We start from the raw sequence: 72089 nt of genomic DNA on the forward strand, positions 1-72089 counted from the left end.
AGTGTTCTGGCAAGAAGGGATGGCACTGCAGTGTCAACACTGAGCTTCAGTCCATACCTTGGTCGCCAGGCACCTGTCGCAATAAGCATGCCCCATGTCTCTCTCCCTCTAGCGATATATATCTACATATCTTTATCTATCTATATCTATCTATATATATATATATATATATATATATATATATATATATATATATATGTATATATATATATATATATATATATATATATATATATATATATATATATATATATATATATATATATATATATACACATACATACACACATACACATAAACATCCATTGCTGTACATATAGATGTACATATAGGCACATATACAGTCCACTATTCATGGTGGGAATATCAATTATGCGACAGTTGTGAGATATACAGTTATGTAATAATATTGCACAGTGTTGTGCAGACTGCATTGAAGATGTCCTCATCCCATGTAGCTTTAGCAGGCCTCACTGGCTGCAACACTGCAAAACTGACAGAGCATACCCAAAGCGTTTAACCACCACATGTCATATACCAGCACTGCATGCTGTTTTCTTTGCCACACACTACAACCTACATAGAAATATGCACATAACAACCTTCAACGATATATATATATATATATATATATATATATATATATATATATATATATATATATACACCCTTCACAAACAGTTACAGTATGTCCCTTGCCCTATGCACATGTACAGATACATAGAGATACGTACTGCTGCCACATATAGATGATTCACAGTATGTAGAGTACTCTTCATAAACATCTACTACATGCCAGCAAATACATATGTGTTACGTACCTTTCCTTTGTATTGCTCTGTTCCGTCTGTTTTTAAAGGAAATACTTTTTTTTATTTATTATTTTTTTTTCTCTGTCTGTTGTTGTTGGTCTTTCTTTTTCTGTGTCTCTCTGTTTCTGTCTCTTTGTCTGTCTTTGTCTGTGTCTGTGTCTCTTCCTCTGTCCCTGCCTCTGTCTCTGTCTCTCTCTCGCTCTCTCTCTCTCTCTTGATGCAATGAGATTATTGCATGTGTGGACAGCAAGTACAGCCTGCTTTTCTAGGTATCTGCACATGTGCATGTGATGTCCTCTGCACCAATTGGTGCACATCATTTACTAATTGCATGCAGCCTGCTGTGTGGTAATTGCAGTACTCACTGTCATAGCAGCCCACTGCTATAAAATGCTAGGTTAGGTAGGCGTAGTCCTTTCAGCTTTCCAAAGTGGGGCCCATGCTTGTTTGCTGTGGCCACCGTTGTATCAGTCAGAAGGTTGGTATACTTCTTATCTCTGAAGCTAGGATTGTAGCCAGTGATATGCATGTTGTACTCAAACCTGAATGTTGCTGCTTCTAGTACACACTTGTCAGTGTAGAATTCTACTCACCCCTCCAAATGCTTACACTAGGTACATGGGTGTATGTACTTTATTTTTTAATTAGACTATTAACTGCCATACAAAAGTAGTTATTACAATGTATTCCTCTGGCACATGAACTGTTTGTGAACTGCTATACTGTAAATATTAATTACCTCACTTCTGAACAGTTTGTTGTTTATTTGTGTTGACATTAGCACAGGCTGCTCATGACAACTGGAGACATTTCAGTACTGAGTATGCTTACCTACATCCTTGGTAGAGCCTGAATACACAGGTATATTGCTCTTTTGGGTAGGGGTGCAGAAGTACAGAGAGCATTATATATTATTGTGTGATGTTTATCTTGCTAAACATACAGGGTTGCTGTGTACCTGTTAGTCTAACAAGGCAAGTAGTCTGTCTGCGTAGCTCCCACTTGTGGACATATCCAGATGGTAGCCAGAGGTTAGCCTATAATTCTTTGTCTGTGCACCACACCGGTCTTTTCTGCACTGGAACAATGGCATTGTCACAGTTGGTTGATAACAGTACATGGCTACACCCTTTGATATTTCTGTGTTGTATTCCTACATAAGCCTCTGCCAGGCCTCTGATACACTCAGGTATATATTTGACCAGCCTCAGGGAAAGGTACATATAAGTGAGATACACCTGTAATATATTACAGACATTAAGTTGAGACTATGAGAGAATCAGAGCATATGTATTAATACACCTTTTCTGACATGCATGCAGTGTGTACTCTTACTTATTGACATTATTCATGAAGTGTAATTCCCCACTTTTCAGCCTACTGTCAGTACTTTTCAGAGGGATTCTGAGGGACAAAGCTAACATTTGTTTACAAATCAGGGACATCCCTGAAAAGCAGTCACAGTTGGGAAGTATGGCCTCTGCCCTATTCAAATATGCCAGTGTTTATCCTGCTCTGATACTGTGTGGGGTTTGTAAAGTGCTAGTGTAACATTATTTCCTGCTAGAATGGCTGGTTCTCTTTTCACAGTCATGTCATGCAATTCCACAACAACTGCTGGTAAAGATCCACAGAACAAGATTTGTGTTATGGCATTCCTATTTTCCCTTTACATTCACTCATTGTAATGCATGATATATTTATTACAGCACCAACTTGTTGTATAGCTACTGTGGCCTAGTGGTACTTCATGCAGTGTAGTGTGTCCGGGATTCGAGACTGACAGAGGTGTTTTATTTTGCTGATCAGCAGAACAAGGGCCCTGCCATGCAGAATGACTAAGGCACTTTTAAGCAGTTGTAAGTGGGTTTGCGCGGGTTTGCGCAATGCTTAGCAATACTTAGCTAAGCGCACACATGCGCACACTCACTCAAACCTGCTAGCTACTGCTTAAAAGTGCTTACTCCCGCTAACCCCATGTTAATTTCTTTGAAAGAAAAGAAAATGGGGAGATAGGAAAGTGGTGAAAAAGGGGGAACAAAGAGGGAAAGACAGTAGGGAAACCAGCTCGGGATGTGCAAGATGGGTGTAGGAAGGCCCATAGCTGCCCGTTTCTTTACCAGCAACAGCTGTGTATATGTTAGGAATTTGGGGTGAAATTTGAAACCTTCCACCCCTGAGAGAGGGGTGAGGAAAACAAAGTATGTTGTACTGCCAATTATAATTATCAATTTACATGTCCAGCAGACATGTGTGCGAAATGGGCAGCTATGTATGGGGCATAATTTTTTTGTGGGAACAGATTGCCCTTTATTTTTTTTCAGGTGAGAGTGGAATGTGAGGTAGAGAAAGTAGGTATATTTGGGGAGGTAGGTTGGGGAGGTAAACAGACAAGACAAACAAGATGATACAGGCATGAAATATGACACATGGGGTGGGTGAACACAATTGACAGGGACGGATGTTTAGAAATAGCAAGCCCATGAGCCCACAAATGGTAACAGTGGAACTGAGATCCCCACCCATGGGCAGTCACCACTGCACCTTCACAGCCCCGAGGGTGGCTATGCTGGGGACTGCGTAGGAGGGGCAAGCTCACCCATGAGTCGTGCCACTCTCGCCTTGAGCTGGCATAGGGGATCAGCGACTGAACGCTGAATCTCCCTACGCACTACAGCCCGGACCCTTCAGAGGGTGACAGGTGGCCCTTCTCTGCCCACGCTTGCACTGGGGGGACAAGCCCCATCCCCTGCAGTGCTTCCACCCGAGGGTGGCACAGGACCAACGGAGGAGGGGAGCCCGGGCTGGCACCAGACCTGCTGGTGCCAGGTGCAATTGCCAGCTGAGGAGGGACAGGTGGGTCCCCTGGGACTGGCCTTCCCATACGTTCTGTGTTTAGGTGTGTTTAATTACAACAAAGACAACAGCATTCCAAATTAGTTGTAACAGCATGCAGTAATATTCCCATTAACCCAACACACCAGGGTTCCAACAGTTGAACAGCAAGCATAACACATGCATATATTGAACGACAGCGGACATTCCAACAGCATGCAAGGATGATTGGTGGCAACAGGCCACCAAGACTGTGGTGTTTGAACAGGGCACATGCATCAAAGTAAATGCCGATATTTATAGAACAATAGGACATATGTCCCAACAAATGTTTTGAGATTAGACATACCCATTGAGGTGTGGAATTGCATTGTTTATGCACATACAGTAGGGTGTAAAAAGATACCTCCATTAACATCTTATAAGTACTTTTAGTCTACACTACATTCCTATTGACTGCAGCTGTATATCCCCTACATGTATTATTACACTAGGCAACATGCATTAGGTTGTGTAATGGGTTTGGCTAGTTCATTATATACCTGACCTATATCTGACATGCTAACTGTCCAAGATGCAGATGTTACTGCTACATAGTTATATATTTTATTTATATTTATATAGCTACATATCTGGATGCGTTCACGTGACATTTTCAGTTATATTCCTACAGAAACCTACATTACATGTAGCACACTCACATTTCTGGGGAACACATTAACAAGCTACTCATGTGCCAGATTTACCTATGCATGCCAGCCATTAACCAACTGTTGAGGACTGTATATATGCTTCACAGCTACTGGCACTTCCTTCATCCACTTTATATGGGACTGCCCAACTGTGGCTTGACAGCACTTAATACAACAGTACTATTTGTATAATGCAAGGGTACAACAGCATTTCAAAGTAAGTGACACAGACACACTCCAAGTATTATACCTTTATTAATTACGTTACACACTTTTCTACATGCTCTCTCATTTACTTGATATTACAGTGCATACAGAAGACTTATTCAAGATGTATTATACCTTTATTAATAGGTTACAACACTCTATTTCAGGCTTGCTCACTTATTTTATATAACAGTACATGCAGAGATATTATTCCTGACTTATTTTACCTTTATTAATGGGTTACTACACTCTTTTTCTGGCTCTCTGACTTATTTTATATAACAGTACATGCAGAGAAATTATTCATGGCATTGTATGGCTTTATTATTGTGCTACGACACTTTTTTTCAGGCTTTCTCACCTATTTTATATAACAATACATGCAGAATAATTACTAACCTGCCTGGTGGAGCAGTCTTAGCAGCTTATCTGCATAGGCTTGCTGATTCGCAGCATGGACACCTGCAGCTGTGAAGTAAATGAAGGGATATTGAGACATACCTATCCATTATATAGACTAAATTAGCATGTCTTACATATTTCATTCCATGGCTACCTACTCAGTAGTGGGGCATCTTGCATGTCACGTGCCTCTTGTATCCATCGGTTCAGTAGGTCTTGCTTCCATCTCTTCAGGTCTGCATGGTGGTGACAGACCTGCTCACCAGTCCGAAGGATGCCTGTGGCACTGGTGAGATCATGAGCTGATCGGTTCCAAGCCTCTGCTTTGTACTTGGAACTGGCCCTGCAGGAGTCTTGACTCATGACGGTGGACAAGGAGCCAAACCATGTATTTTGACTCCTCAATGCCCCAGTGTTGCGCTCAAAAGCGAGTACCCTCTTCAGCACCAGCCATTCTGACTGCAGATGGGAGCCACAATCAGTTATGGCGAGTATTCCCGCCTATGGAGCTTAAATATGCTGCATTTCCCGCACTTTTTTGTGATTGGCTGTTTTTGAAAATTCTCGGCTGACTGCAGACCTGCTTAGCAATGGTTAATCTTCCATTTATAAGTATATGTATGTTAATTGTGCATATTTATCTTAAGCTGTCATGGCTTAGTGGTTCAATAGTTTGATTATGGTGCACAGTGTCCCGGGTTCGAACCTTGTCATAGCTTTTTATTTTACTACTGTCCAGACAGGCTAGGGGGTGTGTCTGTGTTTAGGCCACTTTGCACTACGTTGCTCCACATTGCCCGATGGTGCACTGGTTAGCGGCGGTGCACAGCTCCGTGCAAAGGTATTGCTCTAGGTAAAGCGCTACTTAGCTATATGCAATAAAATATTGCGCTAGGTAAAACCTTTCTTATCTATGGGCAATTTTATTGTGCTAGGTAAAACCCTGCTTAGCTATGGGCAATTATATTGCGCTAGGTAAACCACCGCTTAGCTATGGACAATTATATTGCGCTAGGTAAAATGCTGCTTAGCTATGGCCAATTATATGTCAATATCCTCAATGCTGCTCACCTTCTTATCTTTATATGTATACATTTTGTTCACTAATGCATAGGCCATTTCAATGCTTTCTAATAAGATTTCATTCATATATGTCAGGAATTATTTTATATAGTAATTTAAAACATAAAATAGACAGAGGAGTGGTGGGACTAGAACCGGGAATGTCTCCTCTTTGTGCAAATGCTCTACCACTACGCTATCGGGCTTGATTTGCATAAACATTTCCTATTATGCTCTTCGATGTCGAAATTGTTAACTGCAGTTAAGCAATGCGCACACCTGCGCAAACACGTGCAAATACAGGCAGTTATATCGGGAATTATAAAAAAAAATGAGTTTACATTTTACATTTACAAAGGGGTTTAATATGTGGGGATGTGTACTGTTTGCTATGTGTACATTTCAGCGGACTCACTCATTGCATTTGTCTTTTTTCACTTTATATGGTTGCAGGGGCATGGATATTTGGACTGCTTGGCAGTCCGACACGCCCCCTGCAGTCTTACACGCTCCATGTAAGTCTTCCAGTTGAGTCTGCGCCCTTGTGCATATGCATGACGCGCTGACATCGTAGTCTTAAACAGCAGTCTCCGAGTAAGACTTCGTTAGTCTTACTCGGAGGATTACTGAATCCCGACCATAATCTTCTTTGTTTTAAGAGTTTCCCCTTTTCTTTAAATTTTAATTACCTCATAAGTAGTATATTTTATAGCTATACTACTGGGGTGCAGGGGGCAGTCCACTGCAAAAATTATGTAATTTAAACTTTTGAGATGTTTCTTTTTTATGGATATTTTGATTTTGAGATGTGTTTTTGATATTTATTTTAATGTGTTTTTAACTCCTGCTGTTGTAAGCATTGACATTCTATACTGAATCCTGACGTAGCATATGTATCCTGTTTTTAATTAAACATCTCTTTTCTTAGTGCCAGCAAATTATTTTTGATAAAACTTTCTTATGATAATTTCACTCAACAGTCCTACTGCCCTTTTGAAGGCTGCTACATGTAATTCAAAATTAGAAAAAAAGTAGAGAAAAATCATCTTGTGGTTATTTCAATAACAGAGTTTTTCACTGCACATTCAGCTTCAATAGATTTTAACAATGTGGCCCACATCCACGAGGTCTGATGATTCTGCATCTATCACTGTTAAGATATTTTCATTTTCTCCTTGCCAAAGCTACTGGAATCCCTAAACGATGCCAGGGAATAACACAGATGGGAATCACCATTGTGGGTTTCTCATGATGTTGCGTTACCTTAGATACCTGTGATTTGCATACAATAGGCCTCCTCTTGTGATCAGACTTTTGCTAGCAGCAGCTCAGTCCACTAATTTCATAGTCACAGTACCTGGATCAGTACCACAAATAGGAGCATGGTAATTAACATGCTTTTTAGCAGTGCAACCAAGGCAAAAAAAATGCTAGTGGGCTTGCTTAACAATTCTGTTAAAGGTATGTCATGACAGTTAAACAATTTTTATAGAGAATTCTTCCAGTTAGTGGGAAAGTGTGAAGCTAAGGGTATGAACTGAGACGATATTCGAGTCAGGCACACAGGCAACTATATGACCGGTATGCATACTGTTTTCATAAACACTGTTAAGGAAAGGGTAGCATGTAGAGCTGGTAGCCCTCTAATGGGAGCAAAGTTTGAACGTGTAAGCCTTTGTCCACACTGAGGGACTGTCATTTTGTGGTGTGATAATACTGCTACTATTGCTCAGCTAACACAAGAATTTAATGTTATTTTAAAGAATCCCATGGAAAAAAGGTAAAGGAAACATGAGCCAGATGTTCAGTTTGAATACTTTTAGGGTGGGAAGTCAAGCAACCACCAGAATGATGAGACCGATAATAGTATGTATAAAAAGTCGAACTGCCACAGTAGAAAGAAAATTCTTTATTCCAAGGACAAAGTGAGCACTTTCACGACCTTCCAGGTCGCTTCATTAAACTTAATAAAACATCCCACACCTTCCTTGATATATATACTTTCAAAGTGACCAATCAGTTAAGACAAACAATTAAATATTTATATCAGATTCCATTAATTTAAAAATAGTAGTAAAAGCATAAATAGACATAAAACTGTTAAAAACAGTATGCACGTTCAAATTTGAATGCCTATGGAACCATGTAGAAGGGAATTAGTGCTTTAAGGCTCTTGCCTTTAAAAATGGTTTCAAAGAAACAGCTTCATTAATGCCTGGGGGTTTGTCTGCATATTGGCTGTGAGGTGAAGAGCGAGTTGTTCATCTGGTCCTGTGTTTTGTCTTTCCCTTTGATGAGACAGACAGCCTCACTGCTCTTGCAGTGTCCAAACAGAAGGGAAAGACAAAAGTGCCAGAGACTATGAGCAGTTTCACAAATGGGGATGTTGATGCCTCCTTATCACTTACCTGCAAAAGTGAAGCCAAAGAGCTGAAAAGAAACCTTGAGAAAACCAGACACTGAATGTCAAAACATTTTCTGCAATCTCCAAGATAAAAAATTGTTTCTGACAAGAAGAAACTGCTAGTCAATCCTGATCCAGTATCATGACTTTTAGAGAAGAGCAGGGTAGAGCCAGTAATTGTAATTGACCTGGCATTAACTGAGACCTTTGATTCAGTCCTACACAGGGCCATCAAGACTAAGAAACTAGATTGATTCATGGCTTAATGGTAGAACTTAGAGAGTAATGGTCTTACGAATAAGGAATGTGTTTACAGCAGTATGGCAAAGGATGGTTCTAGGTTCAGTATTCTTGACTGTATTCATTTCAGATATATCTGATGCAACAGAGAACAGCATCATTTGATTTTCTGTTGATATGAAACTAGGTGTAGCAATAAAGGATGGCAGGGAATAAAAGTAAGATTTTCCAAGGTACCAAGTGAACTAAAAGGTGGCATTTGAAGGTGATTGCAGATAAATGGAAAATACTGCAGCTTGACCATATTAAACACGTGTACAATATCGTGCAGAAAAATGAAGTATCACACTTAAACCGATCACTAAACGCAGAGTGAGAGGGCAGTGGCAAAAGCCAACAACACGCTGGGGTAGATTACAGAAACACGGTCGTAATGTTGCCACTCTGCTTGGCCTTAGTCAAGCCACTCCCTGACCACTTTGTGCAGTTAGAGACACCATGCAAAGGGGATGGTATTACACCTCTGGAAGGAGCTTACAGGAAATCGACCAGACAGATCTATGTGATCAACAGGAAAGCTATGACTAGAAACTAAAGGATCCTGATGTCTTCTCATGTGAGATCAGAAGAGACATGACAGACATGATATGGGTGGAGAAAAATCATACTGAAGAGATGAGAAGAGATCAGCCTGAATAGTAAGGACAGAGTGGTAGAAGGGCCAGAGACAACCAATTGCAGTGATTAACTGCTTCCTGGATCTGCAAAAGGCCTTCTGAATAGTGAGGTTTATAGATTTATTGAACTGATAACTGAAGTGAATAATGGAAAAGAAATTTACAGTGGCATCCTAGAGAACATGTTTCAGGGAAATAATGGCTTAGGGAAAGCTCAGAATGGAGGGAGGTAGAATGCAGACTGTAATTTACAGGCAGACTAGACTAAGTAGACATAGTGAGTCCTACTGCTGTCAAGCAAATGTAATGTTATACTCTGATTAGCCTCATTTTTCTTCTATGTTCTGTTTCTCATACAGAAGAAGCATTTGACCAGCTTCACAGATGAACTTTGTTTCATTCAGTGAAAATCAATAAATCTGTTGGGAAACACAAAATATTACTAGTGTTTGTTGCTGGTATACTTGTTCTCATGAGCTTGTCTTATTATGAGAAAGATATTCCTATCATAGAAAGGATAATTCAGTAGTTCAGAAACTTTTTATCAAAGGTGTACACTTGCATGTGGAATCTTCATCCTTTTGTTATCAGACAACCCTATCATGCATCTTTATTAAGTAGAGTTACTCGTATTTTCTTAAAGAGGATACAGCATTTTTTTCAAATTACAACTTAAAAGTTATGTCATTGCTAACAGCTTTAAATAAAAAATGACATAATAAGTTCTACATTCAGAGGCTGGCATATTTAAAAATACAACTATCTTATGTGGCTATAATTAATTCTGCAGAAATAAACACTGAAAATACATTTCAACTGTAAAGTTTGCATTCAACATTGCCTTACTTTCTGTTACTATCTAAACTGCAGCTTTATGTTTCATTTCTTAGACACCATTATTTCATGAAGCCGCTCCCTGGCATTATGGAATTCTTCTATTTTTATTTTTAATTCCTCCTCATCTGTAGTAAATCTTTTGCAAAACATTCAGGGTAGTGTCTGCAATACGATGAACAAGCATGTCATTTATTACTTTTGACTTACAGTTCAAGGAATCTAAGGAGATATTTCTTAGTAAGTCTGTGGACCTGTGATACTGGAATAAAAGTTGATTAATGAGCATCAGCCCTTCTGCAGGAGTAAGTACTAATATGCATACATGACGTATTACTATAACAGCTGAGGTATTAGCTGATGCTGACAGTAACATTCATTTGGCATGAGCAGTATTGTGCTATAAGAACAATAACATAAAATTCATGTTCTACATGCTAACACAAAGGCATTAATTGCCCTTAGCTGAATAAAAATCAAGTACCCCCAGGAGTAACATAGACCACAGACTATCTGGGAATTAGTATCTCGAAGTGTGGGGGAAATATTATATGATGCAGGAAGTCTACATTTGAAACTTTTAAAAGCTACACACTGAGTAATTAACTGCAAATTCCATTTAATCTCATATCGTTTGCTTTAAATAATGACTCGTATAGAGACAAACTGTAGGCCATCACTCAGGGCACAGACCTATGATAGTGTCAAAAGATGTAGCCAGGGCTGGCCATACCCTTAGGCAAATTAGGTAACTGCCTAGGGAGCCGTGCTTATCTTTCTTGCAGGTTCATTCTTTCTCTGTTTCTTTATTTTTAGAGCAATGTTTCTTTGCTCAAATAAACAAATAATTAAATTAAAGTGCCTCAAAAAAAAAAAAAAGACAAAAATGCGATCCAGGGGGTGCTGCTGCAATTGGCTTCTTGCCATGGAGCCTTTTTATCCAGGGTACCAGTTAACCTAAGGCTGGACGAGGGTGTAACATAGTTTAAGAAAAAAAACCTGAGAGATGGCAGCTTCACATTCCTCACTACGAAACATGCCAGTGCATGTATGCAGACCAATAAAACTTGTGGAAAGGTTGTTAGAACTGATTATACTTCACAATTCTTCTCAGTTTTAAGGTGTATGGCATACTAATACAGAATACAAACCAAATGGCAAAAACATTGCATAGACAAATCCCTCAGTAAAAACTCAAAAGAAAGACCCTGCTAAGCTAAACTCTTTGCTGCGTAATACCTTAAACCTCCTGTAGTGGAGGCCCATGGGATAGGTGCAAATAGAAAAGAAAAATAAAAAGTGAAAAGTCATGGGCATTCCAAAAATATGCAAGTGAAACACTAGTATGTCTTTAAAGGACCGTTTGCACATATCCAATGGCTATCTATTTCAAGAGGTCTAAGGTATTACACAGTGAATACTATACCTTAGCTTGGTCTTTCTTGCAGTTTTTACTGCATGCTAATATGGCCTACACTGTTGAAGTCAGTCTTAGTGTGAACATGCACTGGTCTGTGTGTGTATATGTATAATACGTACCCCTATATGAACACTTTGTATATGTGTTTATTCATATATACTGGGGACTGTATCCTATGTATTTCTAAGACACATTATTAAAATAGAATTGCTATATGTATAAATCACTGTGATTTAATGCAATATGCAAAGTATTACATTCTAAAAACATATTCCTGCATTAATTTCTTAACGCATTTAGGTGAGAAACTGTACATATACCTAGTGAAAGACTGATACCACCTGGCTTAGACTGCTCCTAAAATGACTATCTAATTTTGTCACTGTTCAAAGTTCAAGAACAGTAAAGAGATGGAATGCAGCTTAAACTAGACTGTACAATATTTAACTACTTCCTGTTGTACACAGGTGTGTTTTACTTCTATCTCCAGACATTCTGGTACCTTAGAAACAGCAAATAGTTTAGCTAAATAATGCAAGTTTGTATTTTGGTAACAGAACATGTGATATTTAGACATACAATGTCAGATTGCAAATTGTGTTTTTCTGTTCAGAATTTAGAATGTAACTCCCCCCCCCCCACCTTAGAAGTGGTAGTAAACTGCTGTGTCCTTCTGCGTCATTAACACACCTATTCCACATGTCATAAGAATTTATATCTATGGCAGGTTTTTCTTCCTCTTCTAAGCATTAATTGCAGAACATTGGGTTAATGTTCTTGAAACATTAGCTATTTTAACAGTAATAACAAGTAAATCTAAACCAATAGAGATGAAAAATATAACTTTAAAAACATTGCATCACATGTAATTTTAAGTTCCATTCAATACAACAATCCTCTGGAATAAATCTGCTCTTTACAAGATTCTTCTGCAGCTATAGTTCATAAAAGTATTGGTCTGTCTGCCAACTGTAATGATTGCGTTTGTCAGTGACCTTTGGCATTTGTAAGTCAATTGCAGATGCAGTCTCATATTGCTATTGTTCTGTTGTTTTATCAAGCAAAAGGACTGCTGTATATTAATTTCAATCTGACCTTGTTTACATTTAAATTAGTTAATCTCATTTTAATGGCAAGACATCATCATAGATAGAAACCACATCAGTATTAAAAAAAACCCTCAGTCATGCAGTACTGTGTGGTATAAATCTGTTTTAGAAATCGTCCCCAGACTAGCATTGTAATAGTGTTGTAGCATTGTTCTGGATAGAAATACATCTTTTCACAAAGCCATTGTAATGCAGTTCTAACTGATGATGGTTGTAATTTGCATTGGTTTACATTAGCGTTTTTTTGAAGTGCCTCACCAAACAACTGATGTAAAAACTTGACATTTCTGGATAAGACTCTCAGCTCAGCTGGCAGCCTAATTGTTGATTTTCAAGAAGCCAGAATTCATTGCCTTGGCTAGATAAAAAATAAGTTAGCACAATTAACTAGGCAAAAAGTCATTAATAGTCACATCACCAGACCAAACCATATGTTGAAAGAAAAATGAAGGTGCTTTTGCAAGACAGTTTTGATGAGTGGGCCAAGTCAAAAATAATAATAAAAAGAGAAATAAAAGTTTAGTTGCATTTGATCAAATCAGTGATTCAGAGGAAATTAAATACAATGGCATTTTGTGCTATAAATCCTTTAAGGTTGCTGCAAGGTTGATGACTGAATTCCACAAACTGCAAACTTGAAATCAGAGTATCAGATCTCATTAAGAATGTGATGTATAACACAAAGTTTTAGACATACTACTCACAGGGGAAGGGATTGTTAAATAAACTGACTTTTTGCATGTTCTAATCCTTGGTTGCTACCTTCAGACAGCCTATGGAAACAAATCACTAAATAAGTACTTACGTTTAATAACAGTAAATGGACATTGTCATCTCTTCGACCTTCCCTTCCACAAAAATGACAGTGCAGCATATGCCAGTACAGCTGTTTATTGAATAATTACATGCATAACTAAAACCATCAACTTGTTTGTAATATTTTACATCCACCATAACACAAATTCGTGCTTAATACCAAACTGAACTTTTCAATTAATTGCTGTTTAGCATCCAACTGCCCTTGCTGGTCAACTCCTCCCAACAACTGGATGGTGTACACAGTGCCACCTTGGCTCACTCATGAATCATAGTTTTTTCTGACCAATTTCTCCACCCCTTGGTAGAAAACCAACATGGGGATGAAAGAGAATGAGGCTTCAATGGCACTCGCCCATAAGCATGTTTGCATGCTGATCCCACACTTTTCCTGCCAGCTACTATTAACCTTATTTATTTATTTATTTATTGTGGAGAAGAAGTAAATTCCTCTTCACAGCTTTTCTTTTTTGTTTGTTTTTGTTCATAAATTTTATTGAATAAGCAAGGCTAGCTAAATTAAACAAATCCCAACCAAACTTGTTCAAATGAATTCCATTAAAAAGATAAAAATGTGGACCGAATTTAATAAGGTCAGGGTGTTTAATTACTATGTAACCAATATGAGATGCTGCTCTGGCTATACAATGGTTCAAAAATCACCATGTAACCTCAATAGCAGTGTGTTTACATGAACTCTTCTATCATAATTGAGCTACAATTGCTGACCAGCATATAGGGAAATCTGGAAACCTTAGATATAAAAAGGCAAAATCCACTATAATCTTATTTAGAAGTATTGATTTTGGAATTAGCATGAATCTTTGCCACTCAAATGAATTAATAATGCATCAGGCACTTTGCCCAAGACAAATAGTATTTCAGTAGTCAGCAGCAGTTGAAGACACGATAAGCCTGGATACCCTTGCTCGACTATTGACCAATATACAGGATTAAGGCCAAGGTGTAAGATTTAGTTCTGACTGTTACTCTGGATGCTGCTGTGCAAGTATAGGAATGGCCCATAACCAGGAAAAGACAGGGACCTAAAGAAAATATAAATAACAATCATATACTATATGCTAAAAAGTTCTTTAATGTTTATCTGCCTGAGTGCTTTATTACCTCTGCTGACTGCCCTTCCATGGCCTAGTCTGATGCCCTCCTTATACTGAATGACTGAACTGAAACCTTTATGTGCAATATCCTGACCGGTCAATACCTTCCACAGGATAGCATTAGCATCTGTAAGAGTCAAAGATGGTCAGACAGTAGCCTAAATACAAGTTCAGTGGGGATCTTTGCCTACTAAGCACTGCATTGCCCTATCCCAGCATACTGGAAATGATGTTAACAATTTTCATTGTTGTAAAGAAATTTGGTGACCTATTTAAAAATTATCAGTTTTGGATTCCTTTAATGATAGTATTACTGCTAACCATGTCATTATAATATATCTAAAAGCCTAGGGATAGAGCCTTGTAAATAAAGATGTCCTTATCGCCAATAAATGGAAATCCCTTACTGATATCATTACTTCATAATCAAAGTTCATAGCAAGTGTGCCTCAGTTGGGCATCTCAAATCTCTACTATTCACCTTAATGTGGCTCTGCCCTTTTAGTATTCTACTAACTGACCAATAATTTGTAAAATTATGGTAGATCTACGGCATTTGGCCATCCAACTTAAGCTTGTAATTTGTATACACAATGAGCTTGGGGAATCCTGCAAGATACAGCTATGCAGCAGGTAATGAACAAGAACCTCACGTGTCCAATACCTGTCTTTAGTTGGTAATGACAAATAGACAAAGCTGCTGCATAAGTTCTCTGAGTGTTAATTCCCTGAATTTCATAACAGGGTCACTGTAATTCTTTTACAACTAGCCAAATCTGCAGTGGAACTGATGTGGGGACTGTTAAGTCACTGGAGTTAATATATGAAACTTGGAAAGTAGGAAATGTGATAAGCTGTCAGCTATAGCATTCTGTACATCAGGAATATGACTGTCACAGAAGGTCAAACTGGTTTTTAAACTAAATCGAACCAATAACTTCAAAACAGTCTGGATTCTGTATGAGCAGGAAGTTCTCCATACGAGAATCTGAACCACGGCTTGGTAGTCTGAGTAAAACAGTATCTTTTGTCTTTGAATTGGTCTTGCCACATGTACACAGTAGCCCATATAGCTAAGTTTTCTAAGGAAATAACCTCTTTTTTGACTGATTCTTCCCAAGAGGAAGGCCACTTAACAGCAAACCATCCCCTCCTGAGTACCCACACATTCCAGTACTGACTGCATTGTCAATGTATAATGGGAGGACTCTGATGATACCCAATAAGCTTGCCAAAAGGTGTCCAAGAACTACCCAACTCAAGTGTACGTCTTCTTTGATCCTGTTGGGGATATGTACCCAGTGGTGTTTGTTTCACATCCCTTTCAAAAGTTTGAAAATGACCTACTAAATGTCCTACCTGGCATTATTGCCCTACAAGCAAAGTTAAGGAGACCAAAGAGCCCTGACCTGGCTAACCCTTGCTTTAGTGCCTCCCAAGAATTCATTAAAGGATTGCTTAAACCATTGAAGTTTGTCCTCAGGCAGCTTGAAACTGGTGTCCATGACATCAATCTCCAAACCTAGAAATGTAATACAATGGCTAGGACCCTCAGTTTTCTCAGTATTCTGTAGTACTCCTAAGTACTTGCATAAGTTCATGAAAATGATTATGCCTTCCTTAATGCTTTGTTAGCTTTCCCCAAAAATAAGGAAATTATTGAGATAATGGATTGCAACATGGTTCCATGGTCTTTACTGCCTGTACCAATGCAGAGCTGATATAAGTCTCGAAAATTGTACAGGCTGTTGAGCATCCCATGGGCATTGCCCTGTCAAAAATACAACTGAACCCTGAAGGAAAAAACAGGCATTGGCCAGTTTTGTTTCCACTTGGATAATAAGCAAAATGCAGATTTCATATCAAGCTTAGCTTGTCATTTTGGACTAATTCTGAGCAAATCTGGGAATTCCCACCCAGGTTCCTAACATAACTAAAGAAAGCCTTGTGATTATCCTTAGTGTCCTGTGCAATTTTTCTCTCGAAGCTGGCCTTAGACGATTTTAAGAGTGCCTGTAGTTTTTTGCTAATACTGATCAGAGATGCCTTCCCTTTTTGGGATTTTGCTCTATCATGTAATAGCTTCCTCCTTCTATTGTATAGTTTGTTTATGGCTAGGGTCCACCAGACAGGACACCTGCCTTTGGAGGATTGGGTCTTGGTTTTGTTTGGGACTGCATGTATCTTACTTGCTGACAAAATCATTAACTAATGACCCAGTGGGGGAGGATAAGTGATGAATGAGGTGAAATTCACCTTCCTTCTTTTTGGAACTAAGCCAATGGGTGAAGTCCTGAAATATTTCCATGGCAGTGTATTGTATGGTCTATTCATTCGTCTTGATTGAACCTCCTTATTCAGTCTTTTTAATACTACATCTTCCTTTCCAAGTGTAGACTTCAGTCTTAACAATTTTACTACTACAGGATGTTGTAGAGATCAATAGAAAATCAAATGGAAACCTTGAATTAGGAAGCTGGCTGCCTAGAGATCAGGGGGTTTCTGTGCAAGCTTCTATTCCATAAATAAGAAATGTGATAACTTGCTGTAAGTGTCCCTGTTGTGGAGGAAAGGCTCTGTTAGCAAGAAAAGAGCCTCTCCCTTGAAAAGACACAGACTGTTTCAAAGGAAGCAACCTCTCAATGTCGTTTGTTCCTGCTGTAGATTTGGTTTGACTCATGTTTGACACCAGTTTTATGCTGGGCGAAATTTTCCACAGTGTGAACATGTGTGGGAAAATGTCAGACAGGCCAAAAGCACTTTCTGCTGTTGAAAACCCATCTGGCTTTTGTAGCTTGAGTGTCCTCATTGTCACAGTAAGTGTTAGTAGAGGATCTGTCCAACATGGCACTTAACCACATATTTGCATGGTGTTGTTCCCACCTTAAGGACTTTTTGGCAGCCTGTTATTTTCTAAACTGTTGATCATAACACAGACACACCGCACCCCATGTGAATGTAGTGTGCCTCTCTAAGGGTCATTAAGTAAGATATTAATGGTAATTCCTGCTGTGGGTCATTCTTGACAATGACTGCCATTAAAAATTCTGCTGCCCAGGAATGCCATTTCCTCTGAGTTGGCTTGTTATAGATTTTTTGCCAAGTGTGGTTAACACTGTTATCAGATCTTTTGTTCTGTATTTTTTACCTTCAAGATGCTACTGGAGCATATCCATGTATGCAAAATTGAATACATCTATGTAATCCCCTAATGATTTTATCTTTTATAGTTTGCAGGCCACTGGGCTGTAGGTGATTACCAATGAAACATCTGTGGTACTGGATTCTGTGGACACTGGTGACAGCATTTATAGGCTTCTGTCCTCTGAATTATGATTGTTCCCTTTGCTTCCCATTGTCTTACCCTTCCCTACTCCTATCATATGACCTGAATTTCTTGAGGGAGTCATTGTTATGTAGTTAGAGATCCTCTGCTCCCTCTGGGAATCCAAAACCCTTCTCCAAAACTAAATCAAGTAGTCAGCTATTACTACCTTCTGGAAGAGACTCCAGGAATTCCTTTACATATTCATTTGGGCATGACATGCTAACACCTCCCTTTCCCTAGAAGCTTCTGTACTAGTCTCATCATTACCTGGTTTGTCTATAGCAGCTGTTGACGTTGCTGCATCTGCTTGGACCTCCATATCCAGAGCGCTGCGTATAGTCTGTTTTTTTAATACATATATAAAATTCCCCACTTTTCTGGACTAAGTGGCCATTAGAATAAGTTAAAACGCAGTGCCCAAGATTCCCATTAACAGAATTTTATAGAGGACTGAATGTCTTCTCATTAAACAATCCATGCAATAAATTGTCTTAGCTAATTAGAATATTTTAATAGATATTATTAATACTGCAGTTCTGCTTTCCTTTTAAAAATGTTTGTTATATTATTTATTTTTTATGATTAAAAAAAACAATTCTGTAACCTCTTCCACAATGATGTTTAACTTTGCATGTAAACTGATACTACTATACCTTTTAAACTTAATATTTTGTTAACAGAGCCATACTTTGCCTGATAAGAACCTGGGTTGTGAAGTGGCTGGGTGGGGGGGGGGGGTGAGGAGGTGTCAACAAATAGTCTACATTAGAGTAAATACATTTTTTGTTAACTCCATGCATCCTCTTCTGGATGTCTGTTAGTATCATCCCTGGGGGGAGGGGTTAAAATATCTTCCAACCTTATAATGATAAGCTTACTTACTATCTTACTTGAAACCATTTCATAATTTAACAATATGTCTATAACCAGATCATAAGTAGCACTGTTGGAGATAATGCTACACCAAAAGAATGAAAAAACAACTTTAAAAGAAAATCGCTGTTAAATAAACTTATTTTAACTTATTTGATATATAGCTGTAACTTGTACAGAATGTGTGGTAATGCTCCTTAACTAAGCATAGCTGGAGACGTCTGGATTTAAGGAAAACTGATTTCAGTTGTGACGATGTGAGGTATTGCACCAGCTATGCCAGGAGATGTAGGGCAGTGGATGTGTAATGTATGCCAGCAGACCTAGCTGGAATTTTGACAAGAATTATATGTCATGTTTATATCAAACTGATATGCACAGATGCTTATGTTGAAAAATATATTTGTAAAGTTGCTTGTGTGAAATAGGTATCAACAGTGTCCTGCTGGATGGAAAAGAAATATACATTTATATCAGACTGTACTGTTGTAACTGAGGAAATGTATATAGGTTAAAAGATTATAGGATACTGGAAGACAAGAGGATGATCTCAGTCCAGCTAACTATGAAAATTAGTGTGAATTTAAATTACTTAATTTAGACCATAAAATTGTATCTTACAGTTATGATTGCAGCCAGGGATAAAATGTCTGGGAAAACAAGTACTAGGAAGCCTTCTGTATTGCCTTTAGCAGTGAACTAATTGCTACTCTGGAAGGGTATAAGTTTGAAATTGTTTTATGACTTCCAAAAGCTGCAACAGATCTTAGCAACGTTCTATCTATGTATGGTAACACAAGTGCAAAATTCTAGTTCAGTTTCCAGTTATGGTAACACATGAGTGCAAAATTCTGGTTCAGTTTCCAGTAATAGGAGTAGTATGGGAACCAGAATTCAAATTACCAGATGTGTGTGATGTCTTTCTTTAATCTGTCACACAAATTATGTTTTAATGCAAGATGAGACTGAAGTCTCATAGCACTCTGTTTTGGAATCTGACAAAGAAGGAAGACTACTCACCTACTTCATATTTCCTTGCTCTAGTAAGTGACCAGGAAATAGTAATTCTTAAGATCAGTCAGGAAAATAGTGACATTAGTTAAGTACTGTTTTTCTGTATATGTCTGAATCTATTCATCTGTGTTATGTTAATATTTTCTGTGACTGAAACTCTGGTGTTTATTATAAATAGATATTTAGTATTTTCATGTTCTTTTATTATTTATTATTAAATATATTTAAATTTTTAATTGTGGCTGGTACTTTAGAGAATATTTTAAATTTTGAGAGTACTTGTAACTATTTGGTTACTGTGTGGCCACTCTTGAAAGGTTTACTGCATTGGCCAAACACTACCATTTGTATTAATATTAATTTCAGTCAGGATAATTGGGCACCCTTATAAGAACTGTAGAGTAGCTGCATTTGGAGTGTCTAGTGGCAGTAACTCCCTTATAGCCTGAGTAGAAGGGGACATAGCTAGTAAATATGTGTCAGCCTTTTGTGTGTGTGTGTGTCTGTGTGTGTGTGTGTGTGTGTGTGTGTGTGTGTGTGTGTGTGTGTGTGTGTGTGTGTGTGTGTGTGTGTGTGTGTGTGTGTGTGTGTGTGTGTGTGTGTGTGTGTGCGTGTGTGTGAGTGTGTGTGTGTGTCTGTGTGTGTGTGTGTGTGTGCGTGTGTGTGTGTGTGTGTGTGTGTGTGTGTGTGTGTGTGTGTGAAAATCAAATCTCCAAGAGTGTGTGTCAGCTGCTTTTAGTAGGGACACAAAGCACTGGTTTCACCGAGAGGGTGCTAAAGGACTTGGCTCTTGGCTTGGACACTCGGCTGAGGACTCAACTCTATAGCTGTGCCACTGGGGAGTCTCACTGGGGCCCGGGGGAGAGAGAGAGAGAGAAAGAGAGAGAAACCCAGACCCTGGACTGAGTGTGTTCCCTGTGTGCTCTTAAGGGAAATTGTGCTTGATGCAGACAGCAGCATCTGGAAATACTGTGTTTATCTATTTTTGTTTCAAGTGAATGTCCCTATCTAGCATCAGTGGTAAGGATTCAGGCTCCTTGATTACTGGCCCTAAGAGGGGATGTCACATCAGTGACTGTCATTAATTTATTATATGCATATTTTGTTATAACTGGTAGAAAGACTATGACCTCTTATGTGAATTGATTCTTTGTGTTGATGTAATTGACAGGGGTTGAGTTAATTTGTGCCAAAATAATTGCAGGCAAAACATTCTTGTCAGCTGTGTGATCTTGACAGCTGCATGCACCAATGATCTGTGATAAAATATGCACTCCTTAATATTAAAGTGATCCCACCTGGTGTGGTGGTAAAAAAATGTGCTGTAAACTCTGCCATATGTCAGACATCACCTTATAATTTCGTTTTATTTTTTATTCTAATTTTGTTAAATACCTTTAGTCCGGCACTTACGTCAACAATTAATAACAATAAAGAGACAGAAATATGTTTAAATGAAAGCACTACTATCCCCTGCACCTTATCAGCACCGTGGCTCCAAATAATGAACATTAAGAGGCATGTCAACCTCCCAACAGAAGAAGGCACACTACCCAAGAAGAAACTATTGACCAGCTACAAACACAAACCAGCTTACCAACCATGGACAGACCATATAATGCAACTGGACTGACAGAAATCAAAAGTAACCAGATGAGCCTATCCAAAGCCACAAACCTTCTGTACTGTCAAACCAACTCAAAAACTGTTAACTAGATAAAACTGCCTGACCGAGATGCCAATCATCAGCAATAAAAATTACAGTTTCTCTCCTGCCAGGTAACACTCTACACTGCTAACCCAAGCAGTACCATTGACGATACCAAATGAAATTAGCCTGGAGCTATTCTGCTGTGTAGAAATATACTCTCACCCTTTTCTATTCTTTTTAATGTAATAGCTTATCTAAACAGTCACTGGCAATCACCTCAACAAATATGGTTCTCTTTAATAATGGAAGAGAAAAAACTTTCTGAAAGGAAAAATGACTGGGAAGGCAAACCTTTAAACTTCTGGCTAAAACTGTATTTACAGCTCTGATCAGTGGTCCAGCTGTCACCCAGTGCCATGAGAAAAACTTAATTTAAGCCACGTGTCTGTTATAATGTCTGATTCAATCTCTAGCTGACAATTGCATCTGCTTGAGCATACATACATATGTAAAACTATGAAGAGTAAACTGGTTATACATTCATCTGTATGAAAAGTTTTAAGGTTCTAAACTCATGTTTGCTTTCAGGTAGCTGATAATACTTGGCTGAATGAAGGGAAAATATAAATATTGGATTAAGGTGGGTCAAAATGTGATAAAAATGGGAATTTAGATTGTAATTCCATGTATTTTCTGAGCCCAGGGAAAATACAGTAAACTTTACATGAGTTCTGACAGAAGACAGGTTATTTCATGTACTGGAACTGATAACATAAACTACTTTACAAGTGACTTAACTTTATGGATGTGAATATTTTATGATAGTTGTGATAAAGATGAGGAGAGAGTGTTCTGGAGTAAGAAGATAAAGAGAACATATGGGCCAATGACTGACAGTAATTAAGGTAATGCAAATGAAAGGTAAGGTGAAATGAAAGTTTGGCCACAATGAATAGTGGTAGACTGAGATGTGCAACTGTGCTGTTCGCTTGGCAGAAAAAAAGGAGAATAAAATTGTTAATCTGTATATTAAGGTTTAATGACATGTAGCATTAGATCAATAGGTTAGAAGAAGCCTACACTCTGCTGGGGGGGTAAGAATTTGTTTTCCCACAGAAACCTAGCTTGAGAAGAGTAGAGTAGAATCTTCTAGTGCTGTGTACTGCTTTAACTAACATGTCTTGTCAGATGTGGAATGTCACACATCTAGCAGCCTAGAAATATTCTTAAATTCTAGAGTATTTTCTGAAAAATTGATCCTACAATCTCTGTCACCAAAATAACTTTTGAACAAGTTTATTCTATTGTTACTTAAATTGGTGTGCTTCCCCTAACCCAATGTTGCAGGCTTTATTCTTTAGTCTAGAGATGTATGGAAGTATTACAGGTGATTTTTTGATAGTCAAGAGTTTTAAGATCTAATGAGAAAAGGACCATGGTTAGAACATCTGGACACCTGAAATTGACTAGAAAAATTGAAAAAGATTCAAATAACCACATTTACAAAGGCAGCTGAAGAACTATATGATAGCAGTGTTGTGGGAACTAAAACCCATTCCTTAACTTAGTTAATGGGATGTGAAACAAAATAAAATGTCTTGGTAAGATGTAAAAAGTATGGAAGCAGTGAGCTCTGCAGAGTCACGCTTTGAGATAACAGAAGTTAATAAAGTACGGGGAGTAGTGTAGCCTTCTGAAATCATATTATCCAGTCCATAATTACCCACATTCGCTTATATCAGACCAAATGTATAGTGAGAAGCAAACTTTTGTTAACTGGTAAGTATCTCTTCAAGGGTGACCTACAAGTAATACCTGGTTAATCAACACAAAAACTGCAGGAAGAAGGCCATTAGCATCTCATAACCTTAATTCATCATTCTAAACAGAGTAATGATGTTTGTGAAATAGTTATATATATGATTACAGGAAGATAGTTATTTGAACAAGTTGTACAGGTTGGCTACAGGAATAGTAACACAGTTCCAGATTCTCCAGTAAACAAGGGCAAATTCAGTATCTAAGAGGGATAAAGAGACCATGCGACTGCAAAATTAGAGGTAATTGGTGAAATCCATCTGCCTTTGAAGAAACTGAATCAAAGCATTTGTTTACTAGTTACTAAACCTTTTTGAAAGAATCCGAATAAATTCAATGAGGTGGAACTTTACATTTTAGAAATGAGGATATTTGTTATATCAAGATGTGGTAAGGTGAAGGTGTGAACAATAATTATAAGCAAGACAAAGGGAGGAGCTGCTTGGAGACTGGATAAAGAAAGCACATAGTATTAAGTGAAATAGAGCAGGGAGTGGCAAGATTCAGGGATAGGATGATTCAGGAACGCACAGAGTACATTCACTAGCAGAAAAACAGAAAGATATACATTGCATTCAAATGACCAAATAATGACATGCAAATGAGTGCTAATATGCTGATGGCAGTCCTTGTGTATAAAAATATTGAAATCAAGTATGGAAGCATTATTTAGAAACAAAAACAAATGAAATTAGCACTATAAGCCACATCAATCAACTTTTCTGAACACCATCACTTTTTTAGTGTGCAGATTTATCACTTGATCAAAGATGCTAGGAATAGCATCTGCTTTAACTGGTCAACATGTGGTAGTAGCAAACTTGGGAACTAGTGCCCAAGACGTTGCACATCACTGCCCTGCTCTTTGCAGAAGAGCTCGTCAGTGGCTAATATTCCATCACCTGCATAACTGGAACTTATTTTAGTGCTGCATGGGAACAGAGACATCATGCGGAAGTTAGTAGACACGTGATGTCATCACACAGAATTAACAGGATGCGTGGAATGCTTATTACACTGGGCATAAAGTCTGTGTAGCAATTGCCATCCTTGCAGCAAGGACCTTTCAGCATCCATCAGGGAACAAGTTAGGAGTTTTGTAGGTGTCCGTCTTGTGAATCCTGCACCATTTCCTAGGTATTATACTGTAGTACATTAAGTACAATATTTGGTTCCCTCAAATAGCAGAGGAGTGAAGCATGACTAAACAGCCATTTTATGACAGCCCATTTCACTGAAGACCTAAGGGCCACTGACTACTCATACATTAATATTAAAGCACTACCTGATCCACTTTCTTAGTATAGCAATCAGAATGGCTTTGATTCCTTCATCTGCTAGGTATCGTGCAGTGCATCAGGTATTATATACAGTATGTCTGTGTGCCATCTAGGCAGAGGCCATATAATACCCTCATCTGGCATGTGTGCAAATTATATTACCACTTAAGTGGCAGGTACATGTCCAGTCACGGTGTCCTCTGTTGTGTCTTACAGATGATGTTGGATACATTCATGAGCTTTGCTTAATTACCCCCAAATATGGCAGAGATGGGGCATAGCACTGCACTAACCCAGATATATAATGTCACTGACCATGTGTTCAGACTTTTGAAGGCCCACTTCTTGTGTCTGGATACATCTGGGTGGCACACTGCAGTATACTGTGGAGACTTGAAGCAAGGTATTTGTTGTATATGCATAGTATCACTTTAAAAAAATGTCTGAAACAAAGAGAAACTGTAACACTGCCTGTCATACCTGTGGGAACAGTGGGGGAAGAACTGAGTTAGGAGATGTTGGAGAAACTAGATGAGATGACCTCTCATGTGAGACAGAGGTAGGTACAATGCATTATGGCACTGGAAAAGATGGAGTGTCTGGTCTAAACTTGTTGGTCTTGGCAAGATAAACACAGAATAAAGGTGATTCACCCCTCTTTATTCTTCATAAGCCTTCATTTTTTACATGTCCCTTACCCTGTTTAAAAAAGGAAGCTTTTCCCTTTATGTCTGCAGAGTTGCCATGTTTGGTAGTAGGAGCTTGATACCAGCATCATTTAAATGAAAACCTTGTTATCATGAAAAGTAATCCCTTTCCTTTGAAGGTGCCCTAGCTGTCACTGTATCCTAGTTTCATGCTTTCTGCTAGCTGTCTCAGATCACTATGAATTTTCATTCTCATTATGCATGCCTGTCAAAGGATCACAGAACGGATTATATTTTTATATTTTCTTTTTACTCTCCATCTGGTTGATGACTTTCACTTCTCCATCTCAGTCATTTGTGCTTGTGTTTGTATTCATATGGCTCACTGCATGATTAATGTTATTTCCCTTACTGCTCTTCTTAGCGCTGATGAAATATAATTTACCCAGACCCAAGACAATCTATTACTACATCAGTCCACATCTTCTTTGTCAAATAGGTATCCACTTGTTATAAAAGGAAATTACCTGTAAAAAATATGTTTGTACCAAGGTTTCCCCTTAACTTTTTATATGGATAACACACCCCCTACCACTTTCCTATCCATATGCTCATATGCACCTCTGTATATTTCTTATATGTCTTGAGTGTCTAATTTTGTTCCTAGCAAGTGATGCTTTTATTTTTTTATTATTGCTATTATTTGTTCTTATTCTTGGCTTTCTTTTTAGCTTCCTTTTCAGGTAACAGTGTATTTAACTCCATTAGCTGTATCTACCTTATCGCGTTATTTCCCTTTTTCATTATGGTGCTTGCATGTATTTTGGGATACTTTTTTTTCTAATGCCTTTACTTACACTGTACTTTTTCATTATAGGCCTGGTATAAATTTTCATTTGTACTTACCCTGCTGGGTTATCCTTGTCTTCTATCCTTTCCTTCTTTCTGAGCCACCTAGTGTCCTGAGAGCCCTTTATTCCACTGTCAGTGCCATGTATATCAAGACCTATGACCTTATACCACCCTACTCTGCTTTCATAAATTATGCAAACTATGACCATAAAATGTAAATATTCATCTGAAGTCCAGAGATCAGGTGTACATCAGATATTTGGATCTGTTTGCAAAAAAAATTTCTAAAATATACCCCAGAACATATAGAGCCTGTGATTTCTGGAGGATTAGCAGCTCCCAGACCCCAAGCCTACTTCAATTACTTCCTCCAACAAATAATATAGATCTTTAGTAAAATCTTCTTCAACAAACCTTCTGGATTGCCTTGGATTATATGAGAGGGAGAAAGATGAGAGAATGCTTTGGTTCTATAAGAACACCACAATCAGATGAAATTTGATCAAAATGCTCGGAACTATACACAGTAAACTCTATCTGGTAGCAAAAGAAATTAATTTTGGCATTTTACTACAGGACTCCGTAATCATGTAAAGTTTGTCATTAGAAACTGTACTATTTTGTGGGTCTATATTGCAACATCGAATGCTTAAAACAGCAAACGATGTTACATCGACACATTTTCAGCGAAAATGTCGAATCCGAAGAACAGTGATTTTTTTCCTAGGGGAAAGAAATCGCTGTCCCAACCCCCGCAAAAAAAAAAAAAAAAACCACATTACACACTTCCAAACCCATACACACATACCCAATCCTAATTATAGCCCCCAAAAACCAGTAAACAACTAAATACACATATGCACATAACCCAAACATACATTTAACGAAAAAAAAACAATAAACATTTTAAACCATATGCACTTACCTTAACCCACACCCTAACCCTAAGGTCAGTAACTCTCGCACATTCACATAAACAGCTCCAAACACATACACACTTACCTTAACCCTAACTCTACCTGCCCCAAAACAAAAGTAAACAAATGAAAACACATACACATGGAACTCAACCATGCATTTAACATAAAATATACAACAGCAAACACTTTCATACATATGCACTTACCTTAAACCGCATCCTAACCCTAAGGTCAGTAACTCCTGCACAATCACATTCGGGAGCTATACTGGACAAGGGACCACACTACACTTCAGAACACGGCAAAACAACGAAGCGGTCAAGCGACTTCTTTCCCAGGGAAAAATTTTGCTGAACAGCCGCTTCGCTGTTTTGCTTGTTCGCTCTACATGTGTCGACGAAAATGCATTCGACATAATGCGTTTTCGTTGAACTAATAAGAATCCCTATTTTGTATTTTGGCAAAATAAATCAATATTATCCTTGCATATTAAATAATCAACTGTTATCAGAAAGTGAGACTGTCAAAGACCTGGGGGTAGTAATCAGCAGAAGACTTATATACAACCATCAGACCAATGCAGCTGGAAGAAAGGATCATGAAATTATGAGCAACATACTCAGAAGCATCCAATCAGGAAGCAGCATGTCCTGCTGCCATTATACATAGGTGCTGCACCTACCCATTAAGGCAGGTTAGAAGGTTGGAAAGTTCCAGAACTGTTACTGAGAACCTGTCTCATTTAGGGTATGTCAGCAATGCTAACAGGTTAAACTAAGTTGTCTTACTATTAGTTATAAGTTAAAAGGTGACCCAATAATGATGTTTCATCTTTAAATTTTCAGGGTCTACTTATTAGTTTCCCCTCTAGTGTTTGGCAGTGTGCCCTGTATAGATACAGATACCTTGAGTGACATTTTTCCTGTAAAAGCACAACTGAAATTTCACCAATACCGTTTCACACAGGACAACTAGTTTGCAGTGACAAGCACTGTCTCCAAAGTTGCAAACCGGTTACCTCTAACATTGCTTTATATTCTTACTCCAACTGTCTAATCAATAAAATGGGTCGGTTGCTAAGGATATGAACTTTCACACTATCTCCATTACCAGCTTGGTGGATATGGGCATTCTGAGGCAATGTAGAAATTGCCTTAAGTTTACTGACAACCAGTTAATTCTTAAACAAACTGATTTGGTATGTGAGAGATGTATTTATATAATGTCACCGGAGGCAAAGCACTCACATAAAAGTGCTTCTAATGTCAATAAGGTTGTCAGAAGTACACACACTGCACCCATCACACACAATTCAAAACAGACATATAGACTCACATATGCCGAGGTACTTAAATCTAACCTTCCTAAACCCCAAAGACCTCCTAGATGAAGTACACTTAACAAATATCCTCAGCAGCCCTGAATGCAACATCACCAACAACAGCACACATAGTCACATCTCATGGAGCTTCTGCTTCCACACAATCCAACATTCTGGTCATTGGAGACTCCAGTGTGAGACACACTGATGTTCCTCTCATCAGGCTGAGTAAGGAGGAAGCCACAGTCAGTTGCTTATAAGGGGATAGGATCTGCCACATTACACATACACTCAGGTCATTGGATCACAAGTACCAAAATGGCTCAGTAATAGTCCATGTGGGTGTAAATGATCTGAGACATACCTCCCTAGACTATATGAGGAGACACATCATGGATCTCTTGGAATATGTGCCCAAGGCTGGTATAAGCCTAGCATTGAGCAGCATTTTACCTTCTCCAAGGATGATACCACAATATGAATGAAAGATGAATGACTTTAATCATTAGCTTAGTTTCTAGCGTCATTCTAAGGGGGTGCAATATCTGTCAGCATGGAAGGTCATGGTCAACAGTTCACGCTGCTTTACTAGGGATAGTCTGCACTCCCCCCCTCTAGGCTTTTGAATATTAGCTAAAACATTGTCTTCCCCCATAGTGCCATTTTGAGGCAATGCCAAACTGAAAGTCCTTTCAACATAGCAAATCAAAACCAAGAAAATCTAAAGGCATTACTGCTCAGTGCTAGGAGTCTAACAAAAAACCCCACTCCCTGGAAGCTCTCTTTACTCTAGTGAATGCTGACATCTGTACGATCACTGAGACATGGTTTAAAGCCACAGAGAGCACATCGACAGTGCAAAGTTATAATGCCTTCCACACATTTAGACCTGCTACTACACAGACAGGGACTAAAGGTGGAGGTGTCACGATTTCCATCAAAAACAAGTATACCTCAAGACTGATCAAAGAGAACAATGCGCCTGAACTACTCCATGTTCAAATAACCATAGGCAAAATCCAATACCACTTCCTTGCAAGCTATAGGTCCCCCTCTATCACCCAGGAAACCCATACCATGTATTTCAACTTACTGGAAACACTCGCCATCCAACCCAATACCATATTCATTGGTGACTTTAATTACCTCACTATTAACTGAGAATCCTATATGATACCAAACGTACAGGCACAGAGATTCCTACATTTTGTAATCACAAACTCCCTGGACCAGATTGTCAATATACCAACCAGGGGAGCAACCATACTGGATCTGGTCCTCACTAATATGGGAGAGTGTTGCATCCCTCTAGTATAATGTCTTTTCTGATAAGGTCAGACCACAAAATGGTTTCCTTTGAAGTAAAAATGAAACCTGGACCCCCAGCAAACCCTGGAATATTCAGGAACTACTCAGAGGCTAACGTCCTGCTATTAAGTGATAACCTAGCAAAATATGAAGCCCCCATAAACCATGAGAACACTGCTGCCAATGCAGACCTGCTCATAGAAACCCTATACAAGCATGTTTATAGCTGCATAGAGGCAGCTACACCCACCAGGAAGAATCATAGAACTAACTCAAAAAACAAGCCACCCTGATGGAATCACAAAATCAGTAGTATATATAACAGAAGGAAGAAAATCATGGTAAAAATTAGGAGGTGTAGCACCCAAGAGCATAAAAGCACTTTCATCAAACTAAACAAACAACTCTGAGGACAGTCTACCAAAGCCAAATTTGAGGTAAGGTTGGCTTTCCAGGCCAAGAAAAACCACAAAGCATTCTTTAGCTATGTCCGCAACCTCAAAGGCAATACACAATTGTGTACAGAGCTCATTGTAAATAGAGCCAGCTGTACTGAGCCAGAAGATATAGCAAACTTACTGGCCAACAAATTCAGCTCCATCTTTACCCCTGTCTCCCTCTCAACCTTCCCTCAGGAAAATACCATCAAATATAACCCCCCCCGCTATCACTAAGGAATAGGTCCTTAATGCTCTGTCTAAGGCCAAGAACACTGCATCAATAGGCCCAGACAATATCCCAGGATGCCTTCTAATTTGCATGAAACATGACCTATCGGGCCCTCTGGAATTGTTATTTAACTGTAGCCTCCAAACAGGCTTCATGCCTCATGAATGGAGAACAATAGTCATCCTTCTGCACAAAGATGGGCCATCTAAAGACCCTGGAGACTAAAGACCCAAAGGTCTCACTAGTCTTATATGGAAAGAATTATCATGGAAATGATTGATAATAATAATATATTAAACCCCCAGACACTGGACCTACCCCAGTTTAGTTTCATCAAGGGCAGGTCATGCCTACTTAACCTGGTGGACGTCTTTGAGAAACAATGCAATGGATGAGGGTAAAATGGTTCACACTGCTTACCTTGCAATCTCCAGGAGTTTAAAAAATTGATGCATACACAGTACATGGGGTTGATGATCTAAATAAATGCATGTTACACTTTTTGTCTGACATGCACTGTGACTGAGTTTATTTTAACTTTTAATGCTAGTTTTATTTCCGTTTTTTTAATGGCTAACCCCTTGTATTCACCCTCAATTCTTTTTTTAACATATGTTTATTTAAAATCCCCTGTATTATACATTTTAAAATTACAATCGATATATGGTGCTTGGAACTTATTTTATGTTAAGTTCAAACAGCCATATAAAATATAATTTTTTCCCCATTTCTGGAGCAGTACTTGAGTAAGCTTTACTTGTTCTTGATGTAGACAGAATATGTACCTCACATTATAGGCTGGGGTAGAAAATAATTTTCCTCATGACAACTTAATGGAAAGTAAACTTGCTGAAAGACACCATCAACACCATTGATGTTTATCCTTTACCCCACTGTTGTATGATGAAGTAGTTGATATAAATAACATGAAGGTACAGAGAATGCCTGTTTCCTTGAACAAAAAATAAAAATAAAAGGGTTTAAGGTTCTCTGAAACTAACTTTAAGCAAGTTATTTTCCTGGCTTTGGTGCTTGCTGGAAGTTTATTTGATATTCCCAGGATATCACCTTTGGTATGTGTGTGTTTATGCTATGATAGGGTAGCTCATCACTTATAATTTTAGGAGGTGGTTCTCCTGACCCTTTGCTGGATAAAGTAGGTATTGGAAAACAAATGAATGGTAGGTCTAAACAAACATGAGATGCAATTCCTGACGCATTACAAGACTGGAGTTTTATCTTTTTTTCAGACTGGAGTTTATCTTTAATACTTCAGAATTGTGCAGTGTGTGGCTAGATCTTAAAGCATTTTATTTTATTTTCTATTTGTGTATTTGTGGATGCATTTATTTGAATATTTGTCTATTTATTTACTTAATTTGACTTTGTTTATAATTTATTTATGTTTTGTTGACTGGCTTAACCCTGATGCTCAGGACTAATTTCAGTGAAGACCTGGTGATATAGCCTTAGGAAAACGTGTTAGCGTTACACTAGTTACATCTTGTATACTTTTTTTATTTATTCTATTCAATTATTTACTTTTTTTGATTGGTTTAGTTCTACTAGGCCAGTATCATCTTTTCAGGGAAGTCCTGAGGTGGTATTAATGCTGAGTACTGAAATTTGGCCAAGGCACCAGGAAACTTTCCATAGTTGTGTTTGCAAGGAACATGTGGCTGTGTGACACATTGACATCAGACTCATGTTGGTTTAGGGTAGCGGAACTTGAAGATCAAGTGCTGGTAGCTGAAGTTGGAGTTCAAGAAATATGAAATTGAATTTCAGAAAAATTTGTTTGCGTCGTCGAAAGATGTTATGACTTAAGTTAATAGGGTGGAAGAAATGGATAGTGTTATTATTACAAACCTTCAGTTGAGAGGGTTGTTGAATCAAGTACTTCAGGAACTTGCAGAGATACCTTAACCGAAGGATTGTCAAGTAGCATCATGGGGTGATATTAAGGGTAAACTCAATGAGGTTGACTTATCAGAAGGCATGGTAAAAACTGTTGTTACTCATTCCATAAAAGGGAAAAATGTGCAGTCATATGCAGCAGTTATAGCGTCAGAAAAGAAACATGAAATGATTATGCAACCTTCTGTGCAATGCAAGTATATAATGACTGTTAGATCTAAATTGGTATCACCTATTGATAGATATGATTTGTGGGACACTATTATTTTACCTTTGGACATTGCTGTTAAAGAGATCAGAGCATTTTTTGGGGGTAAACAGTCTTTTGGAGATATTATTTTTGAAGGAAAAGATAGTATTGTAAAATTTATGTGGTTGTATCAGGTAGAGCTACTGTGATAAGTATATGATATAGGAATAGTGTTTTTCATATAATTACAATTTATGCTTCATCAAGGTTGAAGGAAAGAGAAGATATGTTTCATTTATTATAGCCTTATGTTCTTGTTAATCTGCATGTTGTCCTCATGGGAGATTTTAACTGTGATATTAGGTTATCTAAAAGGAAAATAACTTCAGATATTACAATATTACAGGACTTAGTTAATGTGGGTCAATTACATATAGGTTGTCATAGACCTTTTACTTATATTAGAAATAATCTGAAAACTGAAACAGATTATATGTATTCAGGTACACTTATGCAGATCATTACCAGCATATTTTTTCTGATCATTTTGGTGTATTGGCAGTGATAGGTGAGAATACGGAGATATTATTTCCAGGAAAGGGCATTAAAAAGTTGAATATTGAATTAGTGGATATTTTTGCTAAGGAATCAAAATGTCTCTGGGAGGAATATGTCCAATGAGATTTGCTTATGCTCATTGAACTGAGTGGTGGGAGGTATTAAAAGAAAAACTAAAACATTTTTTGTTATGTGTTAGATAAGACTTTTATGTTCTGTGGAAAAAGGTAAATATCAAATGTTAGTGGAAGATATGTCAAACTATGTTAATCACTATAGACAAGATGAGAGAGAAACTTATTTATGATGAAAATAAATGTAGATTAAAAAGTTTGATACAAAAACAACGATAATTAGTTAGAAGACTAAACAAGAAATATTAACCTTTAGAGGTAAATTGATGAAGAGAACGTTTTTTTTTTTTTTCGTGGAAGCTATTACGGCAAGTAGGGGCAGAGAAGGAGGTTTTAACATATTTTTCACTTATTTTAACAGAAATGGTTTTATTTAAGACATTCATGTATTGTAAAGGTCTTATAAATTAATTTATTCATTTTATTAAGTTTGCAAAATCTATTCCATTGACTTTTTATATATTCATGAATAGCTTATAGAATGGTCTTAATGTTTTTTAATGTTTTTATGGTTTACATGGTTTTAACATGAATATTCATTAGTATTTATGATGTTTTTAACTGGATGATTTTTATTGGTTAATTTACTTCTTAGAAGATTATAAAAGCCATTATTTTGTTCTCTGACCCACATCTGATGAAGTGATTTAAATGAAAATGCTGTTTTTTTAATGTGTGCATTCATGTGTTTGTGCCTATATTAAAGTGGATTTTACAAGAACTCTGACTTATTCCTGGTCTTATGGTAGCTTGGATTGATTTATTGGTTTATTCTGGTACCTTTGTGGCTGTTTTTTCAAATATTTTTCACTTAACTATAAAGAAAACAGATTATACATATCACAGAATTGAGACACAGTTTAATGAAAGAAGATGAGAAGAAATTAATGAAGCCTATTACAACAGATAATGCTCATAGTGTCTTAAGTATGATTTTCCAACAAACGGCTCCAAGCTTGAATGATTTGGATTAATCTTGATATAAATGTTTAGAGGCAAGGCAACTTCACTGGTTACTTCAAGTTTTTAATAAGTGGTTAGTAAATTGAACGAAGAAATCTGTGAAGGTGTTATCAGATTCATTTGAAAGAAGGGCTGTCAGGAAGATTTAAATATTTGGAGACCTACAGCTTTAATGAATATGGACTGTAGGTTGTTTATGAAAATTATTTGTTTACATTTACAATAATTCTTACAAAAAGTATGTCATCCAGGACTGTACATTGTATTGAAAAGGAATAATAGAGAGATGTTATTGTTTCTTAAGGAAATATTGAATAGTATTACTGATAAAGGAGGCACAGCTAGATTGATTAGCTGTGATACTGAAAAAGACTTATGATATTGTGGATAGGAGACAGTCATGGGATATTTTACAAGAATAGCTCTCAAGAGAGTTTGTCTCTGTTATACATTCAGTTTATGAACATAACACAGTTAACATATTGGTATGAGAAGTCAGATTATGGAAGGGGTGAAGCTGGATAGTGCAATATAATCCAATGTAGTGTCGCTCTGGATAAACTCCAAAATGAAAATCCAAATAAAGCGTACAATATTATAGTTCAAAAACAATTTATTGCAACAGGACAAGCGCTTTCGCTAGATGTAGCTTCCTCAGGTCACTTTAATGTCGTCACCTTGTATTTTCTTCAAACTAAGCCTTTCACCATGTGTGAGGTTATCTTTCTTGTACCATTTCTTTTCCTTATTCTTATTATAATAATACTTATATAATTCCTCTTCTGTTAGACGTTGGAAGGTCTCAACTAAGGGATGGTTAATGGGAACATATTCACTTAGATTTTTGAACATAAATTCCTTATTGGTTTGATCCCTGGTAGTATTACCTTTATAAAGTAGCTTTAGCATAACATTTCTACAAAATAACTTTAGGTCTACCATAGTCTCAGTAATTACACTTCTACTTTTAGGTATAAAGTTCAGCCCTTTGCTCAATAGTTTAAGGTCATCACAGTCTAGTATTCTGTCAGATAAGTTATACACTAGCGTCTGTCTTTGTTCCACATTCTCTTCAGGGTTTGATCCTGTGGTGGATCCTCAGATAATTTCCTCTTCTGTCATCCACGACTCATTGAGCGTGCGCGTCTGGGGCCTTTCTCTAACCTGATAGGTAGGGGAAAAGAAACATTCAAGCCTGCCTCAGGTAGTGGGTTCGCTAATGTGCTCTGTACCTTAGGTCTAACAGAAGCATCTATTCTATGATCTTCAGTGACTGGTTTGTTCCTGACAATCTGTACCTTTGGATAGAGATTTGTCTCAACAGTCATGCTTGGGTGCATTATGTGAATCACATCATTTGAGTCATTACTCACAGCAGTGTTAGATATAATATTGGTCATATTTCCAGAATCAACATTATTACCAGATGCATTTTGTGAAACAGCTATGTTTTCATCTGTGTCACAACCTTGTATCACTATCAGTTCATCCTGTTTTTCATTAGCTTTACCCTTAGTACCATTATCCATTCTGGCAAAATCACTGATATTATTCACATTCTCTAAACTATTATTTATGCAAACATTTTCAACAGATGAAGTAGTTACAGAGTTTAAAATATCTTGGTTAGGAACCCTATGATTCCTAAAAACATTTCTTCTAGTGCTGTTGGCATCTAGAATATTACTAGAATCAGTATTATTACCAATATTATTAGCATGGTCAACATTGTTGTTATCAGTTCTACGTCCATACCTAGGCCAAGCAAAGACTTGGCCTAATTTAAAATCATTAAGGTCTCTAATTATTTTATGCCTTTTTTGTTGAGTCAATTTACGTTCAAAGGCCAGTACACTATCTAAAAGATTTTCAAATAGTGGTTGAACAGTACCTTGTGCAAAATCACGAAAAATCACAGACTGTTTTTGATTAATTTCCTCCATTAGCGCTTTCTCCTCTGGCGCAAAAAAATTTATTAATAATTCCAGGTACCTCCTGCTCGTGTCTAAGTTCAGCTTCTGCCATGCGGTTAGAAGCTCAGGATGCTCACGACCCTGGCTCGGCATATTAAATATGCGCAAGCCTCGAGGCACAATGTTCTTGTCGATGCAGAACAGTTAACATATTGATTAATGGTTGGATTTAGGACCCTGTCACTGTTGAAAGGGGTGTGCATCAGGGGTGCCCTTTAACTAGTCTTTTATTTGCTTTAGTTATGAATATGGTAGGGGAAAGTGATAAATACAAGTATGATAGATGCAAGATATACATTTTTTCCTAGCATGGATATACCTTTATTACTTTCTTATGCAGATGCTATGGTTATGGTTGTTAAAGACAAGGACATGTTACTCACCTCTTATTAGATGTTAGAAACATGTTTTAGTTGGGTAGTCCTTAATGTAAACAAAGAGAAGAGAAGAGTATGAGGTTGGGTGAAGATACAGCTTTAATGGGAATACAGTTTAACTTATATAAAACAGAGATTTTAGGTATAGAATTTGGTCATTATCTGAATATGAAACAGTACTGGAAAAATATTTTTTATCTCTACAGGAAGATTGTAAAAGTTGGAAATTCTGGAAGTTGAGTTTCCATAAAAAGTCTGTTTCTTCAATTTTTTTATTTTAGGAAAACAATGTTATTTTGGGGATATTTACACTATCCAAGGGAATTAGAGACAGAATTATTAGGTTTAATATTTTCTATTTTTTGGGATTAAGATTGAACCCTATAAAGAGAGGTATCCTTTATGATAAAGTTGAGAAGGGTGATCGGAATTTAAAAAAATGTATATTTTTAGCTTCCCTAGGTTTGCATACTATATTAAATACAATGAAAGAGATAAATGATAATATTTTGGTACAGGTTTTACAAACAGAGTATTGTCCTCTTTGGAGAACTTTGAAGGTTAACAAATCAGTAAAGGTAGATAAGAATGAAGAAGTTCAGAAATGGGTATCAAAAATAAAGGAATGGAAGACAGATGTCATCAACTCCGAACATAATAGCAACATTTGGCATGAAAATTTGTGTTATTATTCTATTATATAGATCCAGAGGAATCTTTATCCCCCAATATTCCAGAGTCTATTAAATTGACGGGAAGGGATTTTTTATGGAGACTAATGCTAAAAAAGTTACCGGTAAAAGGGTAAAAGAAATATATACGTAAAAAGACAAGGAATTGTTTACATTGTTGATGTGCAGAAATGATGAAACATGTTTTCTTGGACTATCACAGGGTTAGCCTTTTATGGGACAATATTAGGCAGCAGAGGAAGTTTGCAGTGACATTATATAATATTGTTTATTATATAGTAAAACTGAAATTAAACATATAGATAATTTATATGAAGCTATAATTTATCAAATTTGGAAAGCTAGATTAGGAGAACTTTTCTTTAATATGATATGGGATATACAGTGTATTGTGTTATAACAGTGGTTATGATATAATAGTTGGAGAGGTTAGAATTTATGTATTGTACTAGAGAAAAGTTTTTGATTGTGTTTATGTATTGATTTTTGTTGGTACAGGTAGTCCCCGGGTTACGGACATCTAACATTCTGACAACCCATAGTTACGAACGGGCTGCCGCAATGTTAGAAAGATCATAAAAAAAAAAAAATGTCAGAGCTACCCAAATGTGTGTGTGTGTGTGTGTGTGTGTGTGTGTGTGTGTGTGTGTGTGTGTGTGTGTGTGTGTGTGTGTGGGTGAGAGAGAGAGAGATTGGGAGAGAAAGAGTGATGTGTGAGTGAAGGCAGGTATGAATGAGGAAGTGACTGCGTGTGTGTCTGTGTGCGTGTGTGCGTGTGTGCGTGTGTGTAATACCTCTATAGCTCTTACAGCAAGAAATCTCGATAAAGCCATAAATAAAAGTGAGACAAATACCCAAAACTAGGGACAATTTTAATATATGTTGCCCTTACAAACTTAGAAAGATGATATATTCTATCAACAGGCTTTACATTAGCATGAATTTTCTGAAGGGTATGAATTCTGAAACTCAAATGTCTGTCATTATTTTCTAACTTCAGTCTTCAACATGTCTATCACCCTGTCAGTGAAAGAAATCTGGAGAAAGCCTGACACAATGGAGCTGACAAAGCCCCAAAAATAGGGACATATTTTAAATATTACTCTTATAAGCTTAGAAAGTTGCTAGAGTAACATGATTTTTTTAACATACATTTTCTATAGGATTTGAAGTCTGAAACTCAAATGTGCATCATTATTTAGTGACTTCAGTCCTCAGATCATCCCAGTAATTTTTCAAGTACAACAAGATGTGAAAGTACTGAAGGAAATTACAAAATCTGGAGGAGTACAGGTAAGAAAAAAATAATGAACTTATCAAAGAGGGATATTTAAACAGAGGTAGATTATGTAATATGTTCTATTGGAATATAGAAGGATGTGTGGAAAATGCTGAGCTTTCTGATCATAAAACTGTGTGGATAAGAACAGGCAAGAATAAAAACATAATAAAAGAAGAAAAAGTACTAAAAGGGTTATGAGAAGAACATATTACATTAAAGGAATTTTATGAAAATTGGTCTGTATGGTGGGTAATGTTTCAAGAAAAGTATATGAAAGTTTTTTTTATGGTAGAAAAAATGAAAAATAAAAAGTGATATAAAAAATAATGATTAAGCTTCAAGTAGAAACTGAGAAAAAGGAAGCAAAGTAAGAAAGACAGTTGTATGACAAAAACAGAGAATTATAAAACTTTGTTACGTAGGCAAAGAGTTTTCTTAAAAGGTACAACAGAGGAGGTATCACTTTATTTGGGAAAACCGGTGAGACTAAAAAAGAGAAGAATAGATGTGTCATTTGATGAAGAAGGTGGTGTAAGATTTAAACAAAAATAATGGAAGCAATAGAAAGATGTGTTGATAAAATGTATGAAAAGGAATGGTTGCCAGTTGTTTAGGGAGTAATGATGTGTTAAAATATCTGAAGGTACTAAGGCAGAACGTGAGAAGGATATTACTGTGGAAGAAAATCAGGTGGCAATAAAAGGAGGGAGAAAAAGGTGATTACCAGGATTAGATGAACTAACTTATGAATTTTACAAGTGACTGGAAATGGAAGAATCAGTGGTTTACTGTAAAGTATTAAAAGTACTAAATGCATAGTATGCACTGGGGTGACAAAATTTATATGGAAAAATGTGAAAGGAAATATATAAGAAACCGTAAACATATAACTTTAGGGAATACTCATTACAAAATGGCTTATGAGACTAATGCAAAAAAGTATGCAAAAAGTGTTGAATTAAGTAACAGGCAATGGTGTGTTTAGTGCAAAAGGGCGAGAAGTAAAGGAAATGGTAAAAATGATCCTGACAGATAAAATGAGATTGGTTATGTGTGATGTAGAGAAGGCATTTGATAAGTCATGAGGAAATGTGGCGAATATTGGAAGCATATGGAATAAGTACAAAAGTAGTTGGTGTTATAAAAACATGTTAGGAAAATTCATGAGTGAACGTAATGGTATACGGATACATGCGAAAAGAGATGGAGTAAGAAGGGAAGTTAAGCAGGGGTGTGCTTATTTTTGTTCTAGTAATGGTTACAATTATTCAAACTTTTATGTCAGAAATGGATGAAGTATGTTGGAAGATTGGAAATGAAAGTTAGATTCTAGGATGTCTGTCTTATGTAGATGATTTGGTTATTATTGCAAAAAACAGAGGCTGGATGAATAAAATTGTTATGACAATTGAAAAGCTATTAAAAAGGTGGATTTAAGATTGAATAAAGGAAAATAAGTGATTTTGGTGAAATAAAGAAGAAGAATGGTATTTAGTATAATAAGAATGAAATTAACAAGTTAGGGATTAAGTCTGAGGAATATTAAAGCATACTGTATCAGTAGAAAGTGAAACTGGAAGAAATAAAAAATACTTATTTGGTTGAAAAGTTTTAATTTATTATATAATAAAATGTGTATGTGAAATGCATACATTGTGGGGAAGCTTGTTTGTATTGGGGGAGTTTATAAATGTCCAGGAAAATTGAAAAGGAGTTGCTAGAAATATTTTCAATGTTTTATGGAATTTGAGACTGAAACTATTAAAAGTGAAATGATATACAATGAAAAAGAAGGAAGGAGTTAGATTTGAAAGATGCCATTTTTAGTATCATTGCACCAGATTTAAAATTATTAATACTGTAAAAAGCAGTGAGAGGAAAATGGTGGGAAAATTGTTATATGGCAGGTATGAAGAGATACGGAAACAAGTAAAAAGGAAAATAGATCATGGACTGAAATTAATATGTAAATAAGGTACAATTTTGGAAATTGAAATTGGTAAATATAATGAGAAAAGGAATGAGTGGTATGAAAAAAATATGCAAGATCTTTTCTTATATATCTATGTAGTTATTTATCAGATGGTATTAGAAATGCAATAAAGCAGAGAAGGAAAAAGTTTAAAAATTTGGAAGTTGAGAACTTTTTGTGGAGTTTTTTGTTAAACAATTTACATGTTAATGGAAATTTAAAATATAAAGCAATAGAATAATGTATTATGATTGCAAGGTAGAGAAAACAGCAAAAATTGTTTTCTTTTAGAATGTAAAATGAATGTCTTTTTTGTAAAATCTTAAAATGTATATAGTTGGGAAGGTCTCAAGGAAATTAATATGGAAATAATATTTTATGATAAATATGAAAAGAGAATGACGGAAGAAATTGATAAATTAGATAAATTATTATATGTTACAATCTGGTATTGTGGAAAAAGGGGTGAAGGACTATTTTTTTAAAAAGCAGAATGGATGATGTTTTGGCACAAATAAGAAAATGGTTGTGGAAAAAGCACTGGGGACGATAGGTGAAAATTAAGGAAATGCAAATGGTATATACACTTATGCTGTATTACTGATGAAATAAAAAAAATGTAAATGTAATGGATATGAGGTTGCAAAATATGCAGATAAAAACTCTTTTTTAATAATCTACCTTTGCTATGACCAACTCAGGTGGATAGAAGCATTTATTTTACATATGCGACACTAATGTATAAAGATAGTTCACATTCATATTAGCATGATTTCAAGTGTTACATAATTTGCATTTGAAGCTCTAGAAGTACAATGGTATTTCAGATTTACATGAAAAGGAATTCAAGTCTTAGAGAACATCCAGTGATTTATTTCCTTTGTCATTACTGTAATATAAAGGTGATAAAGGCATTATACAAGCATTAAATGAGTATAACTTATAAGACAAAAAATACAGTTTTTTTAAAAAATTTGGCTCCATTGAACATGTGACACTTTTTCTAAAGTTAAATAGGTTTGAGTTGATTATTCACAAAATGAAACAGAAAAATAAATGGGCATATCTGTATAACTATAAGAAGTTAACATCACCTGAAGGTTTCTGTTCAGGTAGATGGTGATGTCATTAATGAGCACATGAACATTTTTAACGCCTGGAGGACCAGGGAGAACTCATCCCTTACCCCACCTTGTATGAGGTGACTTTTGACATTTAGACATGTCCATAGTTGGTTTCTGAAGATCACTTAGCAAATGGTTTCTGCTATGCTTGTGTTCATTAATAAAAAATAAAGAATTAAATATGCAACATATAAAGAATCATGGAAACAAAAATTAAGACTGTATGAAATAGTAATACTGCATTTTATATGTGGTGGTAGATATTTCTCATCTCTGTCTTCTTTGCCTTTGGATCCAGTCAAACGCAATTGTATGAGCAATCGTTAGGTCGAATTTCTGGATGATTATAAATGGAGAGCTGAGCAAAAGCAATAATTCTTAATGAGGACCTAAATTACTTTCTAAAACAGTACCCAAATCTAACTTACCTAAATCCACTCTTTACTACAAAAGGCAGTTATAATGGAAGAGCACAACCCATGTGACTTGTGGAGGACCACAGCTTTGAGTACTACTTTGTGGTGTTAAATAGTTTTGTTAGGATAATGCTTTTTGCTGCATATACTACTATGGGGCATTGCAGCTGCACCATGTAGTGTTAGTAGCTTGTGCATCTGAAAGCTGAATGTAATTACTACAATCCACATAATCGATATATCATCACTGTAATGGGAAATGCATACTCTCTGCAACTCATTACGCAAACAAGACAATGGCTAGATCTGTTCAAACCGCTTGCTCTCAGGTGTTTTTCTTACTAGTATTGCTTAAAATAACTTACAGAATAATTATGCATTCTGAATAATTATACATTATGAGTTTCTGAGAACTGTAAGTAAATAATAATAAAAGGCATTTAAATATACCCCAGGATTCACTAATCCTCCGTGTAAGACTTAATAAGTCTTACTCGGAGGCTGCAGTTGAATGGTTTGACATCAGCGTGCCATGAATATTCATGAGGGCATGCTGACTCAACCGTAACTCTTACACGGACTGAGTAAGAAAGCAGGGGGCATGTCCTACTGCCGAGCATTCTAAATGTGCATGCCCTGCAAGGTTTTAAAAAGCATAATGTCAACACACAAGAGCGAGTTCGCTCAAATGTACTTGCACCCAACACCACACTCCCTGACACTGTAAACCCCCATCACACTTATATAAAGTAAATAATTATATATATTTTTTTAAATCCACGATATAGCTTCCCGTATTTGCGCGTGTGTGCGCGGGTGTGCCCATTGCTTAACTAGAGTTAGCAATTTTGACATGGAAGAGCATAAGAAAGAATGTTTATACAAATCACACCAAATTGCAGTAGTGTAATGGTCGAGTGTATGCACAAAGAGAAGGCATTCACGGTTCGAGTCCCACCGCTCCCCTTCTTGTTTATGTTTTAAATCAGTATTTGAAATAATACCAGACATATATGATTAAACTTTTATTAAAAGCAGTGACATGGCCAATGTATCAGTGAACAAAATATATATTTTTAAAGGACCCAGATATATAATAGCCTGGTGTTAATCAATGCTTTACACAGCTAAACACAGGTGCCCATAGTTTAATAGCACGTTACCCAGCTAAACAGAGGTGCCCATAGTTTAATAGCGCTTTACCCAGCTAAACAGAGTTGCCCATAGTTTAATAGCACTTTACCCAGTGCAATAGAGTTGCCCAAAGTTTAAAAGCGCTTTACCCAGCGCAATGTGTTTGTGCGGACGTGCGCACCACGCCAACCAGGGCACCGTGGAGCAACGTAGAGCTAAGTTGCTTAAACGCAGCCACACCCCCTAGCCTGTCTAGACAGTATTAAAATGAAAGAATGACCAGGTTCGAACCCAGAGCATCATAATCAAAGTACAGAACCACTAAGCCATGACAATATAGGGGAAGTAGCCACTATTAACATTCATAAACTTACGAATGGTAGTTTAACCATTACTAAGCAGGTCTGCAGTCAGCCGAGAATTTTACAAAATGGCCAATCACAAAAAAGTGCGGGAAATGCGGCATATTTAAGCCCCATAGGTGGGAATACTCACCATAACTGATTGTAGCTCATATTTGCAGTCAGACTGGCAGGTGTAGGAGAGAGTTCATGCTTCCAAGCGCAACGTTAGGGCATCGAGGAGTCCAAATACATGGTCTGGCTCCTTGTCCACCATCACGAGTCAAGACTCCTGTAGGGCCAGTTCCAAGGGACGAAGTACAAGGCAGAGGCTTGGAACCGGTTAGCTCATGACCTCACCAGTGCCACAGGCATTCCTCGGACTGGTGAGCAGGTCCGTCACCACCATGCAGACCTGAAGAGACGAAAGCAGGACCACCTGAACCAGTGGATACAGGAGGCCCATGGGATGCAGAATGCCCCACAACTGAGTATGTAGTCATGGAATGCAGTATGTAAGAATTGATAATGGAGTATGTATAACGGATAGGTATGTCTCAATATCCCTTCATTTACTTTTCAGCTGCAGGTGACCATGCTACGAATCAGCAAGCCTATGCTGATAGGCTGCTAAGGCTGCGCCACTAGGCAGGTTAGTGATTATTCTGCATGTATTGTTATATAAAATATGGGAGAGAGCATGAAAGACGGTGTTGTAGTCCAATAAAACAGCCATAGAATTGCCTGAATAAGTCCTCTGCATGTACTGTCAGATAAAAATGTCAGAGAGACAGAAAAAGAGTGTAGTAACCCATTAAGAAAGGTAACATATGTCTGGAATAATATCTCTGCAGGCACTGTCATATAACATAAGTGAGTGAGCCTGAAAAAAGATTGTTCGAACCTATTAATAAAGGTATAATATGTCTTGAGCATGTCTGCCATAAACACCGTTAAAATAAATAAAGGAGTGAGCCTGTGGAAAAGTGTGCAATGCCATTAATTAAGGTCTAATACCCAGAGTGTGTCTGTGTCACAGAGTCTGAAATGTTGTTGTACCCTTGCATTATACAAACAGTACTGTTTGAAAATGTGCTGGCAACCCAGAGTTATGCAGTCCCATATAAAGTGGGTGATGGAAGTGCTAGTAGCTGTGAAACATATATACAATCCACAATAGTCAGTTACTGGCTGGCATGAATAAGTAAACCTGGCACACGTGTAGCATGTAATTATTCACCAGAAATGTGAGTATGTGTCAAGAAATGCAGAGTTCTGTACAAATCAAAGTGAAAATGTCATGTAAAAACATCCCAGATATGTAGATAAAGAAATATAAATGCAAACAAGAAATATGTAGCAGTAACATCTGCATCCTGGACAGTTAGTATGTCAGATATAGGTCAGGCATATATTGAACTAGCAAAACCCATGCGCAACCTAATGTATGGTGGCAAGTGTAATAATACAGGTAGGGGATATACACTTGCAGTCACTGGGAATGTAGTGTAGACTAAAAGGTCATTATAAGATGTTAACCGAGGTATTTTCTACAGCCTACTGTATGTGCATAAACCATGCAATTCCACACCTCAATGGGTATGTGTAATCTTAAATATTTGTTGGGACATATGTCCTATTGTTTTATAAATATTTGCATTGATGTTGAAGCATGTGCCCTGTTCAAACACCACGTTCATGGTGGCCTGTTGCTACCAAACATCCCTGCATGCTGTTTGAATATCCACTGTCGTTCAATATATGCACGTGTTATGCTTGCTGTTCACCTGTTGGAACCTTGGTGTGTTGGGTTAATGGGAATATTACTGCATGCTGTTACAACTAATCTGGAATGCTGTTGTTTATGTTGTAATTAAACACACCTAATCACAGAACATATGGGAAGGCCGGTCCCAGCAGACCCACCTGTCCCTCCTCAGTTGGCAAGTGCACCTGGCACCAGCGGCTTTGGTGCCCAGCCTGGGCTCCCCTCCTCCGTTGGTCCTGTGCCACCTTTGGGTGGAAGCGCTGCAGGGAATGGGGCTCATCCCCCCCATACAAGCATGGGCGGAGGAGGGCCACCTGCCACCCTTGCTAGGGTCCAGGCTGTGGTGTGTAGGGAGATCCAGCGTTCAGTCGCTGATCCCCTATGCCAGCTCAAGGCGAAAGTGGCGTGTCTCTTGGGTGAGCCTGCCCATCCTACACAGCCCACAGCCACCCTCAGGGCTGTGAAGGTGCAGTGGTGACTGCCCATGGGTGGGGATCTCAGTTCCACTGTTACCATCTGTGGGCTCAAGGGCTTGCGATTTCCAAACATCCTTCCCCATCAATTGTGTTCACCCACCCCATGTGTCAAACTCCACCCCTGTATGCGTCTTGTTTGTCTTGTCTGTTTACCTCCCCAACCTACCGCCGCAAATATACCTACTTCCTCTACATCACATTCCACTCTCACCTGAAAAAAAAAATAAAAAAAGGGCAATCTGTTCCCACAAAAAAATTATGCCTTATACATAGCTGCCCAATTTGCACACATGTCCGCTGGACATGTAAACTGATAATTTTAATTGGCAGTACAACATATTTTGTTGTCCTCACACCTCTCTCAGGGGAGGAAGGTTTCAAATTTCACACCAGATTTCCAACATATGCACAGCTGTTGCTAGTAAAGAAATGGGCAGCTATGGACTTTCCCTACTCCCATCCTGCACATCCCGAGCTGGTTTCCCTACTGTCTTTCCCTCTTTGTGCCCCCTTTTTCACCACTTTCCTATCTCCCCATTTTCTTTTCTTTAAAAGAAATTAGTGCAGGGGTTAGCGGGAGTAAGCACTTTTAAGCAGTAGTTAGCGGGAGTGCATGAGTGTGAGTTTGTGTGCGCTTAGCTAAGCATTGCTAAGCATCGCACAAACCCATGCAAACCCACTTACAACTGCTTACAAGTGCCTTAGTCACTCTGTATGACAAGGCCTTTGTACTGCCCAGCAGCAAAATAAAAAACCTTGTCAGTCTTGAACCGGGGACCTTGGACTCACCAGTCTGCATAAAGTACCACTACACCACAGCAGATATACAATAGCTTATTGCTGAAAGCAATATATCATGCATTACCATGAGTGAATGTAAAGGGAAAATAGGAATGGCATAACACAAATCTTGTTCTGTGGGCCTTAACCAGCATGTGTTGTGGAATTGCATGACATGACAATGAAAAGAGAATCAGCCATGCTAGTAGGGAATGATGCTGCAGTAGCACCTTACAAACCCTACACAGTATCAGAGCAGGATAAACACTGGCATATTTGCATAGGTCACAAGCCAGACCTCCCAACAGTGACTGATCTACAGTGATGACCCTGATTTGTAAACAAATGTTAGCTGTACCCCTCTGACTCCTTGTGAAATGTACTAACAGTAGGCAGCAAGGTGAGGAATCTCACTTAATGACAAATGTCAATATGTGAGAGTAGACACTGCTTGCACGGCAGAAAAGGTGTAGTAATACATATGCTCTGAATCCCCCAAAGTCTGAACTGCAAAATGTCTAAAATATATCACAGGTGTATCCCAGTTATATGTACCTTTCCCTGAGGCTGTTCAAATATATACCTGAGAGTATCTGAGGCCTGGAAGAGTCAGAAACACACAGGCATATCAGCTTGTCTGCTGTTACACACTCTGCAAATAGCTGTAGAATGAATCCCACAAGCATGCCCTTATGTAGAAGTACAACACAGAAATATCAAAGGAGGTAACCATGTACTGCTAGCAACCACCTGTGACAATGCCATTGTTCAGGTGCTGAAAATACTGCTGTGGTGCACAGTCAAAGAATACTAGGCTGACCTCTGTCTACCATCTGGATATGTCCACAGGTGGGAGCTACTCAGACAGACTACTAGCCTTTATACACTTACAGGTACACAGCAACTCTGCATGTTCAGTAAGATAAACATCACACGATAATAAGTAATGCACTCTGTACTTCTGCACCCCTAACCAAAGGTACCATATACCCATGTAGTCAGGCACAACCAAGGGTGTAGGTAGGCATACACAGTAGAGAAATTTGCCCAGTTATCCTGAGCAGACTGTGCTAATGTCAATACAAACAAACCACAAACTGATCAGAAGTGAGTAATGTACTAATGACAGTGTAGCAGTTCACAAACAGTGCATGTGCCTGATATTCATAATTGGTATTACAACACACTTAGTTGTCCTCACCCCTCTCTCAGGGGTGGAAGGTTTCAAATATCCCTCCTAATGTATTGCATATGCACAGCTGCTGCTGGTAAAGAAATGGGCAGCTATGGACCCTCTCCACACCCATCCTGTGCATCCCGAGCTGGTTTCCCTGCTGTCTTACCCTCTTTGTGCACCCTTTATCACCACATTCCTATCTCCAAATTTACTTTTCTGTCAAAGAAATGAGCGCAGGGGTTAGTGGGAGTGAGCACTTGTAAACAGTTGTAAGCGGGTTTGCACCAGTGTGCGCATGTGTGCGCTTAGCTTAGCATTGCTAAGATATGATAAGCTAAGCCAAGCTTAGCTTAGTATAGCTACAATAAAATAAGCTAAGCTAAGCTTAGCTTAGCATCGCTAAGAGTCGCACAAACCCACGCAAACCCGCTTACAACTGCTTAAAAGTGCCTTCACTCAGTATGACAGGGCCCTTGTACTGCTCAGCAGCAAAATAAAAAACCTTGTCAGTCTTAAACCCGGGACCTTGGACTCACCAGTCTGCATGAAGTACCACTACACCACAGCAGATATACACTAACTTGGTGCTGAAAGAAATATAACTTGCATTACAATGAGTGAATGTAAAGGGAAAATAGGAAAGCCATAGGAATACATTGCAATAACTACTGTTGTATGCCAGTTAATTCTCTAATTCGAAAAAAAAGTACATACTCCCATGTATCCAGTGTTAACATTAGGAGGTGTGAGTAAGCCTACACACTGAGAAGAGTGTACTGGAAGAAGCAACAGTCAGGTTTCAGTACAACATGCATTTCACTGGCTACAACCCAGCTTCAGATATGAGACATATACCAACCTTCTGACTGAGACAACAGTGTCCACAGCAAACAAGCATGGTCCCCACCTTGCAAAACTGAAAGGGCTACGCCTACCTAACCTATCATTTTACAGCAGTGTCCTGAAATCACAGTGAGAACTGCAATTACCACACAGCAGGCTGTATGCAATTACTAAATGGTAGGCACCAATTGGTGCAGAGGCCATCACATGCACATGTGCAGATACCTAGAAAAGCAGCCTGTATCTGCTGTCCACACATGCAATAATATCATTGCAACAACTGGGAGAGAGAGAGAGAGCACGAGCGAGAGAGACAGACAGAGACAGACAGACACGAACAGGCAGAAGGAGACAGATGCTGAAAACAAACAGCAACACACAGAGGAAACAAAACCAAAAAAAAATAAATAAATAAAAAATAAAAAAACAACACCTACAACAGACGGATGTGAGGAATACAAAGGTATGTAACAGATATGTATTTGCTGACATCCGACAGATGTGTCTGAAGGGTACTCTATATACTGTGAATCATCCATATGTGGCAGCAGTCCGTATCTATATGTACTTGCACATTTGCATAGGGCAAGGGACATACTGCAACTGTTAGTGAAGGCTGGACATAAGTATGTTGTTGAAGGCTGCTATGTGCACATATGTATGTAGGTTGTAGTCTGTGGCATTGCAGAAAGCAAGCAGTGCCGGTATTTGTCATGTGGTGATTAAACGCTGTTTGACTGAGCTACAGGCAGTGAGGCCTGCTACAGCTATATGGCCTGAGGACAGCAGAATGCATTCTGCACAACATTGTGCAATAGTATTACATAACCGTATGTCTCACAACTGTTGCATAATTGACATCCCCACCATGAAAGGTGGGCAGTATATGTGCCTATATGTGCAGCTATATGTACAGCAATGGATGTTTACATGTATGTGTATACATACATGTATATATGTATATATATATATATATATATATATATATATATATATATATATATATGTGTGTGTGTGTGTGTGTGTGTGTATAGATATATAGATATCTATATGGATATATTTAGATATATATGGATATATATGGCTAAATATAGATATATATATTGATATATATGGATATATATATATATATATAGATAGATAGATAGATAGATATAGATATATATATAGATATATATAGATATATATGGATATATGTAGATATATATAGATATAGATATAGATATATATAGATATGTATAGATATGTATAGATATGTATAGATATGTATGTATATGTATGGATATTTATAGATATGTACAGATATGTATAGATGTGTATAGATATCGATAGGTATGGATAGATATGGATAGATATGTATATATCTATGTATGTGTATATATATATATATATATATATATATATATATATATATATATATATATATATATATTTATACATATGAGAGAGAGTGAGGAGACACAGGGTCATATGTACTGCAACAGGTGCCTGTTGTCCAAGGCATGGACTGAACACCAGTGTTGATACTGCAGTGCCATACCCCTTTCCAAAACACCGTACACAGTAACTGCCACATAGGTGGTAGCCTGCCTAACACTGATGGTGTCAGAAGGGTACACGGGACACAGGTGGACAGTAGGCTCCCCTTTGATAATCACAGTGCCACAGTAATAATGTAATCTGTCTACTTGGTATGTGTCATCACAAAAGGTGTGTCATCTAGGGAAATATAGATTGGTATTCCCCTCTACTCATCACAATACCCCATGTGGTATGTACCTCACATGACAACTACAGCAAGTGGAAAGGCCACAGACATACCTAACAAAGAGTAATACTGCCCTCAAACACATGCCCTATGCAGACTGACTCACAAACCACAGCTAGAGTGCATTGCATACCGCCCACCCAGAGGTTACCACTGCCGGACATGCAAAGGTATGTCACACCCATAGCAGTCAGCCAACCACCATGACAACACCTCACAATCCCTCCGGGCTACATGACCTAGGGCCCTAATCCTTGTCACCTCACTAAACAGCACATGCTGGAGGTACAGGTTCCTATCCACAAATATGCCATACTCTGGACTAAACTACCCAGCATGAACAAACAAGGCTCCTCATTAGCAGATGTCATACATACCCCTGATGATTGTTTTGGAGATAGGTAATATGCCCTGGGAGTCGCCTCTGTGTATCCAGTTGACAGGAGCAAGTGAAATCACATTACATGTGTGTCAATGGCCAGGGTAGCATATGGCTAGGCTGCCCTAGGCCCTAGGGCCAATGGCATATTACCTACCTATGACACAATGCACACACACATGTACTCAGTGCAATACCTTCTATGTGAGGCAGAATGAGTATGACAGTGACTGTGTGCAAGGTTTGTAAAGGTGTGATAGCTTAGTGTGTGGTTGTGTCTGTCATGGTAGTTTGTGTCCTAGGTGTGAGGCCGGAGAAAGATGTGTCAGTTATTGGGACGCAGACATTGTAGGATGACATATGTTGTGATGTAGTTCCTTGTGTACAACTGTGGTGTCCCAATGTAGGCTAAAGCAATACATGTATGCTCAGTAAGTGGTACTGCTGGTGACTCCAGCTCACATATGAACTGTTGTACTACCTGAAGCTGTAGGCCTAAACAGCACAGTATGGTGTATGTTCACAGTCCCTGGTAACACTGTCTTGTGTGTTTCCTGTAGTCTGCACAGATTACATACCACAGGCATAGGTATCTGTAAGTAGGGGCACACAGTACTATAAGGTGCACAGGTAATGCTCATCTGTGTCAGCATACATCTGTGTGTTGTATGTATGTCTGATGTGTGTTTAATGATGCCTGTACCATGCCTGCAATGACATGTGTGTTACAGGGTATGTGTGTGTACCAAGCAACATGTATACTATGTTACAGCAGTATGCCAGCTATATTAACAACCGTGCACATATGTTAGGTAAGGGTATGGCATCAAAGACTAGGGTGGTTTACCGGTAATACTGTAAATGTACATGACATTCTTTGCATTGGATGACATATTTCTTCATGCATTAGCTTGATATATACCCCCGAGGTGAGGTTGTGCATTGTATCCCAAACAGTGTGCCGACTACTGGTGTATACTGGTGTGTTATATGGAGTGTTGCAGGCACTGTCAGCCAGTTGTGGGCTGAGCACTGATATGTGGTATTGAATGTGTGTATCCTCTGATAGACAGATAGATTCTATATATGGCAGTTAAGTGATATCTGTACTTCATAATGTTAAGAGTGCCACATGACATGCTCACACATATCGTTTAATTGTCTTCCAGGGATATGGCTCATCAACGTAATCCATCATATTCAGCTGCGGAGGTGCAGGAAATTCTGAACAGCCTGGTGCAGCACTATAACCTGCTTTTTTCCAGGGCCAGCCAGCACCAGCATGACCGTACTGCACTGTGGCAAGACCTTGTTCACCAGGTAAATGACATAGGCATGCATAACCAGACATATGAGCAGGTACGCCATCACTGCAGTGATTTGATTAGACATGTCCTGCGGCGTGCTTCTGATATCCATAGGCAACAGCTTGCCACAGGTGATGGGGCGGCCATACACCCCCCCTCACCAGAGTGGAGGAGCTGCTCCTAAGCATGGTGGCTCCTGGCCTACAGCAGCAACAGCGGCACACATGTGTCATCGTGGAGGCCGGAGCCACCCAGCAGGATGACATGGAGCGTGCAGGTAATACACCCTAGCTGTAGACTACTGTTACCTGTATTGTTAGAATATGCATATGTGAGATGTGTACTGTGTGTTTAGCAGTTGTGCTGCCTAACGTGTGCAGTACTGATATTTGGAATAGTATCTGTACACCTGTGACTCTTGACTGTTGTTCCACTGTTGTTTAGCACACTCACAGTAGCAATGCCACTGTTGTGGCCACTGACAAACTGTGTCATATTCTTCTAGGTCCCTCTGGTGTGACAGCAGGGCAGACAATACATGCTGGTGAGTGTGTTAACACTTTAATATTGGTAATGAAATGTGCATGTCATAGGGGAGGTGTAGGCCATGTACACGTAACACACCTACGCATAATGCATGCTGTGCATGTTTGCTGTGAGACATCAATCATCTCAGTAAAGTCAGTAGCTGCCTCAATCACATGCAATGCACAGTGCAGCAGACACAATTGTGGCAACACTGTACTGTACATTGGATATGCATAGTTGCTACAGCTTTACACAAAAGAACACATTTATCATACTCAGTACACGAAAACATGCTACATTTAGCATTACCACATACCCGCTGTAAGGTCACACTTCAGTATCCCACATGTCATGCCACACACATGATGTACCTCAGGGGTAGATGCCTACCATGGGGCTGTGCAACACTCTGCAATACATAACACAGTCATGTTAGGCAATGCTCCCTATTGGGCACCTCACACACCCATGTACAAGGTGGCTGTGTAATTGTGAATGTAGCCACGGCACTGCAGTTCAGGTACAGCATGCTAGGCATTGGACTTGCACACATTAGTAGCTGTGAGTGACCACAAAATGCATGTTGATGATGGCACAGGGTACTGCACCCCATCCAGTTACAGTGACCACAGTACTACTCATAGCAGTCATTGCTTTGCACCTCAGTGTTGTGTGTGTGCAAACATATGCACCTATACACAATATGCATAGCATGTTGTCTGTGTGCTTACATATGCCAGTATACACAATATGCACAGCAGTCACCATCCACTTAAAGTGTCACAGATATGTCCTGAAATGCTAGTGGGTGTATAGGTCACTTAACACACATTGGGTATGTGTGGTGTTTAATGTTGCAGTCGTGTAGCATGCCATGCCATGTCTGGCACCCACATATCTGCAATATGTCCCATACTCACCATAACCACTGTACACTGGCCATGTCGAGCATCGGGATTCCTTCACATCAACATGCACCGCACATCCCGTGTGTTTACATAGCATGCATGTGCTACACCTGTGCCCACTATTATCTGCTATGGACACAGACACTGCACTCAGACATGGATATCTATGTGTCACACGGATAACACATGCAGCCATGGCATGCATACTTGTGAGTGATGGTGCACAGGGCATTGCAGAGCTGATAATACCTGCACATCAATGTTGGGTCCATGTACACATTGTGTTCCAGGGTGTAGCCAATCAGTGAACAACTACACAGTTGCATCAAAGCCATGTATACTGCCATTTAATAGGGGCATCTACACTTGCACTGCATGGTCTTGTGCAACATATATTCTGCATGCTGACACGTGTGTGGTGACTGTCTACCTTATGATACTGACACCCACCTTCACCCACTATAGAGTATGTGTTGGATTGCTGGTATGTGTATGTATGTGCTGTAGTGAGGTGTGTATTAGTGTTCATGTGTGCATGTGTGCATGTGTCCATGTGTGCATGTGTTCATGTGTGCATGTGTGCATGTGTTCGTGTGTGCATGTGTTCATGTGTGCATGTGTGCATGTGTTCATGTGTTCATGTGTTCATGTGTACATGTATGCATGTGTGCATGTGTGCATGTGTACATGTGTGCATTTGTGCATGTGTGCATGTTTGGATGTGCAGACCGTAACGTGTGTTTCCTGTCTTCCACTCACAGGTGCTGAGTTAGGGGTTGGCGAAAGCAGCAAGCAAGCTGAAGCCACTGCCACGAATAGTGGTGATGATGACACATGTATATTGGCACAGGAAGATTTGACAGGGTCTGTTGTTGGTCCGCCAATTGACAGTACACAGCGTTCAACCCCATCTATGTGCACACTCATAATGTCAATACATCCCTCACCACCAATGGCCATAGGCGAGGAACAGCATACAGTTGTCATTGACCAGGAGAGTGTGGTACCCATGGCACTTGCATCCACTCACAGCAGCCATAGCCGTAGACCTGGAATGGTACCACATAGGCGGAGGTCCAGGGGTTCTTGGGGGAGCACCACTGGTCCTATTGCCCCTGGCAGGCGTGCCCTCACAGGTCTTACGATGACCAGTATGTTCCGAGCTGTAATGCAGGCTCAGGCATGTATGGAACGGTACACCAGGCAGGGACTTAGGGCGCAGAGGGCACATTACACCGCTATCAATGACAGCATCCGTGACATTGCCGGTGCCATCCAGACTTACACCGAGGTCATTGATAGACATTGGGGGAGACATTAGATGCCCTCCACACCATGTCTTCCATGAGCCAGGACCATGCGGGACGGTTACGACGTCGACGCATGCCAGCAACAGCTAGCAGTAGTCGCGGACTGCCCACAGTTCACAGCCGCTCCCGTAGTGGCAGTACCAGCCCCAGCAATGTTGGAGCTGGCCTGTCCATTGACCATCCCAGTAGACCACGTGCACGTGGCTCTGGCCAGTCCCAGCAGGGACATGGGTCCAGTCATCATACCTCTGCCTCTGATGACAGTACCCAGTTAGGGGTGGTACCCGATACTGTCCGTAGCACCCCTGCCAGGCACAAATACTGTGTCCGCGGCTGGAGACAGTGATCTGTACAGCCTAGCTGGTACAGTCTGTGGCTGTCCCACAAACTACCGTATATGGCAGCCACATGGTGGAGCTGTGTGCATGCAGACACACACACATTAACCAAACAACTAGGGCTCACACATACACACACACATTACATCAACATTGGCCCATGCTGTACTGTTGTCCCACACACACACACACACACACACACACACACACACACACACACACACACACACACACACATGTCGATTGGATGGGTCAATGTCAGGCTCTGGCAAACAACATAATGCCCTGTGCATATGATAATACCTGTGTCGCCTCCTGTCATCTGCATCATTGACGGAGGGACAGGCTAACATGGTGCTGATGCACAGGGTGGCACTATAGCAGTGTAGCAATAATAGCAGGTTGTCAACAAGGAAGTGTAATGACATCCTTGTAGGTGCATCTGAGCGGACATTATGCATCAAAGCTCTGATTGTCAATGTAGCATTGTTTACACCACTGTTAGGTCTGAGTATGTATTGTCCACCCATGTGCCACTTTGCTGAAGTGTAATGTGTTGCCAGCATGTGTCAGTGAGTGGACAGTACGTGTGTGATGTGTGCAGTACAGATTAGCAAGTGTACATCTGTGAATCTGGTTGGTGTGCACTGTCTGCATGTACATGCATAGTGGACACATGGGATGTGTGGCATACCCTGTTGTACACATTGTTAACATGCCATAGTATCTTTCAATGGACAGTATGCATTCTACTACAGTTATGTACTAACATGGGTAGATGTGTGTATGACATGGGTTGACACTATGCTGTGGGTGATACCGTTAATATCTGTCAATGATTTGTGGTCTAGTAGTATACACAACCTCAACAGCATGACTATAAGCAATCATTGGATGATGTCCTGACAAATGACACACAGTAGTAGGGAACCCAGTAACAATTGGATCCTTCCGGTGCTACACTATAACACTAACAAGTGGTAATGACCGCCACCCATTCCTGTGACCACACCTGTTTGGCATATAGCCCCCTTAGGTACATGCAGACACACTAGGGATATGTCCATCCAAATCTGGAAATGCATGGATTGGCTTACAATGCATTCCCTGGATGGGATGCATATCCTACACAAGTGTATCATACAGACAGATACCTGTTGTCTGATACATGCTGTATTGCAGTAAGATGACTATGGCATAGTCATCCTCATGTACTATACATACTATCCCATCAGTACCACACAGGTGGTAGCCCTCAACATGTATGTTGGGTACCAATGTGTACATACAGCCTCATGTTATGTCATGTGTCCCTTGGTATCCACATATCCATAGGTATTGTGGAGTCCCAAGGTGTATCACATAAGACATTAGAGGCCTGAATGCATATCCACAAGGCAGTCGTACACCTATAAAGACTGTCCATTCTTGGCAGTCTTTGTTGTGTATGACCATGTCTGACATATACCCCAGGCATATACCCTCACTCACACTACTCTTAAGTAACTGTCATGGGTGTGTGTGCCACAGATGACTTTGGCCACAGAACATGACAGTGGACGGCCTAGTCACATACATACATATTTGACCTATGATCTGAGAAGCAGCGGCACAACCTGTCAATCAAAACATATGTATTCATGTAGTATGCAGGCTTCACACCTATGTACTGATTGAGGGGACATGTACACATATATATTTGCCACGCAGATGCCTGATGTGTGCAATGCACTTACTGTTGTAATCATACTATGTCATACCATAGTAAAAGCAAAACCCACACCGCATTGACCAACAGTGACACACACACAGTCAGCATTTGCAAAATTCAATCCCCTACCTAGCTATGTTATGATATTAGAGAGTGATGCATTAGCACGGCATGCTATCTGCTTTAGTGGGTGGGTTCCCTTCTCCAGCTGTATTTGTAGGATGGTGACATCATCAGTCTTTCCAAACAGGAATGTACCTCTTTTAATGTGTTTTCCCAGTCTCCAAAAAAGGGCACTCTTTTCAAAGACAATTGTATAAGTACACACACCCCCACACTCACTGTTTGCAAGATTCAAACCCCTACCTAACTATGTTATAATACTATAGGGAGACACATTAACACGGTGTGCTATTTGCTTTAATGGCCAGCATTCCTTCTCCTGCTGTATTTGTAGGATGGTGACATCATCAGACTTTCCAAAGAGGAATGTACTTCTTTTAGTGAGTTTTCCCAGTCTCCAAAAAGGGGACATCTCTCAAAGGAAAGTACACACATACACCCCCCCCCCACACACACACACACTGTTTGCAAGATTCAAACCTCTACCTAACAACATTATAATACTAGAGAAAGACGCATTAACACAGCACGCTATTTGCTTTACTGGTTGGTTGTTTTTCTCCTGCTGTATTTGTAGGATGGTGACATCATCAGACTTTCCAAAGAGGAATGTACCTCTTTTAGTGAGTTTTCCCAGTCTCCAAAAAGGGAACACCTCTCCAAAGGAACTGTACACATACACACATTTACTGTTTGTCGGATTCAAACCCCTACCTAGCTATGGTATGATACGAGAGAGCGATGCATTAACACTGCGCACTATCTTATTTACTGGGTGGCTTTCTTTCTCCAGCTGTATTTGTAGGATGGTGACATCATCAGTCTTTCCAAAGAGGAATGTACCTCTTTTAGTGTGTTTTCCCAGTCTCCAAAAAGGGCACTTCTTTCAAAGACAATTGCACACATACACACAACCCCCCTCCCAGTCTCCAAAAAAGGCACTTCTTTCAATGACAATTGCACACATACACACAACCCCCCCCCCCCATGATACTACAGGGAGACGCATTAACATAGCGCACTATTTGCTTTACTGGCTGGTTTCCCTTCTCCTGCTGTATTTGTAGGATGGTGACATCATCAGACTTTCCAAAGAGGAATGTACCTCTTTTAGTGAGTTGTCCCAGTCTCCAAAAAGAGGGCACCTTTCAAAGGAAACTGCACACATACACACACACACACACACACACACACTGTTTGCAGGATTCAAACCCCTATCTAACTATGTTATGATACTAGAGAGAGACGAATTAACACGGCCCACTATTTGCTTTATTGGCTGGTTTCTCTTCTCCTGCTGTATTTATAGGATGGTGATATCATCAGACTGGACATGGTGATGTGTGTACACTTTGTTTTATGCCATTCTAGGAATGGTCCATGTGGGTCAGCAGGTGTCAACAGCTTGAACAAGACCTCAGAATCCTTACTTTGTCTGATATATCTGTGGACACATTGACATTCCGTCATATGTCAACACATATTTATGCCCAGCTTGTTGGTTTTGTGGATACTACATGTGTCTGGGATGTTGATAAAGGGCTATTCAAAGTCTATGTGACACATGTGTAGATGTGTTCATTGATTTATGTCCTGGGTGGCTGCCTGGCAAACAGTCTAGCATGTTTGGGAACCATGATCCGCACATGAGCATACCACAGTTGGTAGGGTTGTGTGTATGTCAGCTTCCAATAGCTCTGTTTATGACTGCAACCATGATGGACTCCATGACCTTGCAGATCAGACTTCATAGGCATACTGGACTTGACTTCCCATGGTGTGTTGTGCACCAACACTTGTGGGGAGTGCCATATGTAGCTGTGACACATTCAACGGTTCCACATCCTGTGTAGTGGGTGAGGATCAGCTGACTGTTCAGGTGCATGATCTGTTTGTTCTGTAGTTTGTGCATGACACATATTGGGCATGATCTGTTTGTTCTGTAGTTTGTGCATGACACATATTGGGAATCAATGTATTTCACTTGCTGCCATGCTTTTGGCAGTGGGGGTAGCTGCTCATCCATTCTACATGTGATATCTCCTGGTATGATTATATGGACTATTGTCAGTGGGAGGTGGGTACGTACATATGGGCCTGTCTGTCATGATGTTGGCATTGTCACTCAGGTATAGTTGGCCCTAACTCAGGACATATATGGGTGTACATTGCTATTTATGACATAGCTGAAGGAGGTGTCATGATTCCGTCTGGACTCCTTCTCAGCTACTCTTTACAAAACACCAACGAACATGAGCACTAATCCCTGTTATACTCTTTTACATGCTTAACACCCTGCTGATCCTTTGTGATCAGGCTACAGAGTATGTCATGATAATATCCTGGCATGTCCAGGGGTCGGTTTTGTGTGTACTCTTCAGTCCAGCTGGTGGATATTGTGATATTGACACAATGTCACATCTGCCTCACGTACACAGACAACCCTCTCCTCCTCCCGACAAACTCAGATATATGTGAGAGATGCACCTATATAGACATACAGGGTGCTGAACACTCTCGACCCATGACTGGCACAGTCTATCAGGTGGTGAAGGTAACCACACACACCACATATCAGTCTCACATATCCTCTAGCAACAGCACTCAATCCACATTATCACACATAAACATACTCAGATGCTGTAAATGTACTTTACCTAAGCAGCAGAGACCTCCAAAGCAGACGTACACACACCTGCTACCCCGCTACAATACCCACATATCACATAGTTCACAATGTCAGTGTGCCACACAGTCACTGCCCTTCAGGCTAAACAACACACCTAATACACTTGTAATAGGCGACACTTATTGTCAGACACACTGACGTACCACTCACCAGCCCTAACAAGGGAATAGTCACTTTGGGCTGTCTGTTGGGTGCCAGGATCTGCCGCATAACACAGGCAGTCAGGCCACTCCAAAGCAAGTACAGGACTGGCACCATCATTGTCCATGCTGGTGTGTATAACCTGAGATGTTACTCTCTGGACCACATGACATGATACATGGAGGAACACTCTGATCATGTAGCCCAGGCCAGTATGACCCTGACCTTGTCTAGCATCTTACACCCACCAATTATGATGTCACAGTATACGGACACACATATCACATATCACATTTTACAGTTGCCTAACAAATTTGTTTAATTCATATGGGGTACAGTGTCTGTCAGCCTATGGTGACATGCTCAACATGCCATGTAGCTTCACTATGGACAGTTTGCACCTGTCACCCTTGGACTTTGGAATACTGGCTAAGGCTCTTGCTACCACCTTAGTGCCTTTTTTAAGCAGGGCTCAGAAGACAAACCCACCTCCATAGACATTACAGGTTAAATGAAACTAAGGGTAATGCTGCTCAACAACAGTTGTGTTAACCTCATATTGCGGCCACTCAGGACTCTCCTCAGTATGGAGGATAGTGATATCTGTGCACTGACAAATGCCTGGTTCAGGCTCACTTATGCACACCAGCACTACCAGGTTATGTTTCATACAATGCTGTCTGACAACAAGCCTTGGAACAGACAACACAACTAGGGGGAGTATCCATATACATCAGAGATACACACACCTCCGGGTTACTAGTACTGCACAAAGCATCACAGACCATACATATACAACCATCATTGTGCAATACTGCCTTTCAGTTTGTTGCCTGCTACAGAACACACTCCCAAACTCAGGAACCACACTCGGCTTTCATGGGAACTATGAAGAATATGAAGGTCTCCACAAACACCATTATATTGTGTGACTTCATATACACAAATATTGACTGGGGATACTACTCAAGCCCCGACACCCTCACTCAACAGTCGCTACAATTTGTAGACTCATATGCTATGGCACAACCAGTCAGCACAGCCACAAGGGGGAATACATATTGAACATGATCATCCCCAACATGGGGACTCTATGTTCCACACCAGCGATATACCCCACATTGGTAAGGTCAGAACATACATGTATCTCACTGGACATACATATACCCTCCACACACCCATCCTGGGTAATCTTGGTGAACTTCTCATGAGCCAACATCTCACTTCACCGCAGCAAGGTGGTATCCTTCAGAGACCCTGAGACAGTGGCAAATATGGCTCACACTGCTGCATCCTTTACATACCCATTCTATGGACACTTAGTGGACTGCATGGATTGTGCTATCCCAAATAACAACAGGACTCACTACTCCAATGGCAGGGGACCTGTCTGGTAGACCCCAGCCATTAATAAGCTGTACAACGTCAGGAGGAAGCTACTACATTATAGAGCACAATCCCAGACTGGGAAGGCATCTGTGATCTGTACTAGCAGACAGCTATGATCACTCATGAACCTTTCTAAGGGCCACTTCTACCGGACAATTGCAACAGACACGTAGGACTATCACACGGCCTTCTTCAGTTATGTCAGGAATCTGGGTGGACACTCACTGATGTGCTGTGAGTTACTGCATACTGACTAAACCTACCCTGAACCCACTGGCATTGCCAACATCCTGACAAACAGGTTTAGTGCAGATGTCTCCCACCCATCCCCCCTAAGGTGCAACTATCCATCCCAACAGAGTATAACCTCCCTGACATCACACAGTAACAGGTGAGTGCTGCCCTCCCCAAAGCATCCAACACAGTATCAATGTGACCAGATGGTGTCCCAGCCTGCATCTTACACGAGCATCATGACAGACGTAACCCTCACATTACATCACTGTTCAATATCAGAGTTACCACAGGATATGTACCCAAGGAATGGCGTACAGCAACAGTGGTCCCACTCCACAGAGTTGGTGCCACAATGGACCACAGACAATATTGCCCTATAAGCCTAAGTAGCCTGTTCTGCAAAGCTATGGAGTGTATTGTCGTGGGACTCATACACATAGACATCGGGAACCTATGGACACTGTGTCCTACACATTTCAGCGTTGTTGTGGGCAGATCTTGCCTCTTGAACCTGTTTGTATTCTTTAAATGGAAACAGGTCCATCAACATAGGGACGGCTGTCCACACAGCCTACCTGAACCTTGCAAAACCCTTCAACACAATAACCCACTGGGCCATTATGCATAGGCTCACCAGCGTCAATATGGACACATATCTCACACGATGGATTGATACCTGGATCAGGGATAGCACCCACATGGACAGAATTGCAGGTGCCATGTCTGAATATACACCAGTTACACGTGGCATCCCACATGGCTCAGTCCTGGGACCTCTCTTGTTCAGTATATATTTGTCTGACGTACAGGCTACCACAGGGGAAATATGGCTGAACATGTTTGCACTTGACTGCAAACTGGGTGCGATGATCAACTCTCCAGCTGCCACATGCATACTCAAACAGGGTCTCGCAGAGATGGATGACTGGTGCCTGAGCCATGGCCTACAGCTAAATGCCATTAGTTGCATAGTCATCCCCTTTGGGAATAACAACATGCCCACACATTACCACATAGGTAGTACTCCATTACATACGGTAGGAGTTGTTAGGGGTTTGGGGACATGACTTGTTCATACTGTTGCCTTTGACATTCACGTTGCCAAAGTGGTTGGACACACCTTCTATGTGGGCCACCTTATCCCATATGGTTTCACATCTAGATCGAGTGAGGTCATTGTGCCCCTATACTCATCACATCCATCCTTGGTTACAATGCCACATTTGGGGTGTACCTTACCCGACACCTGCAGCAACTGTACTGGCCATGGAAGTTCCTCACCAAGCAGATCTAGGGACTCACACAGGTGCCCTGCACAGTTCAGATGCAGCAACGTCAGCTCTACTCAGTCGCTTACCACCTACTCAGATATGATGTGTGCCTGTTGTTTACAGATATACCCAACCCAGAATTACTGGGCATGCTCCACCTCAGGATGTCCAACTCCCTTGGAGCTACACACTCCAGGGACGTACACCTCAGCACAGATATTAATAGGACATTGTGGAGGGACAGATTCTTATCCCAGAGGCTCCACTCACTCCAGAATGTAATCCCAGTTTCACATAGGCAGAGCCACCCACTGACCACCTAGTGGAGACATCTTGATGACTGTATGGGTGATCGTATGTTTACCCCTGGGATATCTTCTGTGTCCCTGCTAGACAGAGGCACACTAGGCTAAATGTACATGGGCTATCTTGTGTGACCTACTATTCACACACACAGTGTAGTAATCTGATAGGGTTGCGAATGCCAAAAACACTCTGGCTAGGCTTGTACATGCCCTAGGGCAGATAGCCTAGTATCGACCTCTGAACCTATGCTAATGTTCAAGATGCACAATGGTTATTGCTGATACTGTTTGCAGGTCTTTATCATCTTTGCTTTACCAGTTTCTATGAACAACTTCGGTATCTGCAGAACATATTTGATTATGACAGGGTTCCACTATATTATAGATGTGTCTGTTGTCATATAACTGTGAGCACAGGGCAGATTGCTGTATAGTGACAGGATCCTGGGTTAACACATGCAACTGCCAGATGTGTGGCCCACTGCTGTACTCAGACATGGCGTAAGTGTGTGAGCATGCCCAGTTCTGCCATTCCGTGTTTTGTTGCCTGACATTTGTCTCATTTATTCGTGTGTGAGCATGCCCAGTGTGACCTTTCAGTATGTTGCTATCTGAGGTCCACTACATTTGTTGATGTGTGCGAACATGACTGATATTAACATTTATACTGTGTGTGTTGGAAGTCAGGCTCTGTTCTCACTGCAGGACTCACCTTTGTGTCATAACTCGACAAGCATTATGCTGTGCCTGCAGGGTTTCCATGAAATACTTTGCATAGACTTATGAACATTCCTTCATACAGGTTGACCACTGCAATACTCTCATGGTTTAGTGGTTCAGTACTTTGGCTACAGTGCATAGTATCTTGGGTTCGAGGCCCATCACTGGTTTATATTTTCATACTGAGCAGACCAGACTGCTTAATGGCCAGTTAAGCAAATATGAGCATGTTGGCTTTTGTTCAGCTATGATCTACTTAGACCAGGCTTGTCCAACATTGCTCAGTATTCACCAACATTGCTGGACGTTGCCCAATATTACTGAACATTGACCACAGTTGTGCTAGTTGGTGTGTGCGATTTTGTTTGCATATACTACATGGTGGTAAATGCTGTTTAGCACTGCTTTATATTGCTTAACACATGGCAATCATGCCTTAGGTGGTGCTGCAGGGCTGCCTATGTCGGATGCACATACTACACTCCCTGTACATGTTTGAAAGCAGGTAGTCTCAACTTAGGCATCCCTTTTACTATATGTGCGAGTCGGAGAGAGGTATAATTTCCAGAGTTCCTACTGAGCCAGTGTATGTGCTATGCGTTGCCTCTTTGCCAAGGCCAAAGCATACTGGACACGCCTCCTTCTGCCTACTGGGGCAGGCTCAGGTTGTTCCTTCTCTGAGTCACGCTTTGCCTGTGATGGCCTTGGCAATGGTGGGGGGCTGTTTGTCCCAGGCCTATGCTGGTCCTGCTACAGCTGTTTTCGCAGGATCATATTATGTAGCATAGCACATACCATGACAATTTGGGTACATGTAGTTGATGAGTACTGCAAGGCTCCACCAGATGTGTCCAGGCACCGGAACCGTGACTTGAGCAGCCCAAACACACGCTCTATTACATTACGTGTTTGTGCGTGTGTTTCATTATGGCGTTCTTGTTCAGGTGTGTGTGCGTTTCTGATGGGTGTCATCAGCCACAGCTCCAGTGCATAGCCAGCATCCCCCACTAGGTGACCATGTGGGATGTCCCCATTGGCAAATGTGTGGCACAGCTGTGTCAGATCCAAACACAAGCCCTCGCACGTACGGCTGCCCGGCCAACCAACCTTGTAGAAAACATAAATAGCTAGCAAGATAGTTTCACCATTTAATCGGAGGCAAAAAAAGCGGACAAAAATGTCCGAATTCAAAAACTCATACTAGTTTCGGCACCAGCCTTCATCAGTGAGTGAAAATAATCAAGAAATCCATAGTCAACGTCAGTTTAAATATTTTGATAAACCAATAGAAAGAAGGACATTTACATATGGCTCCTGAGTTAAATTTAAAGCAACATGACACAATAAGTTCAGATATATATCCCCATACAATAGAGATACAAATAATGTATAGTTCTTATTGTGAACTGAACTAGCCTAAAACAAATTGTGACATACTGTTTATACACATAATAGTAATATAATCTTATATTACATATGAAGATGCATGTCTAAAATGCCATATAATGAACAAATGTGTCATAAATGTAAATATGGATTATAAATGGTCGTTGAGACCTGGAGGAAAAAGGGCTCCTAAATGTGTGATCCAGTATCTTTCTTTATGGCTCAGAATGCCTTGCCATCCTGTCTGATTTTGCCTATTTCCTGTAATTTTGTCTACGATGGTAAACATAAACTGGGCACTGGGATGTTTGACTGTATGTAGGTATAGTGCATTAGATGTCTTATGGTTGTATATCACTACGATGTTCCCCAATTCTAATCGTAGTGAGCGTGAAGTCTTGCCAACATAGAATGATTTACATTGGCATGTAGCCAAATATATAACCCAGCTAGTGGAACAATTGCCAAAAACCTTAATATCATACACTTTGCTGGTGTTAGAGCTCGTAAATTGTTTAAGCTGATTGACATGAGCACAAGATACACAATGTCCACATCTGAATGTTCCCAATAATTCATCCCCCATTATAGTAAGTTGTTTGTATTTAGCTGCCCCACTTTCTTTATGTTTATAGTGGGAAAACAGGGTGCCTAACGTTTTACCACGTCTAAATGAGAATGAACACTGGTTGTCTAAAATCCCCCTCAAAAAGTCATTTGCTAATAAGATGTTCCAATTTTGATTCACCGCTTGCCTAACAGTTTGATGATTTTTGCCTAGTGTAGTGATCAATCTAACTTTGGAGCTATTAGTATTTTTGCTCTTATCCCTATATTCCAACAATGTCTTTCTTTCTTGGTTATCCGAATAGGTCTTGGCTAGTTCAATATCAGAAATACAATAGCCCCGGTCCAGGAATCTAGTTTGTAAATCGGCTTTGGCTGTTGAATAATCCTGTAAACATGAGTTGATTCTCCAAATTCTCAGATATTGAGATTTAGGGATGTTCCGGATGGTGTGGCGTGGATGCATGCTGTTAGCATGTAACAAGGTGTTAAACTGGGGATATTTCCGGTAAATTTTTGTATTAAGTGTGTTGTCACTGTTACGATATACTGTGACATCCAAAAAGGTTATAATCTCTCTGTGAAATGTGATAGAGAATTCAATCCCCCAAATGTTGTTATTTAAATGTTCCAGAAACTCGTGAAGATAATCCGTATCCGCACGCCACACCATCCAACAATCATCTAAATATCTCCTCCATATGTCTATTTCCACAAGGTATAAATTGTGTAAAGGGTTGTAAATCAGGCATTCCTCAAGGTAGGCCATGAAAAGATCCGCATAGATGGGGGCAAAAGAAGCCCCCATCGCCGTACCTTGTAGTTGCCAATAGCAATCACCCTGGAAATAGAACACATTTTTGTTCAAAACATGTTCGGTAAGACAAATAAGCAAAGTATTGAAACCCGGAGAATACAGTTCTGCTTTGGCAAGCCAATATTTAACAGCCTGAAGCCCCGCCCAATGCGGAATACTGGTATAGAGGGATTTTACATCCAACGTACACATTATCCAATGGGGTTCTAGTTGACAATCCTCAATGATTTGCAAAAATTGCGTGGTATCCTGAATTCTTGCTCTGACCAGGGACAATAGTGGTTTGAGAAATTGGGTGAGAAAAGCAGACAATGGTTCTGTAAGAGAACCATGACCAGAGACTATGGGCCTACCTGGTGGATGTGTGAGAGATTTGTGTATTTTAGGTAATAGGTACAGAATTTGTCTATCCGGTTCCTTGACCTGTAAATGTTGAACTATTTTGATCGTGAGTATACCCTCCTCCAATGCAGATTGTAAAAACAAATCAATCTCTTTTTTAAATTTCATAGTTGGATCAATATCCATTTTCATATAGCAATGTCTGTCAGATAGTTGTCGTAAACCCTCATTTATATAGAAGTCCATGTTCAAGATCACCACTGCACCCCCCTTGTCAGCTTGTAGTATTGCTATATTTTGGTTACTCCTAAGTTCTGACAAAGCCACTCTTTCGGTGGAAGTGATGTTATCCCTACCGGTAGCAACTTCAAAAAGAGGAAAATGTAAGTCCTTTAACACTGCTTGTTGAAATATCGCTACATTCTTATTCATAGGTGGCTGAAATGATGATTTGTGAAAGGTGAAATCAGTAGATCTTTGAGCATTGGAACTATCCTGTTCTGAAAAAAACAATTTAAGGTTGAGTCTACGACAAAAATCAATGACGTCTAGTGAGGTTTGGTATTCATCACAAAAAAAGCTGGGAACAAAGTTTAACCCTTTATTGAGAACTTGTTTTTGTTCTAATGTTAATACATGATCAGATAGATTCAACACATTTTCAAAAACTTGTGTATTTACTTGAGTAGTGCCTGAATAAGTCCCGTCATGGAATCTGTAGATATATTTGTTTCTATGTTTCCTCCCCCCTCTGGATTTCCTACCATGTCTAAAGGGTAATGAGTGTTGGTTTTCTTCTTAAGTGGAGAATTGACAGTGTTGGCATATTCACCGTCGGTGTTAGATGACTCCTCACCTGAGGTACTGGTTTGAAAATGATCCCTATTTTTTAATATGGATCTGGGCCTTTTTCTGGTCCTGCCCCTGCCTATAGTAGGGACATTATCCTGAAACCTCACAGATCGTTGTACTTGAAATGGATGTCCCCTTTCATAATCATTGTTATCTCTGTTGAATTTCTTTATTTTTCTATCTCTGATGATTTTATCATAAGATGTTAGCTCCTTGGACAACCTGTCTAAATACTCCAAATATTTGGGACTCGATTCATGTTTTTTACATGTATTTGCTAAATCCTTAACTTCTGAAAGACATATATCTATTGTTCTTTCATAATATGAAGCCAGGATCTTTACAAAAACCATGGAACCTTCTCTAAGTGCTGCATCCCATTCATCATTAAGCCTCTCTTCAGATCTGCTTACAAGTGGGTGCAATTTTATCCGTAGTCCTCTAGGTGCAATATTTTTGTGGAGATAGGCTTTAAATAGCCGAAGATGCCAAATGTTGGCTCTTAATCCTTTCAAACCCTTTTCCAAATCCCGAAAACAGAATTCACAATTATCTACGGGATTTGTAGCAGGTTGGATGGGGTTGCTGCTTGGGGCTTGGTTAACACCAAAAATAGCCAAGTCTTCCCTATCAGCACACAGCCCCTCCAAGATCTTATCTAGATCCATACTATCAAACAGATGTCCAAGAAGCCAACTAAGAAAAATCCAATAATACAAAAAATTATGAAAAATAATAGGCAGGGACAGGGCCAGAACTACCCAGAAAAAAATTGTCAAAAAAACCTCAATATTTGAATACCACCAAGGTCAGTTTCAAATCAATAAACCCCCAGTATATTTGAATGAGGAATCACCAAAGGACAAGTAGGTTAATAATATCTAACCAATGAGATGTCTGTCAAAAAATAACATAAATATAATATTGTCAATCTCTAAATATGTATGAAAACCCTACTCTGAACATAAGTCAAATATTATCCTGTAAACAGTGATAAAGAAACAGAAATGTATATAGAGTTAGTTACTAACAAGTCCTATTAGAATACCTACACTCTCAAACTATGTGAAACTAACGAAAAAAAGGGGGTTCAAACCCATGACATAGATTATATATAGAGTGTGTAAATGTGAAATTCGGACAATATGGTGACCAAGATACCAGTTTAACTCAACCTGTGTACACCAAAAATTCTAATACATTTCTATAGAAAAACCTGCTTGACTATAATAAACACAAAAATGAAATGTGTTATTATCTAAAAACATTTCAAAATCATAAAACAGCTTGTTGTAGAAAAAAATATTGAGTACACATAACATAGTTATGACATCTAACCAAAACCTGTCCTAAACCTTACATGCACTAGACTTTATAAACCAACACTATGCATACTGCTCAAGACAAAATATATATGTTCCTTCTCTGAGTCACGCTTTGCCTGTGATGGCCTTGGCAATGGTGGGGGGCTGTTTGTCCCAGGCCTATGCTGGTCCTGCTACAGCTGTTTTCGCAGGATCATATTATGTAGCATAGCACATACCATGACAATTTGGGTACATGTAGTTGATGAGTACTGCAAGGCTCCACCAGATGTGTCCAGGCACCGGAACCGTGACTTGAGCAGCCCAAACACACGCTCTATTACATTACGTGTTTGTGCGTGTGTTTCATTATGGCGTTCTTGTTCAGGTGTGTGTGCGTTTCTGATGGGTGTCATCAGCCACAGCTCCAGTGCATAGCCAGCATCCCCCACTAGGTGACCATGTGGGATGTCCCCATTGGCAAATGTGTGGCACAGCTGTGTCAGATGCCAGATATGGGAATCATGGTAGCTTCCAGGGCAGCCTGCACACACATTCAGTATTATGCCCTGGGCATCACACATGACCTGGCATTTGATGGAGGGGAAGCCCTTGCGGTTGAAGTAGACCCTACCCTGCTCGCCGGCTGGTGCTTTGATTCATATGTGCGTGCAGTCTATTGCACCCACTACCTCAGGGTATTCCGCTATTTGCTGGAAGAGATGCATATTGCTGGCCAATACCTCACGGGAATTGGGGAAATATACATGATCACCGACATGTGCTGACATGGCATCTAGGAACTGGTGTAGTACCCTGGATGCTGATGCCTGTGATATCCCCATCATATCACCAGTTGGTCTCTGTAAGGTACCTGTTGCTAATATTCTTAGGCCAACACATACTTTGGTTTCCACTGGGATGGGTTCCCCTCTGTTGGTTCTGTGTGTGAGGCATGGCCTGCACAGCTCAACAATTTGCTGCAGGAGGTCTCTGTCCACTCTATAGCGCTCCACTATCTCCAGCTTATGTAGTCCCTGGTAGGTTACCCTGGGCTTGTACACTCTTCTTTGTCTCCTCACTGTGGGTTGTCCAGCAGCATTTCCATTGTCACCACCCTCAGTATGTTGCATATGTCGCCTTATAACAGCAATGGCAGCTCCTAACATTTCTTTGTCTCAGTAAAGCTTTTTCAGTTTTCACTTCTATTAGCTTACTGCAGTGTCTGTTGTGAGAAACATAATGGACTGTTGTTTGCAGAGTTTTAAGTGCTAGGCTGGGCTGGGCTAGTGTACTACCTGTGTAATTGCCTGATTCTGATTGTTTTCACCTGCTAGCTCTGCTAGTACTCCCTGGTAGCTTCCTACTATTTGTTGAGCTTCCTTTCTCCTTTCTGTTTCCTCTGGGGGAGCGCCGTGCACACAAGCACAAACACGCGCACAGCAGCTAACACACGCGCACACATGCTTACATGGACTAAAACTTGCTTATTCAGCTTAAACCACACGCACACAAGTGCAAACACGCTTACAACTCTTTAAACAGCCTTATACATGCTTACTCCGGCTTAAACGCGCGCACTCACGCTTACACATATGCACTCTGTTTTACTCGGGTTTGCATGCGAGCACACGCGTGCATACCCACTCAGCAAAAAACTCTGGTGTTATCCATGGCATACACCTTCCATTTCTTGATTTCCCCTAGCCTACCTGTTGACACACCTCTTTCCATGATGTGTAAATGACAGCTGACACATGCCACTGTGCTCCAATGAGCTTCACTTCTTTCATACATACCCCCCTTGTGATGTACATCTATCTTCTACTCTGTTACTCCCCATATCCTACTCCTACACTCCACTGACTGTGCTCATTTGCTATGTAAACTTGCGATTCACTATCCTAATGCTCATTTACATAGGATTGCCTACTAATGCTTGGTTACATGTCTTAGACTGAGCTTCCCCACTTGGCAACCTCTACTCGGTGGCCATTTTGTCTTCAGCCTGCCATTCCCTTGCATTGTACATTATCAATTTCAATAAAATCCCTATTTGTGGGTTTTAATTTTTAGTATTCTGGGTTTTAGAGCGCAGCCCGTTTGCGCAGCGCTGCGCTACACTTAAACTTTGAAATGGGCGAAAAAAAAAAATAATATATTTTTATTTTCATATTGCATCAGGAAACATTTCACATGGCTGTATATTTGGCCATTGGCATGCTTCCTGCACTGGATGCAACCTTTATTTGGAGCTGTCACGGCTCCGTTTTGCTATTTGCAGAACGGTACTCAGTTGTCAACTGAGTACATTTTTGCAAATAACACTGCTCTTACTCAGACAAGTTTGGGTTTCCTGAATCGCAAATCTACCTCATTTGCATGTCTTTCGCCTGTAATCGAGGTAATTTGCATATCCCAGCCCTGTCCGTGTAAGAGCCGTTTTAGGAGCTCTCTTACACGCCCCTACAGGCTGTTCCTGGATCGCTTGTCGGACATGATGGCTGCATGGAGTCTTACTCTACTCTAAGACTCTATGCAAGCCTTTGTGAATCGAGCCCATAGTTGCTAATTGCTTATTCATGTATAATACAACTTGCAATTTGACGTCATTATGCACTGATCATTTTGTATATACCTGTCAACATCTGTATATTAAACATCATAGCATTGACCTTTAAAAATCATAGCTGAGGGACAGAAACATGAGGACTTTTTAGTTTTCATAAGGGAAGGGTTTCACAAACTATACCCCATATCATTACTGATAAAGAATCTTGGTATAGGCTTAATTGATTTATTTAACAAGGAATGCACCCATAAACTGGTCTGACTTTATGAAGAACAGCACTGACTCTAGGAAGAACAAGATTAAATCTGAGGACCAAAATCATGGCTCAGTGTCTAAATTGTAGCACTTGAGAGGTATGACTGCATGTAATTTGTTTTGCAGCATCTGTAGGGCACTGGAAAGTGTACATAACCTAACTTACTGCATGCTGCTTACTGTGTGTAGGCACTAGTCAAGTCACATAGCTTGTCCTGCATTACAGTTAGCACACTAGTCAGTGTACACAGTTTGACATACAACATCACTAGGTATGTTGACCTGCAGCATCAGTAGACAGTACTGGTCTGGGTACGTAGATTTTCCAGCACTGAAGATGGGGTTCTGCTTCAAGAAGGGCTGGCACTAACAAATTACTGGTGCCAGAGCCATAGAATCAAACTAAATGTCAAGAAATGTATAATGATATTCTTTGTGAAGTCT

This window comes from Protopterus annectens, chromosome 2.part0 (genome assembly GCF_019279795.1).
Source record: "Protopterus annectens isolate FY-2018-M chromosome 2.part0, PAN1.0, whole genome shotgun sequence".
NCBI classification, from domain to species: Eukaryota; Metazoa; Chordata; order Ceratodontiformes; family Protopteridae; genus Protopterus; species Protopterus annectens.